Below are 60,948 nucleotides of genomic sequence, written 5' to 3' on the forward strand. Positions count from 1 at the left end.
GGAATAAAGGACCTCGCTGTGAGTCGGTTGTCACCGACTTTCAGATTATGTGTTTGGTTGTGGGCGGAGCCTCTTTGGTGCTCCTCCTCCTCTTCATGATCATCGTCTTCTTCGCCAAGCGTCTGCACCTCCTGAAGGCAGAGAACTCCCGTCTGCGCAGACGCAGGTATGAACATGCACACGATACGTCATATATACATATCTTTAGACACACAAAGTGTTATGCATTAACCCCCGTCTTCGTCCCTCTGTCTCCTGCAGTAAGTACCGCCCACATTCGGGGACGCAGCAGGATAACGTATCGGTGTCCACCGTCGCTGAGGGATCACAGGCAAACGTAAGGAGTGTGTCTGACTCCCCGTCTGAACTGAAACATGAGCACACGCTGGCGTATTACGATAACGTAACATGTCAGGTAACTCCTCCTCCTCGTCCTCATCGTCCTCGTCGTCTCCATCGTCTTCTGAGTGAATGAGGGTGACTGGCTGACTTTGATTGTAGCTTTCATCATATGAATTGTCACAAAAGTGATTTATTGGTCAATAAATATCGCGCATCACCCACCTCCACCCAGCCCTCATCTTTTCAGCGTAGAGGAAGCTTCACGCTGCAGGTGTTTAGCTAAAGCCCCGCCCACCCCTTGTAAACGTGAAGGACTCACACATGATGTAGGTGTCTGATGTACGTTGAATCTGACCCTGTCCTGTCCCCATCTCAGAAAACCCTCAGCAGATACACCTGTGAGTCCACCTGGGAGGTAAGAAGTTTCAGCATCTGCTCATATCCCAAGCTGCTCTAGGAACCTGGACCCAGAGCAGCTACTCCACGTTTCTCACCCTCTGTTTAGTTAGTCCCACCTCACATCCGCCTTCACTCACTCATCCACCTGCTGACCAGTCAGACGTCAGGGACATCACCGTTCACCGTTCTGACCTAGAACTACTGCAGAGGGGGGAAGCTACAGGAGATGTAGCAGGTGGGGCGTGGTCACTAACATCACATTCACCAGTGATGGGTTTTATACTGATACAGAAGACCACAAAGTCCCAGGTTCAAACCCCACTTACTACCACTGTGTCGCTGAGCATGACACAGTCTCAAGGGAGACTGTCCCTGTCACCCTAGATAATGTGACAGCGGTCAATCGTGCCTACAGGCTCCTCCCCTTTTTAAACGTTGTTTCTGGGTGTCTGGATATTATTGAACATAGTCAGACGGACCCCATTTCTGCAATAAAGGGCCGTAACCTACATTCTTCCATCATGTTTCCATGGATCCGGCCACCGGAGCGAACTGCCTCTTCCGATCGATCCCAGATCAATACTACACAGGGCAACTCATCGTAACATTCCGTACAGAAACACTGCCTACTGTGTAAATAATGACCCAGAGCAACCTTCACGCTTGCATGAAACTGGACCAATCGATGGCCAGCGGGCCGCTTCCCCCCCGCAGATCTCGCTGTGGCATGTTAAGGGCTGATTTACAGGAAGCAGGATTAGCGCTCGATCTCGGGATTTAACTCGGGGTCATCGGCGCATGTTTCACCTCCATCCTGTCCAAGGGATTTCATGTTTTAGCTTATTCACTTGGTGAAGAGACAGAAGTGCTTCATGTTCCCGGTAACCCTCGAGTTCACAGTCACAAGCCGACCCCGTTTCTGACCTTCCCATATTCTCCCCGCACCACTCCACTGCTGCGTTCCCTCCACCGGGTTCCTGCACCCTCCTCCCTACCTCGGATCATTCATCACTCCTCCATCTCTCCGATCCTCCAGCACTGCTCCACTGGTACCACCATCTCTCATGGTACGAGGAATGCGTTCATCTAGACTCTTCTCTGGCTTGGAGACCAGGTGGTGGAACGAACTTCTACTAGATGTTGGCCTCTTACATAGACTTACATTACTTCTTACATGAACAAAAGGTTTTTAAGCGAATGGTATTAACAGACGGGTTTTAGTGACCAAATAAGGGATGAACATGAAATGATGAACATTTTAAAGCGCTTATGTAAGTTGTTCTGAATATGATCTGTGCATTTAATCTGCGTAAAGCAGCTGCTCCGAAACAGCAGGCTGTTGGCTCAAATTTGCAGTGTTGGGTTGCTGGGTCCTGTGTTAGTTTGATGTGTCAGACATACATTTACATTTACATTTACAGCATTTATCAGACGCCCTTATCCAGAGCGACAGTCAGTAGTTACAGGGACAGTCCCCCCCTGGAGACACTCTGGGTTAAATGTCTTGCTCAGGGACACAATGGTAGTAGGTAGTACCACCATGCACGTCACCACAAAATACGCGTTCGTATTTTACACTTCGAATGCTAATCATGTCCATGACAGGCGTAAAACAATCAGTTCTTCCGGTGTCACTGTGTTGTTTATTTCAACAATTATGCAGTGTGGCTACCTGATTTGGAACGGAAACCCGATTCGAGTCCAACGGTCAGGGTTAGGTTTAGGTGTAGGGTTCAGTTTAGGAGTAAGGTTAGGTTTAGGAGTAGGGTTAGATTTAGGGTTTGGTTTAGGAGTAGGGTTACGCATTCGCAGTACAAATTGGGTCTCAGGTCCGATTTTCATTTTAATTCCGGGTCTGGTTTCTGTGGTCTGCCCCCTAGTGGAGACCTCAAGTATCATGTGTAGAAATGTTGAGTCATAATGCAGCTGTAAATGCAGCATTAACAGCAAGTATATTCCCAGCCTACACAGACACACATAAACTACTCATAATATGCAAATACACACACTACTCACGTAATACACACATTCACTACTCAGAAAATAAAAAACGCACGCTACACTGTTTCAACACTGGATCAACGCCTCCAAACCATATGTGTCCCTGTGTCCCCTGGACCTGCATTTAGGGACTTTCTGTCTGCTGACCATGCATGTGTGTGTGTGTATGTATATATGAGAGGTGTGTATGTGTGTGTGTGTGTATGTGTGTGTGTCTAATTGTCAGACTGCAGCATGATAGGCTGGTAGAAGCCTAGTGGGTAAGACACTAACCTATAAACCAGAAGACCCCAAAAGTCCCAGGTTTAAACCCCACTTACTACCATTGTGTCCCTGAGACACTTAACCCTGAGTGTCTCCAGGGGGGGGGACTGTCCCTGTAACTACTGATTGGAAGTCGCTCTGGATAAGGGCGTCTGATAAATGCTGTAATTGTCAGGCTAATCCTTGCTCTGTGCTCTGTTGTCTGTCCTCAGGACGACCCAGCTAAGGTGGAAAATCCGCTGAAGTCGTCACCCACTAAAGAGGAGGAGTCTCTCAACATCCAGAACTCCTTCACAAGCGCGCAAGACAACAAGGCGGCAGCTGGGGACATGGACCACGTGTCCGAGGTAAACTCACAGCAGAACAACGCCTCCGAGGTAAACTCGCAGCAGATCAACGTCTCCGAAGTGAACTCACAGGACGATGTTGCGTAATCAACATCGGATCACCGAGACACCAAACCCCCGAGCAATGAAGTAGCAGGAGCCAATCACAGCCACAAGAGGGAGCCACCTCCACCCATCTGTCACGTCACGCTCTCTCCTGCTGTCCCGCTGTCTCGCTCACCCCCCTTTGACCTCTGACCTTGGCTGCCGTGTCCCAGTCTGTTGGCATGCAGTGGTGTGACGTCGTTCTGAGGTTGATGATGTACGTGTAGAACGTGGCTGTAGTGCGAGTTTCGGTGTTTGTCCGTGGAAAGTGATGAATATAACTCTGCATCGTCGGTGTGTCCGGAAATCCGGGTCTGTGTGGTCTGCTCTGCTTTCCGCTGTTCCTCGGTCTGTTTTGTACGTTTTTTTTTATGTGGATGAAGCCCTGCGGTAAATAAAAGCAGAATCTGTTTGAAGACCGCGTGTGTTCCTCTGCCGCGCCCGCTCCTGTCCTGCTTTACTCCACCTGTGCTCAGCTCACCACGAGAGCCGCACACCCTACACGAACCCAACACCAGCCGCTAGTCCTGGCCATGTGACCTGCAACAGTGACACTCACTGGTCGTGGGAATCTGAAGATCTCCCGATGAGTATTACTATATTATTAATATATGTCAACATATTTCAGATATAATTAAATTGGTGTAAATGATCATGAACAGCGAAACACAGGTGTCATGCCATGTTCAGATTTTATACACTAGGTAGTAGCCTAGTGGGTAACACACTCTCCTATGAACCAGAAGTCCCAGGTTCAAATCCCACTTACTACCATTGTGTCCCTGAGCAAGACACTTAACCCTGAGTGTCTCCAGGGGGGGACTGTCCCTGTAACTACTGATTGAAAGTCGCTCTGGATAAGGGCGTCTGATAAATGCTGTAAATGTAAATGTTATACTGCCCCCTTGTGGACGAAATATCAATCTACAAACAGAGCAACATGGCGATCAATAATTAAGATGTCCCTAGAAGTGTGTGTTTGTATCTACACTTGTGTTCAACAGGAGGGTGTGACCATCAACCTCGAGCTCCTCCTGCCTAAAGAAGCGAAGCTGCATCCTCAGACCAGCCCCCCGCTGCACTACAACGTCTTCCTGTACAAGTTGCCCAAATCGCCTGTGACGCCCCTCCCCCACGGCCACGCCCGAAACGCCCACCTCTGCTCCAGGAGGGGCTCTGAGCCAGGCTACAGTCCAGTCAGCACCAGGTCCCTCCCGCCGCTGCAGTCCAGAAAGTCCAACCCTCGCCTCGGCAAGGCCTGCACGCCCTGACCCTGCGGCCGACCTCCGACCCGACCTTCACCCCGAGCGACAAACCAGAGGCACAACAACAACAATTCACAAGCAGGATGTCTCAATGGCCTTAACAATCATTACAGATACCATAACCAGACAATCCACCAAACTCAGGTAGCTTGATGCAGAGAGGAGAAACCACCCACACACACACACACACACAGCAGAGTACACCATGAAAAAAGGCCGGTGACAACAGTAGAGGCCTATAGAAGACATAAAGAACTGGAAACACTGAATACAGAAGCACACACACACACACACACACACACACACACAGCAGAGTGCACCATGAAAAAAGGCCGGTGACAACAGTAGAGGCCTATAGAAGACATAAAGAACTGGAAACACTGAATACAGAAGCACACACACACACACACACACACACACACAGCAGAGTGCACCATGAAAAAAGGCCGGTGACAACAGTAGAGGCCTATAGAAGACATAAAGAACTGGAAACACTGAATACAGAAGCACACACACACACACACACACACACAGCAGAGTACACCATGAAAAAAGGCCGGTGACAACAGTAGAGGCCTATAGAAGACATAAAGAACTGGAAACACTGAATACAGAAGCGCACACACACACACACACACACAAGGAAAACAAAAAGCCAAGAAACTGAGAAGCACTGAAGATCTTCAGAACATTGGACTGTGGAAGATTTCTGCTTTATTCTAAACGCGTGCATGCGTGTGTGACCCAGTTCCACTCAGGCAGTGACGAGGAAAAGAGGTTCAACGTTCGAGAGACAGATCGATTCTGGACCGAATTCGGTCGGCCTGTCCCTGCACAGCTGATGGAAGAGCGGGGGTTAAAGTTCATGGGTGTGGAGCACCAGTGCCTGCAGAGTCCCCCTCACTTCCTCCTTCTCCTCCTCACTTCCAGGTGAAGCCTCAGTGCACTGATGGTGTCGACCGAGACTCCATTTTCTTTCCAGAGACCAGTTACGGGACATTTTTCTTCATCCTGATTTCATCACTATTTATTCATTACTTAATAAGATGTGTAGGAATCATGTAATATATAATAATAAATGATTTTTGGATGTTCATCTGTAACATTTTAATTGGCTGGAAGCTGCAGAAGGCTGAGTGAAGTCTTAAGGTCAAAGGTCAGCACCAGCCGTTTATGGACCTGGGCTCCACAAACCTCAACATGAGTGTGTGACGGCACCTTCACAGTGTGTGTGTGTGTGTGTGTGTGTACGTATGACACCCACACCCACACACACACACAGACACCGAGCCATTATCAACCGGCCCACTTTCAACCCTACCGGACTGTGTGCTGCCCCTGCTGGCTACAGGTGAGAGTGGCGCACAGCGTAGCAGCTCCATCAGCCCTTCATAACACTTACCGAGCGAGCAGCGCCACTTTCCCGCAACGCCATGCAAAAATGATAAAAATTAAAAAAAAAAAATAAAAAGAGAGAGACATCCATCACAACTGCATTTATTCTCACAATGTAAACCCACATCATCTACAAAAAAACTCAACAATAAATGTATTTGCACTCATATGTAGAGAACAGCATGTCAGTAAGTGGTAAGTCTGTAGAGCCTGAGGGCCCACGTTCCTCTAGAAACCCACCTCAGCTCTCTTATTAAAGTGTGTTTAGAGTGTGTGTGTGTGTGTGTGTGTGTGAGAAAACCATCCACCAACACCACCACCACCATTCTCAGAACTAACATAACAAAGTTACATAAAAAGATGAATGAATGAAAATGACAACCAGCCTGTGTGTGTGTATTTAGTAAGTTATGTGTATATTTGTATTTTGTGTATTTAGTAAGTAGTGTGTGTGTTTCCATGTTATGAGTAGTTTATGTGTGTATATTTGTATTTTGTGTGTGTGTGTATTTAGTAAGTAGTGTGTGTGTTTCCATGTTATGAGTAGTTTATGTGTGTATATTTGTATTTTGTGTGTGTGTGTATTTAGTAAGTAGTGTGTGTGTGTGTTTCCATGTTATGAGTAGTTTATGTGTGTATATTTGTATTTTGTGTGTGTATATTTGTATTTTGTGTGTGTGTGTGTGTGTATTTAGTAAGTAGTGTGTGTGTTTCCATGTTATGAGTAGTTTATGTGAGTATGTGTGTATATTTGTATTTTGTGTGTGTGTATTTAGTAAGTAGTGTGTGTGTTTCCATGTTATGAGTAGTTTATGTGTGTATATTTGTATTTTGTGTGTGTGTGTATTTAGTAAGTAGTGTGTGTGTTTCCATGTTGAGTAGTTTATGTGTGTATATTTGTATTTTGTGTGTGTGTTTCCATGTTATGAGTAGTTTATGTGTGTATATTTGTATTTTGTGTGTGTGTATCCATGTTATGAGTAGTTTATGTGTGTATATTTGTATTTGTATGTGTGTGTGTATTTAGTAAGTAGTGTGTGTGTTTCCATGTTATGGAATAGTTTATGTGTGTATATTTGTATTTTGTATGTGTGTGTGTATCCATGTTATGAGTAGTTTATGTGTGTATATTTGTATTTTGTATGTGTGTGTGTATTTAGTAAGTAGTGTGTGTGTTTCCATGTTATGAGTAGTTTATGTGTGTATATTTGTATTTTGTGTGTGTGTTTCCATGTTATGAGTAGTTTATGTGTGTATATTTGTATTTTGTATGTGTGTGTGTATTTAGTAAGTAGTGTGTGTGTTTCCATGTTATGAGTAGTTTACGTGTATATATATTTGGCGAGGGAGATGATTGGCGGTTAGCTGGCTGTGTGGGCGGAGCCAGGATCTGCTCCAGTCTCCTGGGTGTGTAGGTGGAGCTGGTCCAGCCTGGCCTGCAGGACGTCCTGTCCCTCCTGAGACGACAGCTGCTCAGATGGCCGGTCCTCTGCAGCGGGGGCAGCGGGGGGCGTGGCTTGTCGGGGAAGTAGGTGCGGTTGCATCTGGGTGGGGATGAAAGGCGGCGCTGCTCCCGGGTAACTCCTGGGGTCATGCTGGGTTTGAGAGGTGCCACTGGCCTGCGGGTTCTGGAAGGGAGGGCCGTACGGGTACGGACAGGTGAAGGGGGGCATGTACACCACACCTGGAAACGGGGGCGCCTGCATCTGGTTCTGGGGCGGGGCACCAGGCCGGTTCTGCCCCGGAAAGGGTATTCCAGGGTAGCCTGGCACCTGGGGTTGCCCTGGAAATGGTGGCAGGAAGTGAGGGTGGCCAACAAACATCTGAGGGACTGAAGAGGGCGGAGTCTGAGCTGGCTGCTGATGGAGGGGAGGGGCTGCGGTTTGTTGCCATGGCAGCAGGGGGTAAGGCATCTGTGTGGCATGTGGCTGGTTATTGAACGTTGGGGGCGTGTTTAAGGCCTGCTGGAGGGCTGGACCCCCTGAAGGAGGACAGGATTTTCCGCGGGGAAGAGGGGTGGGGGTCTCAGGGGCTTCTTCTGAGACCAGGGGAATTTTGGTCCTCGGTTTGACTAGAGGCGTCCCACCAGCATCTCTGTTGAGGAAAAACATCATTATTTATCTTTAATAAAAATAATTCATAAGCAGACCACATTTAATTATTATTAGTATTGTATTTTATAACTGTGTATAACCAATAACTATTCGCTGCCCCCACATGGGATGTGGTCTCGGGTGACAGTCCCGTGGGGACGTCCTGAAGTGTCCCCTCCAGTGGAGACGTGGTTTTGCAGTTGGGGTAAAATAAATGTGTGGTGGAGCCCCGTACTTTACCTTGACTCTCCAGGATCCAGACTCAGGGTCTTGACTCTCTGCAACAGGGTGGAGCATTTACCCACAAGCCCCTGGTAGAAGTCCCGCCCCTCCTCCGCCTTCCGTAATAGATCTTCATAATCTTCATAAGAAGCCTGCAAGGCCCTCACAGCGCTCTGCCACCTAAAACAACACACGCGATAAAAATGATATGCAACACTTCAGTTCAGTGTGTGTGTGTGAGTGTGTGAATGTGTGCGAGTGATCTGGACTCACTGTGTGTGTGTGTGTGCGAGGTTTTTGCGCACAGGTGCGTATCTGGCGTTGGCGTCGGTCAGAGTGGTCAGGATCTTCTCCTGCGCAGCCAGGTTCTGCTCGATGTATCCTGTCAGCTCGGAGTACTTCTGGAGCTGCTGCTGGAACATGTCCTGCAGAGAGACACAGGAATGAGGACGCCTGGGACAGGGAGACGTTTCAGAAATGAGGACGCCTGCGCGTGGGACAGGGAGACGTTTCAGAAATGAGGACGCCTGCGTGTGGGACGGGAAGACGTTTCAGAACAAGGCGCCACCTTTATCTCGGAGTGCTCGGTAGTGACGAGGACACTGGTGAGGTCGTCCCTGTGGATAAGTTCACGCAGCTGCTGCTCCAAGGACCTCCTCTGTTCCCGCATCTCATTAACTTTACCCAGAATCCTCTGCATTTGCTCCGACGCTGCTCTGTCATCTGAGGACCAGAAAGGATACGTGAGCTTCTTATATATTAAATAATAATCTACGTGTGTACTGCGTGTGTAAGCCCCTCCCCACTAGTTACAGGACACTCCCACTCACAGGACATTTCTGGACCAATTTCAAAATGAACAATAAAACCGAAATCCAATACGTGTCTGTACGTGTATTGTGTGTGTATGTATGTGTGTATTTGTATGTGTATTACATGTGTGTGAGTGAATGTACGTGCATGTTTGTGTGTATTACGCGTGTTTGTGTGTGTTTTAACATGTGTGTATTACCTGTGTGTGTGTGTGTGTGTGTGTGTATTACGCGTGTTTGTGTGTATTAACATGTGTGTCATACGTGTGTGTGTGTACGTGCATGTTTGTGTGTATTACACGTGCGTTAACGTGTGTGTTTGTGTGTGTATTAAAGAGTGTGTGTGTATTAATGCGTGTGTATTACTTGTGTGTATGTGAGTGAGTTTATTACGCGTGTGTGTGTGTACGTGCATGTTTGCTTATTACGCATGTGTACATGCGTGTTTGTGTTAGGTGTGTGTGTGCGTACGTGCGTGTATGTGTGTATTACGTGTGTACATGCGTGTTTGTGTTTATTACGCTTGTGTGTGTGTGTATTAAGGTGTGTGTACGTGCATTTGTGTTTATTACGTGTGTGTGCGTGCGTGTGTGTGTGTGTGTACGAATTGTGTGTGTGTGTGTGTGTGTGTATGTATTACGCGCGTGTGCGTGTGTGTGTGTGTGTGTGTGTGTGTGTGTGTGTGTGTGTGTGTGTGTGTTACCCTCTGTAAGTTGTGTCTGTGGCAGGTTTGCCCTCAGCTCCTCCACGGGCCCCTGCAGCAGGCGCAGGTTGGGCAGGTGTTGGCTCATGCGTGTGTGTAGCTCGGTGTTGGTGTGTGTGGCGTCGGTGTGAACTCGCTCGTAACGCTCCAGCTCCTTCTGCGTCTCCTCCCAGGCGGGTCCATGCGTGCAGGACGTTTCCTGCAGGACTTTCCGAAGTTCGTCCAGGTGCTCGTCCACCTCTGTAGTCAGGCCTGCCAGAACTGAGTATATATACACACACACACACACACACACACACACACGATTATTTACATTTACAGCATTTACCTTACTTATCCATAGCGACTTACAGTCAGTAGTTACAGGGACAGTCCCCCCCTGGAGACACTCAGGGTTAAGTGTCTTGCTCAGGGACACAATGGTAGTAAGTGGGATTTGAACCTGGGTCTTCTGGTTCATAGGTGAGTGTGTTACCCACTAGGCTACTACCACCCTAGATTATAGCACTCAATATGACTGGGAGTGTGTGTATGTGTGTGTGTGTGTGTGTGTGTGTGTGTGTGTGTGTGTGTGTGTGTGTGTGTGTGTGTGAGTGAGTGAGTGAGTGAGTGAGTGAGTGAGTGAGTGAGTGAGTGAGTGAGTGAGTGAGTGAGTGAGTGAGTGAGTGAGTGAGTGAGTGAGTGAGTGAGTGAGTGAGTGAGTGAGTGAGTGAGTGAGTGCGTGCGTGTACCTTGCATCGCCTGCACCAGACTCTGCACTGCGTTCGGTCGGACGCTGAGAGCCGCACACGTCTCCAGCAGCGTCCCCGGCAGCGAGGGGCTGAGCGCCGCGCCCAGCGCCGCGGAGTCCAGGCAGAGCGAGTCCATAAACTGTCTAGCAGGACAAGAGAACCGCGATGGAACCTCGTTCAGGCACGTCCACCATGAAAATGTCACCTTCCAAAGTGCAACCTACTCCAGCGTCCGGTTCTGGCTCTCGATTCTGGACAGGACGTCCCTCATCAGCTTGGCCTTCTCCTCGCTGGTGGGCGGGGTTTAGCAGAGAGAGAGAGAGAGAGAGAGTTGAACATGGATATATGAGAGAGAACTTCAGAAATGTGAAAACACACACACACACACACACACACACCTATAGACGGACGAGGCCTCATGCGCAGCCATGGGAACCAGAGTGGAAAAGAGGTCGGGGCCTGTGGCGCTGGGGTCGGTGGGGTTGAAGGGCGATGGCTTTACCAGGGACACGCCTAGGCACGAGGTCGGAGGTCATTACCAAACGCAGGCATGTGGACGACGAGGAGTGCTTTTATAAAGACCTTTGGGAGAAGCGAGCTTGTCTGCCGCAGGCACCGTCTCGTGGTAGATGAAGTCGTTATCTTTCTTCCCGGAGTTCAACCTGACGAAGTGGAGGAAACCACGAAATATATCAAATAAAAAAAACAGAGAATCTGGCAACACGTCGATATTCAAGCACATTCTATCCCTATCTCTCTCTCTCTCTCTCTCTCAAACTTACTTCCCTCTGATCACATCTGCGCTAAACCGCAAAGCCTTCTGCACTTGAGACTCTGGCAGACCCTGAGGAGGTTAAAGGTTAAAGGTCACAGAGTAAAAAGATGTGTTGTTCTTACGTGTATGTGTGTGTGTTATACTCACCTTACTAAGCTTGATGGCTTCATTCAACCTATCATGAGAGCTCTGGAAATAAGCCACCTGAATAAAAGAAGAACGTCACGTGACCTTGTGGAAGAGCAGTATTGTCGGAAAGGTCACTGTAACCGCGCTTGGTTTCTTTTCCCAGGGTACACTTTGCGAACCGCTAATATACTCAGGGCCCTGTAATCTGCTTTAGGTAAATCACCCTGGGGCTTAATTAAGTAAAGAAACCCACCCTTAATCTGGGCTTTTAGCAAATTACGGCGGCCCAAAATCCTTGAGAAGGTGGCAGCACGACACTTATGACGCGCTAGAAGCTTTTCAGCCTGGCTTTAGACAGAACCATAGTGCAGAAAGTATTAAATGATCTGCTACTTTCTTCTGACCAGGACCTTATCGCTGTAACAGTTCTCTTAGGAGATACCAGACATAGCCATGGAGTCAATTTAGTTTTTTTTGGATGAAGTTTACCACCCATCAATGCTGGAAGATTGTGTAAGAGACACCAGAGACTGCAGCTTGTAAAGAGCGAAATGGCTGAAAACGTATAAAACCTCCTCGGCTCCATTAATAAACTTGGGTTTCAGTCGGGTAAGATCAGATAAAATTGTAATAAAAATCAATTGAGAAGTTGGTGGAACCGTTGGTGGTACTCACAGCCTCGCCAAACTTCTGCTCCTCTTCTGCCTGCTTCCCCATGTGCAGCTGGAGAGTCCGAGAGAACACAAAAGGAAATAAAGTGCTGTGCTGTTATATATAAATGTGTGTGTGTGTGTGGGGGGGTTCTGTACCTGTGCAATAGCACTATAGTACCAGATCTTCATGCTGATGATCTTCATCCACTCCTTCTCCTTCTTCGCCAACACACTTGAATCTGCAGACTCCATTGCCCACACACACTGCTTATAATAATCAACTACCTACACACACACACACACACACACACAGATAGACAGTAGTAGAAATGTCAGTCCAAGTGAAAATGTAACTGTAGTCGTAATTCCACATCATCTACTCTACCTCCTGCTGCAGATAGGGATGTCTGACCGTATGTGTGTGTGTGTGTGTGTGTGTACCTGTGCACAGATGCGTGCGATGACCAGGCTCTTCATGTTGTCCAGCAGAGATTTCTCCAGAAGACACTCCTGAGCCTGAGCCTGACAAAGACAAACTGTTACACCTCAACTCAGTGGGACTGTGTGCGTGTGTGTGTATGTGTGTGTGTGTGTGTGTGTGTGTGTGTGCGCGTGTGTGCGTGTGTGTGTATGTGTGCGTGTATGTGCGTGCGTGCATGTGTGTGCATGTGTGCGTGTGTGCATGTGTGTGTGCATGTGTGTGCATGTGTGCGTGTGCATGTGTGCGTGTGCATGTGTGCGTGTGCATGTGTGTGTGTGCATGTGTGTGTGTGCATGTGTGTGCATGTGTGTGTGTGCATGTGTGTGCATGTGTGTGTGCGTACCAGCATTAGCCTGATGTTGGCGGTGAGGCTGTGACTCCTCAGCTCGGAGCTGTAGACGTGTGTGAGGTGATCGAGAAGGTAGGAGAAAGCACCAGCTGCCGACTGGAAATGGTTACAGGAAACCTTCATCCCCTACAGGCAGAGACACACAACATGAGAGACGGGCGGGCGGGTAGACAGGCGGGCGGGTAGACAGACGGGCGGCTAGACAGACGGGTGGGTAGACAGACGGGCGGGCGGGCAGACGGGCGGGTAGACAGACGGGTGGGTAGACAGACGGGCGGGCGGGCAGACGGGCGGGTAGACAGACGGGCGGGTAGACAGACGGGTGGGTAGACAGACGGGCGGGCGGGCAGACGGGCGGGTAGACAGACGGGCGCGCAGACAGACGGACGGGCAGACGGGCGGGCGGGCAGACGGGCGGGCGGGCAGACGGGCGGGCGGGCAGGCGGGCGCGCAGACAGACGGGCGCGCAGACAGACGGGCGCGCAGACAGACGGGCGCGCAGACAGACGGGCGGGCAGACGGGCGGGCGGGCAGACGGGCGGGCGGGCAGACGGGCGGGTAGACAGGCGGGCGGGTAGACAGACGGGCGGCTAGACAGACGGGTGGGTAGACAGACGGGCGGGGCGGGCAGACGGGCGGGTAGACAGACGGGTGGGTAGACAGACGGGCGGGCGGGCAGACGGGCGGGTAGACAGACGGGCGCGCAGACAGACGGGTGGGTAGACAGACGGGCGGGCGGGCAGACGGGCGGGTAGACAGACGGGTGGGTAGACAGACGGGCGGGCGGGCAGACGGGCGGGTAGACAGACGGGCGGGTAGACAGACGGGTGGGTAGACAGACGGGCGGGCGGGCAGACGGGCGGGTAGACAGACGGGCGCGCAGACAGACGGACGGGCAGACGGGCGGGCGGGCAGACGGGCGGGCGGGCAGACGGGCGGGCGGGCAGACGGGCGCGCAGACAGACGGGCGCGCAGACAGACGGGCGCGCAGACAGACGGGCGCGCAGACAGACGGGCGGGTAGACAGACGGGCGCGCAGACAGACGGGCGGGTAGACAGACGGGCGGGCAGACAGACGGGCGCGCAGACAGACGGGCGGGTAGACAGGCGGGCGGGTAGACAGACGGGCGGGTAGACAGACGGGCGGGTAGACAGACGGGCGGGTAGACAGATGGGCGGGGCAACTTTACCCCTTCTGACACTCTTTTATCCATGGCCCCCAGGAAGGAGTGCAGAGCTCCTGCAGAAAGAGAAAAGAAGTATTCAGTTAGAAGTGTATAAAATATTAGTTCTAAAATCCAGACTGTGTGTGTGTGTGTTTGTGCGCGCGCGTGTGTGTGTGTGTGTACCAGTGCACAGATACGTGCGATGACCAGGCTTCAATATTTCAATGTGATATTAGAGACTAAACGGATTTTAAGCATCGTATTCAGGGAAAATGTTCAGATCGGCATATTTATGTCTGTCTGTTTCCTACAGTCCCAGTGCAGTGAATACTGTGCAGAGTAGAATTATTATATCTGAATTGGACGTCCTGCTCACCGAGGTTGAAGAGGACACTGGCCTGTTCATATCTGATGTCATCGTGGGTCACGGCCCTCCCTGAGTACAGATCTGTCCTGTCACCGGCGGAGAGACACACAGATGACTGAGCTGCCTGTCCTCTGCCAGTTTGTGACAGATGACCATTATCGGCCCGGGAACTCACCAGGTGACCGGCACAGCTGCTTCCTGCCCGGTTGTCATGGGAACACGACTCTGGAGGAAGTAGAGCTGGCCGAGGTACTTCTTCAGCGTGCTGCAGCCCTCGAAGTCCTGGTTGACGTTCACAGCACTCTGACCAGGAGAGAAGGGGGGGCTTGATGTTAAAACGTGCTGCTCTCACACACACGGGATAACACACATGCATGCGGACATCAACACACAGTCACACATGCAGACGGGTAAGAAGGTCATGGTATAAAATGCTATTACGCCAGTGAGCTTTAGAGATCCAGCTGAAAGTCACGGTGGGGAGAGAAAAACAACAAAATATATCTGATTTAATTTTACTGGAATAAACCAGCGACAAACATCGGAATTTCTGCACAAAAAAAAAAAAAAAAAAAAAAAAAACGCCTTACCCGTCGTAGGCTCTCCAGCTTCTTCAGAGCTTCGCCGTGCTCCTCGGAGTTCCCCCCGTAGTTCCTGAGTATGAACTGCACACATGGAACAGGTAAGACGGGGACAACGAAATTAGGTGCCGTCCCTGAGCCCTGAGGAAGGGTATCTTAAATACTGTGTGTAATTAAAAAAAAAAGCTAGCTTAAAAAGAAGACATATACTAATATAACAACACAAAATATAACATGAAAAGGTAGAAACCTTATTATATAACTTTATCCTGTATCTCTTTCCTGATGGCAGCAGTTGGAACAGGTCATAAGCGGGATGTGAGGAGTCCTTTATGATATTTTGTGCTCTCTTGAGGCAAAATATTATAAATGTGATCCCCACCGCAGCTAATTTTGACTGTTGTAATCTGTTGTATACCAGATGAGATGCCCAGTATAAATCGTTCAACTCGGGTCACAGGAAACTCAGCAATTGGCACAAGGGAAAACTGGCCAATCATAACGCAGCAATTGGCAGAACTACAGGAAAATTGACCAATCATAACGCGGCAATTGGCAGCACTACAGGAAAATTGACCAATCATAACGCAGCAATTGGCAGCACTACAGGAAAATTGACCAATCGGAACGCAGAAATTGGCAGCGCTAAAGGAAAACCGACCAGCAATTGGCAGCGCTAAAGGAAAGCTGGCCAATCGGAACAGAGGCGCTCTAACGTTGACCAGAAGTTTAAAATATTTAAACCAGGGCTCGTTTAAGTGGACAATATGCAAGTTTTGTCAGTCCCGCTCCGTGTCTCTGCCCGCGCTGTTCGGTTTGTCGTGCGTGGTATCGGACTCACCTGTTTGACAGTCGGACGGAAACTGAAGGGTCCCGCTCCCTTCAGGTCCATCCAGATCATCGGCATCCGCGGAACCGCCTCCATCGCGGCTTTAACCTCGTCACGGGTGGGCCTGGAGCCCCGGACACTGATAACGACGAGCGAATTATCGGCGGCGGCACAGCTTTACCGAAACTCACTTCCGGATTCGCCCTCTCACCTTCACCGTGGAACGCAGCGGCGTGACGTCACAGCCCGACGGCTACGCCTCAAAACCAACTTTGAATTGGAACCGTTTTTAATTAAAACAGATATGTTTTTCTATTGGACGTAAGAAAAACAATTTTTGAACCATTTTTAATCTATTTCCACCCTCAGACTATTTCAGGAAGACTCTGTATCTGTCATATTTATACTAAGAAAGGAACACACGTGATTTCAACCTGCTCATCCCTGCTGGACAACATCTCCCACCCCATACAGGAGATCTTCTCTACAACAGCTACATGTGTCGGACCACAAAGGAAATATCTAGTCTTCTTCTATCCTGTTGACTTTACTTTTATAAATAAGATAAACTGATAATCTATGTATACGTGCATTAAAATATATATTTATCTTCTCTACAGTTTTTTTTCTGCTCAACTGCTTGCAATGATCCATTATGGACGCAAGGTGGCGTGCGTGGCCTGGATTCGGGATGCGTGTGTTGACAACAGACAGAAGCTTTCTTTGGAGATGTGAATCATGAATAACCAAGCTGCGGTCGGTGCGAATATACTTCATTCGATATTTCGATGTCTGATACTTATTACCTGATACATCATTCTGGTGATCATTTCGTGCTTTAAGTAGAACTGAGAACTAAAAACATGTAGTAACTGCTAAAAGTGACACTCTCACACTTCTGAGTATTTTTATACCTTCATTCAAACACACAAACGTGTGTGTGTGTGTGTGTGTGTGTGAACGTCTTACACCATCACACACGCTGCACATGAAGGTCCCGCTTTGAGCAGAGCTCTTTTGTGTGACGCTTTTCTTTTCTACTGGAGCAGCTAAATGACTTCCTTTCAGAGCTCAGAAATGTCAGCTGTGTGTGTGTGTGTGTGTGTCTGTGTGTGTGTGTGTGTGAGAGAGAGAGAGAGATATAGTTATAGGGTTTGGGTTGGACATAGAGAATATGGGTTCTTTATAGAGTAGATAAAATGTGTGCATGAATTTTTTGGACTTGTGTGTTTGTGTGTGTGTGTGTGTGTGTCCATCTCCGTGTGACCTGTTTGGGCTCCTGAGGTGTCCGGTGAGTTGCCAGAATTGATTGTGTAATGTCCCCCGTCATGCCTTGTGCAGAGCTGATGCGCCCCACACAGCGTCTCTGACATTTACCCCCCCATCGCGGCTCAGCAATAAACGCTTAATCAAAGCCTGGCTGTGTGTGTGACACAGAGAGAGAGAGAGTGTGAGAATGAGCCTGTTTGTGTGTGTGTGTATGTGTGTCTCCTTGGTATAAAATGAAAATGGGTCATGGGTCAGAAGGTCATGATGTATTGACACAGAACCAAAGACACGAAGCAAAGAAACCTGATGGATCTGCAGTAATTATATTAAATAAAATGTTCTCGTGGAATTTTCTGAATTCATCCTAACAGCATCACCTCTGCATCTCTCACACTCGTATTTTAAGGTGTTTTCTGTTTGATGATGGTGTTTAAGTGGAAATCAACCCTCACTGAAATGAGTTGAAGGATGATGATGGTGTAGATGAAGGACAGGGGCAGTACGATGATGTAGTACGCTGGATGTGTATTTAATGCACTGTCACAGTGAGCATAAGAAACTGTACTGTATGTGTGTGTGTGCCACATCAATATTAATGGAGTATAATACACACCGCCAAAGAGAGGTGCATGCTGGGAGAGCACAGAGAGACCCTCCCATGACTTCTCCGGATTGGAACACCACCGTTCCGGATTAAACCCCCGCCTTGTTTCCCCAACTCTGGGAAACTCTTACTCAATTATTCATGCTTGGATTGCAGCTTTTGGCCAGTTACCATGACAACAAGATCTTAAGAATTTATATGCTCGTATGACTGCTCCCATCATTATCATTACAAACCTAAAAAGGGAACAGACAGACAAAAAAAAACATTTTTATTAAATATGAAAATTAATAAGTTTATACTACATTTACATTTACAGCATTTTTCAGACACCCTTATCCAGAGCGACTTACAATCAGTAGTTACAGGGACAGTCCCCCTGGAGACACTCAGGGTTAAGTGTCCTGCTCAGGGACAGAATAGTAGTAAGTGGGATTTGAACCTGGGTCTTCTGGGTCTTCTGGTTATCCACTAGGCTACTACCATGCTAACCCCCCTGTTACAGATTCTGTAACTAAGACTTCTGAGACTAAACCTCATTGTTACAGATTCTGATCTGAGACTAAACCTCACTGTTGTCACGTCCATGCGGGCATGACAAGGCGGGTGCACGGAGAGGAGGACGAAGAGTGATGAGGAATGAAGGACGCTATCACCTGACATCACGAAACTGGGGTTTAATAGTGAATCACAGGACAGGGAGACATCCGAGACGTTGACTTCGGTGAACATGGACCATAACGTTAAAGACCTGACAACGAACAGGGCAGCTTTAAACATTTGACACAGGTGAAAACGATTAGGGAACATTTCACATGACAACAATGGGAGTAACCCCTTTTCGGACCGGATCGTGACAACTGTTACTGATACTGATCTGAAACTAACCCCCGTTACAGATTCTGATCTGAGACTAAACCCCCTGTTACAGATTCTGATCTGAGATTTATACCTCTGTTACAGGTCCTGATTTGAGACTATACTTTTGTTACACGTCCTAATTGCTGAGAGACCGCGTTTTCACCAGCTGACTTTGGTCCTATAGGGGACCTCAGGTGTGTGTCCTGATGGGGTGTACTGTCTTGCTCTCAGGTTCTCCATCCTTCCTGCCTCTTTTCATTCTACACGGATGGCCAGTTGCACTTATTTCATAGTCTGCTGGGGTGCAGTAGTGGCAGCAGCCAACTTCACCCCCTGTCCCACACACTCCATGGCCAGCTGCAGCTTTGGCAGAATCACTGAACGGCGTCAGCCTGCCTCATAGACAGAATGTGTCCATATAATCCAACTGGGACACAATGCAGTCTGGGTCGGGTCAACTGCACAGTGGGCATCAGCAGGCTGGCAGCATGGCTGATATCTTTCTCCTGAGAGACACACACACACACACACTCAGGGGCCCATAATCCAGGTTCAGCACTCAAAGAGACATCCTGCGACATGTGGAGAGACTGGTGTGTGTTCACGTGTGTGTGAAAGGGAAGGCTGATAAACTGGAAGTGTGTGTGTGTGTGTGTGTGTGTGTGTGTGTGAGGATTATCCACCCCCTTGCCGAGACACAGATGTGACTAGAAAGGGTGAAATATGTCTATGATAAAATGGGATAAAATATCAAATAATAATTGCATTACCAATAGGCGAATACATGTGTATACACGTGTGTGTGTGTGTGTGTGTGTGTGTGTGTGTGTGTGTGTATGTGTGTGTACAACGACTGAATCGTATACACTGAATGTTTGTGGATTACGGCTCTTCTTTTAATACGGCTTTTCATGCCACCCAAACTGACCCATTAACAGTTAAATCTTGGACTCAGTGTCTCCTGGACTTTCTCACAACCCCAACACACATCTCCTCCGCCCTGATCCTCCACGCCAGCACGCCACATGACTGTGTGGTGAGACACAGCTCCAACGCCTTCATAGCGTTTGCTGATGACACCACTATCGTGGGCCGTGGGCAGAGACGAGATGAGACTCCAGACTAATAACCCGTCCCTCAGCGTCAGCAAAACCAAGGCGCTGGTCTCAGATCACAGGAAACAGGAAGCGGCTCATGCAGCCGGGGCGGAGCAGATGCTGTCGAGAGGGACACCCTAACCTCCACAGACCTCAGCAGCTTCTACAGGTGTGCTGTGGAGTCCATCACGCTTCCCTGGAGAGGAGGGATAAACTGGCCAGAGAATCATCAGAACACCACAGGAAGACAAACACCGTCACATAGTACCTGGGTGGTAGTGGCCTATTGGGTTAACACACTCGCCTGTGAACCAGAAGACCCAGGTTCAAACCCCACTTACTACCATCGTGTCCCTGAGCAGGACACTTAACCCTGAGTGTCCCCAGGGAGGGACTGTCATGGCTGCCCACTGCTCACCAAGGGTGATGGTTAAATACAGAGGACACATTTTGTTGTGTCACTGTGTGCTGGGCTGCAGTGTCTCACAATGATAATCACTTCACTTTCATCATATTCTGTTTAATAAATGCAAATATTTTTTATCTTCATTTCAACAAATTCCAAGCAGAGATTTTCTCCAGTGTGGGAGATAATAAGAGGATAACACTCGGCCGGTTTTACTGCCATACGCGTAAGTGTGTGAGTGTGTGACCTTTACAGAATGTGTTGAAGACATTGAACACACACACACACACACACACACACGTCACTCATAAATCCTCATGCAAAATTGATCTAGACTCAGACCTCAGTTTGAGAAATGTCAGCATCTTCCACCTCCCAGTCTTCCTTCTCCGCAGAGGTCAGGTCTGGTCGTCCCTCCAGGCCACCGTACAGAAGGAGCAGAGTCTTTGTTGTCCGGAGAACTTTTCTTTCTTCTTACAGAGTTGTGCTGAGCAGTCTGCTGGTGCTTCATTACTTTAGCGGCTGCTATTGGAGGCGGCCAGCAAATTAATCTAATTAAAAGGAAATTGCAGCCCATTAACCATCTCCCGGGGGGTCTGCGTGGTGGGCCAGGATCCTGAAACTCAGCATTTTGTCTGAGGACCCCCGACATTCTGATGAATTTTTATCGATTCGTGGCTGAGAGCTGCTGAGCGCAGCCGTACCGGTTCACGTTGCGCCTGTTCTGCAGTTCTCTGCTGGACCAGGTTCTCTCTAAAGAGAAGTGAATCGCCTGGTTCTGCTCTGACGAAAAACTCATTACAATCCGGGCTCGTTATGAAGGTCAGTCAAGGACACGTCCTGCTGGTGGGCCATGAATATGCGCATTAATAATAATAATACATTTTATTTAAAATGCACTTTCCATTCTAATAAAGTGCTACAGAGGTCAAATCAACAAGCGTAGACCCTTTTTAAAGTTGGGTTTTCAGGCCACGTTTAAAAGTGTCCACAGTCTGTGGAGCCCTCAGGTGACCTTACTGGAGATTTTATACTCCTCAGTCTAAAAAGCTCCAGTTCTCCAACCCAGTAACAGTCGTCCAGACGCCAGGGCTCCCCAACATACACACATGACGAACTGAAAACATCTGATTTCTCTGGCCTTCTGTTAAAGTCCCAGACACAGAGTCAAGGAGTGTTAAATTCACCTTAGTTAGGCTGTCCTAGTTAGGGTACCGGGCCACTGTGGCACCAATATACCACTATTACCACATATTTCAGTATCGGTCGTACGACGTCACCATCTGCCGCTGCTTTTTTGTTCTCTCCGAGACACGGAATCAAGCGCCCAGACTACTGGCAGACTCCAGGGAAGAGACCAGCAGATAAATCCTAGTCCCTAGCAATAAACAGCTAATGAGACGACTTAGCATGAAACCAGCCAGATGGTCACCACAGCCACCACCACCATAACAACTACAGCTTCAGGGATCTTCAAATGGACCAGTAACATCATAATGGACACATAATGTAGACCATGACACTGGACTACACTCTGGACTTCTCCAACCCTACAACTGTAGGACTTTTTAAAAAAAAATTTATTGGACAATCACAAACCCTGCACTGACACCACGTGCAGGCTCACTCTACCCTTTATTTCTCTCATTTTCCTTGTGTGCAGAAGGGTCAAGTGTTGGGGGTGTTCACTGTAGGGCCTGTCAAAGCCCACTGAGACATACTGTATGTGATTTTGGACTATATAAGAAATAAATGTTGTTGGTTCAAATCCCAAACCGCCAAGGTTCCATACACAACGCTCCCCAGGCGCCTTTCCCACTGATCACTTTCACTTTTTACTGGCAATGGTGACTTATTTTAGATTTCTTCAGCACTTAAATCTTACAGGATTGCGATACTATAGAGTTTTCCCACGACTCCTGGAGCTCCCGAACTGCTGTCTCAGGATTTTCTCTTCCCTTCAATCCCTCGCCAAAGCAGGGCATTTTGGGTAATAAAATACCTCAGAAGAAAAGCGCTGACTTCTGGTTCTTGTTCATCCCACTAAAGGAGAGGAGACTAGTGAGTTTCAGATTAAAAACATCAGTCCTGTAGTTACACATGGTTGGTTCACTGCAGCTTTCGTGGTATTCAGAACCTGGATCATGCCTACTGTGTCACGATCATAATCACGTTATATGAACGACACAAGACACACAAACAGGATTTTATCAAACAAAGTTTCATTTTTACACATCAGACACAGACTGTGGGGTTACGAGAAGTTCAAAATCCATCCTGGGTGTGTGGCTCCACCAGAGCCCTCAGAGACGTGGACACTGGACTCACTGTGGAGTGAATAATGTTCTCATGTTGTCTCTGAGAACTCGAACATGTCTTCATGGTACAGGTCCTCAGGAAGCTCCTCCTCTTCCATGAAGAACGTGGGGAATGGCGGCTGATGGTTTTTGGCCAGGAGTTGAGGCAGGATGGTGTCCCTCACCTATAAACCAAATCAGCAACAACCCATCACAACCTGCAGACATCACCACACCACACCACTCCTCCTTCTCCTCTTCATTCATGGTTCCTCCTGTGGGTTTCATGTTCCAGAATCCATAAAGGAGTGAAGAGTGAAACATGAAAAGGTTTCAGCGAACATCAAAACGGAGCTGAAGCTGAAAGTCCGTCAGGCATTTAGGCTGCAGATGTCAATAAAACGTTCACTTCATCACAGCAGGGGCTCTGAGTGTGTGTGTGTGTGTGTGTGTGTGTGTGTGTGTGTGTGTGTGTGTGTGAGATAGCGTTAGCGAGAAAGTGTACATTCCAAATAAAGTGCTGACTGCACACGATCGATGGCGAGATGCCCCGAGTGCACGCTCACACCGGCTCACCTGATGGAGATGGATTAAACTGGTGAGCGTGTGTGAAAATGAGCCACGGTTAACATCTCTGCAACTCTTGTTTTAGCACACACATTTAATAAATAAGCAGTGTGTACCTAAATGTGATCGAATGAATCTGGAGAACAGATGTATGTATGAGTGTGTGTGTGTGTCTCACCTTCAAAAGACAGTTCCTATGTCCAGGAACCGAGCCGTTGACATAGAGGATATTAAGCCTGGTGTTCACTCTCCACACCTCAACACACAACAAAAAATATATATTTTACACACACACATTTCCTCTTGTGTAGACCTGAGTGCAAGCCTGTGTGTAAGTGTGAGTATAAGCAGTACTAGTGTGTGTGTGTGTGTGTGTGTGTGTGTACGTACCTTCAGCCCATGGGCTGTTTTGTACACATTTCCCATCTGACCCGGCATCTTCTTCCCCTTGTGGACTTTTGCCGGATCCTGAGAGGCAGCACAGACTACATTACCCACACTGCACCACTGCATGCCTGCCTGTAATGTTTCGCGTTCTCCCTCACCCCGCCGGGTCCTAGGGACCCTGGTCTCCGGTGCGTTTTTGTTTGGCCGTGAGACGCCGGTTGACCTTTGAACCCCCATCGCTTCATTACACCCTGGAAGCCCTTTCCGATTCTACAGGAAAAAAATAGTGTAAACAAACAATGTTCGAAAAGAAGGGAAATTATCCGAATTAACATAAAACATAATATAATATGAAACTCACGTTTTCGCCGTTACATCCACGTACTGACCAGGACGGAAATGAGCAGCATACAGAGGAGTACCTGACAACGGCACGTTCAGAGCAGTGAGACATGACACTTCCAACACAGGGACCATGCACACTCACAGAAAAACCAAAAGCCCTGCATTTATAAAAAAAAAAAAAAAAAAAAACGGGGCCCCCCAATAAAAAAAGAAAAGAATATCACAGGCACCACCCAAAAGGGGAAAAAAAATAAAATAAAAATCAGGGGCTGCACATAAAACAGAACCCAAGGCTCCGCATTAAAGAAAAAAAAAATTAGGGTCCCCACTTTTTTAAACAAATGAATAAATTCAGAGGCGCACAAAGACTGAATGTTCTCAACCCCATTTAACACCGGGGCGGCGGGTGTCCGTAGAGACAGCTGGTTGTTTATGGTTGTTACCGTAGTTACCTGGTTTGACGACTGCGTTGTCAGTCACACGAAAAGTGGTCATTTTCTGCTTGGGTGGGACTCCGGCATTCCGGAACATTTCCAAAGAAGATTCTGCCCTCTTGAATAAAAAATAAAGAAATACATTTTTGTGATTTGTTCTAGAACCAAGAATCATATTCCTTCTTCTAATTACGTGTGTGCGTTTACCTGAAATGGGGAACAGTTTTTGCCTCCCACCAGCAGAGCAGCCGACTGACCATCATGCTCTTCTTTAGAAAGGTGCTTCACCACATGACAGTCCTGCACCTGCACAGCACCACCACCATCATCATCACCATCGTCTGATATCAACACCAATACTGATAAATGAACAACTGCAGGGGAACCGCGGAATTTACTGTATTGATTATTTTCCCATAAATAATGCAGTAATTTGGTTTTCGCAAGATATGGGTGTGAAAATGATATCTTGATCATTGATTGTATTGATTATGTGAACAACACTAATGATGACAGCACTGAGCAGCTCCCACAGTGTGGGATGGAGACTCACAAGGTCTTTTCTCTACAACAGCGGACCACACAAACACACACATTCAGTAGACATGTGCAAAATATCCACTCTGTACATATGTACACTTTCACAAATATATAAAATACTTTTTATGTATAGGCTGATATGTTAATATTTTTACTATTCCCATCCACTGTTGTTTTTTCAAAGACTAACTTTTTATATCATTTTTTTAATCGACATTTTTGCTGCTCTTATTTTGTACTGTCCACTTCCTGCCGTGCCAATGTAAATTTCCCACTTGTGGGACTAATAAGGGATCATCTTATCTTATCACACACTGACTGTTTAATGGACACATAATAAACTAATGTCAGAATTTTTTAGACATAGCCAGATAGGAACAGGAAGTGGCAGCTAGTTGCTTGTTATCTGTATTCACTGAGAGGTGAAACTAATTAACTGTTGGTGGGAAATTATTTCTGACACCCAGAAGATGAACTTTATAGTTTAAAAAAAGGGAAGAGGCCAGTAGGTATGTTTGACAGCTGTCACACACCCTACTTATCCAGAGCGTTACAGGGACAGTCATCCTGGAGACACTCAGGGTTAAGTGTCTTGCTCAGGGACACAATGGTAGTAAGTGGAATTTTAACCTGGGTCTTCTGGTTCACAGGCGAGTGTCACCCTCCTGCCAATATGTGACACATCTAGGTGTAGAGCGGCATCCATCTCCTCCCTTTCACCTCCGTTCTCTAATGTCCAAACATGACCACGCCCACTACCAACCCCGACATATAGGTTATTCGGACTTTCAGAGGGGGAATCGTCGTCCACACTGACTAATTCAGCATCAGAAGCCACCGTGTGGTGAGAAGTAACCTGGAGGAGCAGCTCACACCTGCAGAAGTGTCACTACATGTCTGTCCCCGGCTTTGGTCCACAGTGGCATCATACCCAGCTTCACCGCCACCAGACCCACCCGACGACTGCCTGGTCACAGAGAGAGAGAGAGGATTTTTTTTGCATATCATCATTGGAGGGCTGTAATCACGTGACTGGACCCGGACACCCACCTTCCTCCCACTCGTGTCGGGGCCACGGCTGGTCCTTCAGGGGACTCAGCCGCTCCGCCGTCAGCCTCCGGAACTCGCCCGCGGCGTCGCGCCGCATGAAGGCCGCGTTGTCCTCCGTCAGGTGCTCGTCGAACCACGTGGAGCTCCTGATGGCCCGAACTGGGGGACAGCGAGCTGGGGGACTTGCGGCGAAACAAACCCGCGAAACGGTTACTACACACCGACAAGTACACGTTCACACGGAACGCTCACCGGCAGCCTGGAACGGGCAACGTGGTCGGATAAAATGGAGCGCAAAACACGCGTATTTACACGCAGACACGACCGGCCGCGATTTGTTGATTTGCACACGGCTAACACTTGTTAGCATAACGCGGCTAACCGTGCTAGCGTTAGAAGTCATAAAGTTATGTTACGAACAGTTATGGTGAGTTTTAGAGCGTAGTAATTTTATAACAAATAAAGCCCATATACGATGTTTAATTTTTACCTGCTGGCTGCAGGGCCGATGAAAGCCGCTCGCCGGAATGACGTCACCGCCAGGCGCAGCATTATACTTTAAATCGACTTTTACTTTAAATCGACTAGAGGTAAAAAAAAAACAATAATAATAAATGAACGAATGAAATGAATCACTCAGGATCTTTCCGCGAAGACGCTGTCCCCGGTACTGCAGCGGCCATGCCGCCGCGTCTCTCCACTGCAGCAGTGTCACCTCTGCCACGTCCGGTCCGGGTGGGAAGTCTTTCCGGGCGGAAACTGGGCGGAAGAGAAACTGTTCCTACTGCCCATGACTGGCTGCAATTTCATATCTCATCATAAGGGTTGTTTCATTAAAACAATTCCATAAATGAATACAGAATAAGACTGATTTTTTTTTTTACAATTTTGAATTATTATTAAATATTATTGTCTAGATACTACAGAGAAAATAATTTTTAAAGATTGCAGTGACGCAGACAAATCATCCGTGCAAACGGCTCCAAACCCTCAACCTCCTGTTCCATTCCTCAGGATTGATGTGTGCTGCCACGGTGAAAGCGATTAAAAGTCCAGAGTCTCGTTCCTCCAGCGGGATTTTTCTCTGCACTAATCTGCCAGTTTAATTATACATGATGAGCAGGCTAATTGGATGGGTGTGTGTGTGTATGTGTGTGTGTTCTGTGGACTTCAAAGGCCATTTGGGTCACAACGATTGCATTGAGCTCTTCGAACCGAACAGTTCACACACGGATCTGTGCCGGTTGAGTTGTTTTATTAAAGTGCCGCCGTGTGCAAGGCCTACAGTGGCAGGAAATGATGTGACCAAGTCCTACACACACGGAGACGCACGGAATCCACCCCGGAAAAACGTTATAGGCAGGAATCAGAGCCACAGCCAGAGAAAAAGCAAGACTTCTCTTTTTATTGTCAACATGCAAAAGCACAGAGTGTTGGTTTGCACACACACACACACAGTCATTCATTTTCTAGACAGAGATCACTACACCCCCAGTGCCCAACCCCATACTTTACACCGTAAGAATATTTAAGAAATTTAGCAAAAGATTGACAAACCGGTAAAAAAAATGCAGGGACCAGACGAGTTCTACGGAGTTCTAGGTGTGTGTGTGGGGGTGCCGCACTCATCTACGTTGTACTCATCTACGGTATATTTACGGTGCTGCGCATGCTCTGTACAGAAGGCGTCTACAGTACGCTCGCCTCGCAGGGCTACGCATGCCAAGGGAGGAACGGGGTGGTTAGAACCCGGCTTCCCCAGGCCGGCGTCCACAAACACACACACACACACCCACCACTGGGGGGTCTACTGGCGGCTAGAGGCGCAGCTCCTGATGCTCTATGCTGGGGGCGGGGCTCAAGGGCTGAAGGCCCTGGAAGACTCGTAGTCGGACAGGTTTTTGGGCTTGATGCCCTTGTTGTTGTAGTAGTCCACCACCTGGTTGGGCACCTCCGCCAGGACACTCTTGGCCAGGGCTGCCGGGGACGCCTGGAGGACAGACACAGAGGAGGAGGATGGTGAGAAGGCAAAAAGGCCGTCCTGACATAATCACCACGGAAACAGACACCCAGCCAACATTACCTGACAATAAAAAAAAATGGATTTAAAATAAAAAAGAATCCGATAATGCAGGCATGATCACAGAGAAGCAGAGGGAAAGACAGAGAGAGCGAGAGAGCAAGAGAGAGAGGGGGGGGCGGGGACTCTCTCTCGCACCTGAGACAGGAGGTCTGTTCTTGTCTCACTTACACAACAGCAGGGGAGGACAGACACCCTTTCACTGACACACACAGGGGAGTGTTATCTCACACATCTGCCAACACACACACACACTCATATCACAACTCAGGATTGTGCGAAGGTTCTAGGCTGTGTGTAAGGAGGGGGCGGGTCATTTTTCCCATCGTCTTCTATGTTTCACGCTTTCTTTTCTCTCTACTTATATTAACTCCACCCTTCTATCGGGGTACGGGACTGGAGAAGCTGTTCTAAAGAGCGTACTAATGAATCTGCATCGGAGGCTGTAGGCGACCTTTGAACCTTGTCACTGCTGCTGGGGGACATTTCTAGCAAATCACACTTCTGAGGTGTCATCTTGTTGTCATGAGTAAACACCTTCCTCCTCTTCTGACCTATCGTGGGAACATTATAAAAAATACATTACTACCAGAGGTGAGCAGAGTAGCCAAAACCTTTACTCACGTATGAGTAGCGTTACTCCAAAATAGAAATACTCCAGTACAAGTAAAAAGTAAAAAAAAATGACTCAAGTAAGAGTACAAAAATATATAGTGATAAAATTACTGAGTACTCATTTATTACGTCAGGTTTACGATATTAATATTGTGTGTAGTCATTAATGGACTACATCTCAGCGTACAAACTCTCCTATATATTCTAATTATATGTTAAATTAACCAGTTAGACATTAATTCCCTCCTCTACAGAAAATGTATAGTGATTATTGTTGCTACATCTGAATGGTGAAACGTGTTAGAGCATCTGTCTCTAAACCATATTACAACCTGGTAACAAGTGAATGGTGATTGTCATAGTGAAACACTGCAGCACATCACACGGCTTTTAACCCTTTTAAACCTCGGTGAACAGTGGGCAGCCATGACAAGTGGCACCTCAGCGGATCGGGATTCGAACCGGCAACCTTCTGATTACGGGGCCACTTCCTTAACCTCTAGGCCCCCACTGCCCCAAGTCGAGTGTTGCCCAATGTAGCGAAGAAAGAGTAAAGTTTCTTATTCACAAATGTACTCAAGTAAAAGTAAAAAGTATGGTATTGTAAACCTCCTTATCAAGTAAATGTAACTCGTTACTACCCACGTCTGCTTACTACACGTGCACAGAGTACATCCCTTTTACTACACTACTGAGTCGGAGATCGACATTTAGAATGATTTCATTGTTCATGAAAGTGCAAAGAAGTTGAAATGTGGAGCCGTGACCTTTGACCTGTATCAGACTATCAGTGCCAGCCACTCTGTCTGCTGGTCTTGTGATGGACTGGTATGACAAACCAGTTCTGTCTACCATGATGACCCTAAAGTGTTCTGATCACCATGGTTACAGGAAATGTCAGCTTCAATCAGCATCTCCACACCGCTGATAAATCACAACGTCGGGACGTGGTGCCAGGACCTCACCGCCAGCTGCTTTTGGGGAATAAGCATGATGGGAAAAACGGAGGCTGCCGACCTCAAAAACGGCTTTTCAAGCAAAAGAAGGAGAGAGTGAGCAAGTGAGAGAGAGAGAGAGAGAGAGAGAGAGAGGGAGGAAGAACATGGTGGCCTGGTATTGTGGGTCTGTCTGCGGTTCTATGTTTGTAATACGCACCTCTCTCGTTAATAGAGTCTCACCGAGATTAACAGCTTTTTTTAAGAAATGACACACACACAGGAGCTGTGTAGCACACCACCAAGGTGTTAATGAAGATCCATGTGGGCGTGTCCTGAACAAGCAGCTCGTTTACATCTAATTAAATTAAATCCCGTTGGGCCTGTCTGTTGGAGCACAGAGCAACACAACCCACAGCACAGTGTACAACACACAACACAACACACAGCTCGGCTCAGCATACACAGCACAGCTCAGATCGGCACAGCTCAGCTCGCCGTACAACACACAGCTCAGCATATCACACAACACAAAACACAACAAACAGCTCGACTCAGCACAGCACACAACATTTACAGCGTTTATCAGACGCCCTTATCCAGAGCGCCTTACATTCAGTAGTTACAGGGACAGTCCCCCCCTGGAGACACTCAGGGTTAAGTGTCTTGCTCAGGGACACAATGGTAGTAAGTGGGGTTTGAACCTGGGTCTTCTGGTTAACAGGCGAGTGTGTTACACACTAGGCTACTACCACCCATACAACACACAACTCACAGTTCGGCTCGACTCAGCTCAGCACAGCACAGGGTACACAACAGAATACAACACACAGCTCTGCACAACACAAGGGGCAGTGGTGGCCTAGCGGTTAAGGAAGCGGCCCCGTAATCAGAAGGTTGCCGGTTCGAATCCCGATCTGCCAAGGTGCCACTGAGGTGCCACTGAGCAAAGCACCGTCCCCACACACTGCTCCCCGGGCGCCTGTCATGGCTGCCCACTCAGGGTGATGGTTAAATGCAGAGGACAAATTTCACTGTGTGCACCGTGTGCTGTGCTGCTGTGTATCACATGTGACAATCACTTCACTTTATAAAAAAAAAAAAAGCACAGCACACAACACACAGTTCAGCTCAGCAGGTCACACAACACACATTTCGGCTCAGCAGAGTACAAAACATACAAAACACAGCTCAGCACACAACACACAGGTCAGCTCAGCATAGCATAGCAGACAATAAACAGTTCGGTTCAGCACAGCACAAAACACAACACAACAAACAACACACAACACAACACACAGCTCGTCTCACCACTGCACACAACATAAAACACACAACACAGAACACAGCTTGACTCAGCACAGCACACAACACCCATCACACATCTGAGCTGAACAGGCATGTGGTGACGACTGACGTGTTTGAAGCTGCGGAACGGAACGAACTGGACGATGTCCCTCAGGACCGGTTCGCCCTTGGGGGACCGCAGGATCCCGTCGTCCCCGTCCAGCATCTGCATGTCGCTGAAGTCGGCGTTGCCGATGCCAACAATGATGACAGACATGGGCAGGTGGGAGGCGTGGACGATCGCCTCGCGGGTGTCGGCCATGTCTGTTATCACGCCGTCCGTCAGAATCAGGAGGATGAAATATTCCTGCAGACAAGGAAAATCTGTTAAATATCATTCTCTCTCTCGCTCTCTCTAACACACACACACACACACACACACACACACACCATGGCTTCTTTGGTGTGCATCTCCTCGGAAGCAGCGCTGGCCACCTTCTGGATGATGGGCGCGATGTTGGTGGGGCCATACAGCTGGATCTTAGGCAGGCAGTTCTGATAGGCCTCGACCACGCCCTGAATACCTGCACACACACACACACACACACACACACACACACACACACAATTTATACAAGAACTACAGTCATGCCGGACACAATTTCCTGCATAAAAACCTCCAGGCTGTGTCACAGGCACCAGCATCTGGAGCTTCACCGACATGAAGATGAACAGCCATGAGAAGGAGAGTCCTGGCTGAAGAACATCTGGCTTCCCAGAACTAGTCTAACTATTCACCAGGAGAGATACGGGTACCTGCACATTCCGGGTTTTCTTCATCGAAGTTCACGGCAAAGTCATGGGACACCTAAGACACAAATGGACAAAGTGAGACTTTTACACACATCATTAAACGTCACCAAATCATGGTTCATATACAATAATCCAGGGCAGTGGTGGCCCTGTGACTAGCGACCTCGTAATCAGAAGGTTGCCTGTCATGGCTGCCCACTGCTCACTCAGGGTGATGGGTTAAATGCAGAGGACAAATTTCACTGTGTGCATCGTGTGCTGTGCTGCTGTGTATCACATGTGACAATCACTTCACTTTATAGAATCCACTATTCATAAACATGCTACACAAGCCCCGCCCTGATCCAATCATCTGCATTTACTACATTTATTCCCGCCCACAGCAGGAGGCAGGTAAATTCAGGCAGTGGGTTCGCAGCAAAATATGAAACGTTTAAAAAAAGGGGACAGAAGGTCTTCCGACTGCTCCTCAGAACTACAGTCTCGTTTCATATTTAAAAGAGACAGGCTTCCTGTTTTCCTGTCCTTCCCTGCAGGGATAAAACATTTTTATCTTTAATCACAGAGCAAATCTGTTACTTACCTTGAAATCTGGAGGTATCTGTCCCCCGAACCCAAAGGCAGGGAACATCTTATCACTACAGTCACACACACACACACACACACACACACACACAGATTATTACATTAGTGAACACAGCATCATTCCATCATTCAGTCATTTACAACACGAACAATTTACCACACCGTTCCTGTCCATCACAACTGATTACATGGTATATATGTAAGAGCGGGCGGAGCACCTGTCATAGTCCTGGCAGATCTCCCCCACGGCCACCAGCGCCTTCAGGTACTCGTTGGGCTGGTACGGGTGGATGTAGTGCAGGGAGCAGCTGTTCCGTGGGTCGCCGTTCGACGCCGTGAAGTCGATCGCCACCTACGGGACAGCGGCTCATTAGTGGCCCGTTAAGAGGCGGAGCCACTTTACCTCGTTAATTAATTTTTTACACGAATAACCTTCCACCAACACGTGTTTGTAGATGTAAACGTATTAGCGGAATTAAAGTGCGATCGCCACGCGGGGCCATGATGTATGAAACCAATTGGGAGCGCTGATTGGCCATGAATAATGTGCAGAATTACTAATGGCGGCGGTTTGATTCGTAGGACTCACGGTGAACTGAATCTGGCAGCCGCCCATGATGTAGTCCAGGAACGAGTGCATCTTGATGATCTGTGTAGAGGACCGACACGTCACCACCATGCAGCAGAACACACGCGCGCACACACGGGTTCGTGTTTTACGAATCAGGCTCAGTCGGCCTAAAATGAGGTAAAAGTCACAGCTGACCTTACACTGATACAAGGTGACCACACCAGAGTTCCTGTAGTTCTTCTTCTTCACCTGGTACTTGGGATTAATGCAGTCCCACTGGATCTATCAGAGAGAGAGTAAATGGCGTTTTTTTTTTTTTTCCAGATCAAGGAAAATCTATCATGAAATCTCTTCCTGTAAATAAAGTTTACAACAATTACAACAATTGTGGCAATGAATAAATATCAGAGTTTGCACTGATTATTTTTTATTAGACATTGTTTACTTTGCATCTTAAACTTGGTATGAAATGAATCCACTATGTGAATCTGAAGCTCATGGCATCTCCTGACCAGCTACAAGATGTATCTGCTGACATACCTGACCACCACAAACACCGTAGGTTTGGGTGTGTCTGTGTGTGTGTGTCTGTGTGTGTGTTCATCCCCTGAAGGTCTTTCTGACTCGGGCTATTTGTGACCACTGCTCTTCACCGCTTTATTACCTGATTTGAGAAACTGATTGGATTCTGGGCCCCAAACAGTTGATTGACATGTTACCATGGTAACCAGCATACACATTTGCTTTCTAGGCCTGAGCACCAGAAATAGTACAGAAGTGAGGGTGTGTGTGTGTGTGTGTATGTGTGTGTTCCGTACCTGTTTCCCCTCCATGCCTCCTTTCATCTCTCTGAAGGTGGTCTGGAATTCTCCAATGAAGTCATGTTTCCCATTGGAGTCCCAGTCATACACGGTGCACTGAAACAGGATCACAACACATTCACCTGCAGGCCCCATCATCCAATGATCAGTTTGTACATGTTCTTGACTTTCTGCAATATTAGATGCACCAGAAAAGAAGAAGAAACTTCTCATTACATCATCAGCATCAGTTAGCAGAAGCTCCGATCCAGAGACTCTGACCCTCTGACGTCCACAGCACAGAATGCACAGTGCTGATCAGTGATCACTGGTAACAGTGACAGTGATGAGCCATGATGAAATAGTTCGGTGAGCCACCAACATGAGAAGCTTCTTTATTCAGTCGGAACCCAAAGCCTCACAGACAAAAATGGAAATGACAGGAAGAGGAGTTCTCCGGAACAGGCAGGGGACATTAACATGACTTGGCAGGGTGGGGGCATTAATGCAGCAGGCAGAGGATGGATGGAAGGGAGGATGGAGAGAAGGGAGGGAGGAAGGAAGGAAGGGAGGGTTGGGAGAAAGGGAGGGAGGTGCAACAACGTTCCCGCTTTCTCCACTTTGCTGGTCTTGTATTGAGACCGGGGGCCGGGAGCGCTGATCCAGGGGTAAATGAGCAGCGAGCAGATGTGAGGGTCCTCTTTAAAGTTCAGGGGACTTTACCGAACACACACATACAGTATTTTTATATACTGTTTGTATGCATACATGCATGTGGATGTGCACGTAAATATAACGCAACTGTGGTTTTGAGACCGTGTCTACGTGTGCAGACACACACAGTGACACTCAGCGACAGACCTGCTGCTGAATCATTAATAACAGTACATTAGAGGGGGGTAATCAAAATTTGAAGGCCTATTAAAATATTAATACCCAGATGCTACAGATGACTTTTTAGTGTGTGTGTGTGTGTGTGTGTGTATGAGCGTTTCATATCATTCGAAATTTTAAAAGACACGCACGTTCTTTCATTTGCTCTTCGTTAGGAGAAAACTCATAATTTGCTCCATCAGCTCTTCCTCTGCACAGTGTCACCATAAGTTTACGTAACCCCAGGCACCCGGCAAATGACTGTGTCACCATGGCAACCGGTGACACATGGTAGAGTGCGATGAATATTTGAGCAGGGCTGTGTACTCATCTTTATACATGAACGTGTCACTCTGGAGGACACTCGCAAAATCACCCATCGTCTGTCCTTCACGTGGGACAACCAGCTGGGAAGCTTGCACACATAACCACACCTGATAAGGTGCCATAGTGACACCTCCTCCTGAAAAAGGTAACTGATATTACCAATAACAGCACTAAATATGCTAATGCTAAAGCACTACCAGTTGCAGTGGTGGTCTAGTGGGTAAGGGAACTTGAAGGAAGGTCGTACTCAAAAGGCCGGTTCAAATCCCGAGCCGCCATGGTGCCACTGAGCAGAGTAGCGTCCCCACACACTGCTCGCCGGGCGCCTTTCATGGCTGCCCACTGCTCACTAAGGGTGATGGTTAAATGCAGAGGACAACCTTTGGTTTATGAGTCCGCTTCCTTACCCACCAGGCCACCTTGGCAGGACTTTCTAAATAGGACATTCCACATTCAACGTCGCTCAGACGTTTTCCAGCAACGACTCCACCAATTCAACTTCGCTACCGAGTTCATAACAATATCTGAGCATAACTGAGATTGTAACAACGTTCAACGTTCGGATGTTGTTGTAAACTTGGATGTCAGAGCGACTCCACCATTTCAACTTCAACTAGATGGCTAACTTCAACTTCAATGTCCAAGTGATTCCACCATTTAAATGATGGTGGTAGTAGCCTAGTGGTTAACACACTCAAACCAGAAGACCCAGGTTCAAACCCCACTAACTACCATTGTGTCCCTGAGCAAGACACTTAACCCTGAGTGTCTTCAGGGGGGGGCTGTCCCTGTAACTGTGATTGTAAGTCGCTCTGGATAAGGCCGTCTGATAAATGCTGTAAATGTAAACTTCACTACCGAGTTTATGGCGAAATCTACCAACATGGGGTGTGAGATACAGTGAGGGAGAGAATACACCGTGTTTTTCAGGTAAAACAAGATCCCTCTCTGTTCCAGGACCCACTCAGAGGATGTGGAACCCATTTTAAAGGCATTAATGGCGTAATTGGCGTGTGACGCTGGGAGAGTGGTGATCCATCTATCTCCTGAGCCACTGACAGCTGCCCTCTTAAGAACGGATGCAGGAAAAATTGCTTCTAACGATTTAACCTGGGAAACATATTGACCCCATTGAAAGAAAATCCCGTCGCACTAAATGTAGCAGATCCTACCACGATTACCAGTGGGCTCACGCACACACACCTCCACACAGCGAGTGAACGAGTCTCGGGAGGGGTTCTGCCAATCAGGAGGAAATTGACCAATCAAAGCCTCCGTTGTGCCCTGGGACCCCTGGCGCGCCCGTCTGGGCCGTCAACAGAAATCTCGGCGCCGACATAGAGACCCTGCTCAGAATTCTGCAGTTCAATTCAATTCCAATGTCGGATATCAGGATGAAAGATCATGGTTATGGTTTCTGATGGCATATAGTGTGTAGTGCGCTGTCTTCGTTAAATCAGAAGGTTTGAATCAACGCATGTTGTTGTTGGTCGCGGTCGTGATCCCACGTTTGCGTGCTCGGAGTGGAGTGAATGGTGAGAAATGGAGGAGAAAGAGAGGAGATGGGTGTCAGGTTGGGCGCTTAGTCCCTCCTCACCGACATACAGATTACCAGCGACCCGCTGGCACTTTCAGTCCAGATGAGTGAATCAGTGCATCTCTGGACGATGAAGAGAACCCGGCGACTCCTCCTCTCCTCCTGCCCACAGCCGGTGGCATCGGGACGTGGCCCCGCACCTCCCGCCGCCTCCCGCCGGAGCAGGAAGCTCACCTGCGAGGAGGCTCATTAGCGGGCGGCGGCCCTCGCTCGCTGGAGCCCTTCTCATGAATCTTGCAGGAGCCGAGAGGGGAAATGGACCCTAATCCCAGCGGGACCGAGAGGGACGTGCGCGGAGGGCGGGTCCCGGCCACTGTTCCATATCATCCGGGAGGACGTCACCCCGACACAGCGGGACACGCGGACTGACAGTGACCTGCCAGCGCGATGCCACGGGACGCTCGGCACCGACCGGAATGAATCCGGTGTGGCGGCTGCCTGATTACCAGATTAGAGATGCTTTATAAAAGCCTTTTTTTTTTTTTTTTTAAAGGAGCAGAACATCTCAGATCTCACCAGCCTGGGCCAGTCTCTCTCGCCATGAGGAACCTTCTGCTGTAATATTCTGCTGCATTGCACCGGGGCAGCATGTGTGTGAGAGAGAGAGACTTCCTGGATCTGCAGATGCCATCTCTCTGCTTTACTTCAGAGACAAATTCACACTCCAAACACTCCATTACACCGTGTGAAGGATTGAACCTTGAAGACTGAGATACTCCTGCAGGGCCTTTACAGACCTCTGGAGATCTATAAAGATCAATCGAAAGAGCAAAATGCATCTTGAAGGATCTTTACACAGAGACAACTCTAGCCAGTGAACACAATTAGGGGCGGTCCTCCTTTTGATGATGGTCTTAGTTCCCGTCTGATGTCCACCAGCACTGATGGAGCGCCATCGTGGTAGCAGCCGCAGATGTGGTCATGAATTTTACATTTCCAGCCAAAGGGGAGTTGAGCTGGACCACATGCTGTTTCTCTGATATGGAGGAACGTGCATCATGTTGAGAGCTCTCAAAGATCTGGTCACTAAGACGTTCGTAGACGGTGGGACAACTTGTCATAATTTCCTCTGACATGATCTTCTTTGTGTCGTGTCCAATTCTTACTGGAATAAAACTAGTTGCCATCAGTGAGAGCATTTAAAACCCATTTGATGTTTGTGACGATCTGGTTAAAACCATCTGACCATCTGCTTTGCTGCCTGTAGCTGAACAGATGCACTTCTGAAGGGCGTCCATCAGCTACAGCATCTCTTCTTCATATATTATACACAGAACATTAGAGAAGGACAGAGACTAGTCCAGACAACACAGAACAGCCGTGTGTGTGTGTGTGTGTGTAGATGTTCTAACTGACTGTACCTTCAGCTCCCGTTGGTGGTCTCCACTGCAGAGTGTGTTCAGTGAGACTTTAAAAGATTTCCACACCGGACTCAGATTATTCATGATCGTCTGTAAAGAGACCAGAGGACACACACACACACACACAGAGCGTATTACATGTGCATTGAGTGTGGTGAAAGACGTGGACATCAGGTTTATCTACCTCGGTTCTGTGGACCAGTGATCCGGTACCGTCATCGTTTACTCTGAAGATCTCCAGAAAAGGGTCAGACTTGCTGAAGAAATCCTGGAATGGAAATTCGTAATGAAAATCCTGCAGACGTGACATTAATCAGAATCTCGCACGCACATAAAGCGGCTGGGTTTTCACAGAAATCACGTCTCTTAATTTTATCTGCAGGGAGGAAGCTGGCAGGAGACACACACACACACACACACGCACACACACACATACCTTGTCGTCCAGTTTGTTTGCACTAAAGGCCAGTTCCACGTAATCATTGTTTCCAGAAAGTTCTTCAGCTGTAACCTGCAACAGCAGCAGAGCATCAGAAGCTGCTGTTCAGGTGTGTGTCACGGTTTGTGTGTGTGTGTGTGTGTGTGTGTGTGTTTTTTACCGTGATGGAGGACTTTCCTGCTGTGTTTCCTTGCTTCAGTAAGGCTTTTGACAGTTTTCTCTGTGAGACAATCTGCAAACCAGTAAAAGCATTTATAACCAGTCACATGACCATGATACTCCCAATCGTCATAATTCTGGAGCAGGAACTCATTTATATAAATACATAGGCTAGTAGCAGCCTAGTGGGTAACAGTAACCAGAAAACCACAAAGTCCCAGATTCTCTTACTATCCTTGAGTCCCTGAGTGTCTCCGTCAAGGCCGGACTGTGGGGGTGCTCCGGTTCCGTGTTTTACCCTGTCTATGTTGTCTCCATGATTTCCTGATTGTGTGCAGCTGTTTGTATGCATTTAAGTTAGACTGTTGTGTCCCTGGTCTTATTTCACTGTACTTGTGTGTTTACGTTCTATGTGTGTCTATGTGTGTCAGGCCAGTGGTGGCCTAGTGGTTAAGGAAACGGGTCCGTAATCAGAAGGTTGGTGGTTCGAATCCCGATCCTCCAAGGTAACACTGAGGTGCCACTGAGCAAAGTACCGTCCCCACACACTGCTCCCCGGGTGCCTGTCATGGCCGCCCACTGTTCACTGATGGTGACGGGTTAAATGCAGAGGACAAATTTCACTGTCTGCACCGTGTGCTGTGCATCACATGTGACAATCACTTCACTTTAAACTTTATAAGCTGACCTGTTCCGAGTTCCGAGTGTAACTGACATGTTCAAGCAGGAACTGACTTGTCCGAGATGGAATTGACCTGACTGTGCAGAACAGATCTGCCCAAGATGAAACTGACCTGTCTGAGAAGGAACTGACCATGTCGAGTGGGAAATTATGGGGTGGTAGTAGCCTAGTGGATAACACACTCGCCTATGAACCAGAAGACCCGGGTTCAAATCCCGCTTACTACCATTGTGTCCTTGAGCAAGACACTTAACCCTAAGTTGCTCCAGGGGGACTGTCCCTGTAACTACTGATTGTAAGTCGCTCTGGATAAGGGCGTCTGATAAATGCCGTAAATGTAAATGTAAATGTAAATTACTTGTCCAAGTGAAGCTGACCTGTCTGAACTGACCTGTCAATACGGGAACTGACTTGTCCGAGTTAAACTGACCTGTTCCAAGTGTAACTGACATGTTCAAGCAGGAACTAACTTGTCTGAGATGGAATTGGTCCGTCTGAGAAGAACTGATCTGCCCAAGATGAAACTGACCTGTCTGAGATGAAACTGACCGGTTCAAGCAGGAACTGACCTGGTCGAGCAGGAAATGACTTGTTTGAGTGGAACTGACCAGTCTGAAGTGACCTGTCAATGTGGGAACTGACTTGACTGAGTAAAACTGACCTGTCCCAGTGTGCACTCCATGGCGCCCAGGAAGTCAGCATCCTTGAGTCCATTGTGACTGCTGATGTCATGCAGCTCAAAGCGAAGTCGCTGGACCTCCTCAAAGTAGAAGTCGATGGTGAACACTTTAGAGAAGATCGGGCTGCTGCTGCTGCGAATCACCTCGGTACGGTCCACCTGTGTGACACAGCCCTCCACCAATCAGAGCAGGGCTTTATACTGACAGCCCTTACTGGACTGGACAATTCTGCACAGCCTGACAAGGTTCCATCACTAGGTTCCAATTAACATCTCCATCCAGACACTCTGAATTATAATACGGGCGAAACTCAAAACATGTTGTCAAAAACCCGACTCACACTCACTTTAACTAATCCAACACACACACACACACACACACACACACGCACAGGCACCATTTTAGCAGAAACGTGATATGGTCGTATGGTTCAATCATCAGCTGGGATTGGATCCCCTGAAACCATCTGTGTTCCTGTCTGCATGGGCTCTCAGGATGAGATCCATTATTTAGTCTCACACACACACACACACACACACACACACACACACACACACATCAAGCCAGCCATGAAGATGCGTTAGGAGGGGTGAAAGAAAGGACGTTGTAGGTCATGAAGCACATGGCTCTACTGGTCGCCCATGATCCCCCCCAAATCAGATCTTAAGCATGGTCGAGACCAGTCAGATTCGTCACTTTTTTATTTTATCTCATTATTTTAATCATATTACGTTTACAGTGATGATCTTGCAGCTAAGCGTGAAGCAACGTCCTACCTCGAACCACTGTCCGTGGGACTGCATCTTCAGCACCACGCAGGGGTCGGGTTTGGACAGAGCGTCCCGGTCGGAGATGCCCTTGCAGGCCACCCGCAGCTCTACCTTGGTCAGGCATGGCGTGTTGAAGAGGTCCAAGGTGGTGGCGGCCGACTCGTAGATGTTGCTCATTATGGACTCTGTGCTCCGGCTGAGAACAAACGAGAAGAAAAGGGGTGAGGAGCGTCGGGCCTGGATGTCCGGCCTTCCGCTGATTTGCGGAAGGACTGAAGTGGGACGAGAGACATTAGAGGAGTTTACTTCACAGAGGGAAAGAACTAAAGAGGAAAAGGTGAGACTTTTTGAGACATGACGATGAGATGCCGGTCAGAAGTGCTCCACGTTTCTGATGGTTCATTGGCGCTAAACTGATAAAAAGAAGAGGTCCTGGTCTGCAGTGTGTGTGAAGGTGAAGGTGGAGCAGACGTGATGAGGTCCTGGTGTGAAGGTGAAGGTGGAGCAGAAGTGATGAGGTCCTGGTCTGCAGTGTGTGTGAAGGTGGAGCAGAAGTGAAGAGGTCCTGGTCTGCAGTGTGTGTGAAGGTGGAGCAGAAGTGATGAGGTCCTGGTCTGCAGTGTGTGTGAAGGTGGAGCAGAAGTGAAGAGGTCCTGGTCTGAAGTGTGTGTGAAGGTGGAGCAGAAGTGAAACGGGCTGGAAAGCAACTTTTCCCCCATTGAACGGCGGATGCTCAATTATTCATGCAGACCTCGCTCATCACACACAGGTTTGTGGGTTCCGGGTATTTTTAGGCGCCGCGCGTAAAGGCTGTCCCTGTAACTACTGATTGTAAGTCGCTCTGGATAAGGGGCGTCTGGTAAATGCTGTGAATGTAAACGCGTAACGGTGCGCACCGCTCAGCACACGCGGGTTTGTGGGTGCGGGGTATTTTTTTAGGCGCCCGGTGCGCAACGTTACGCGCGGCGCGGCGATCCTGCGTTGCGATCAGGGTTCGGTGGGATCCGACCCAGATCCGAGCCTGAGCTGCGCGCAATATCCCCCCGCCGGACTCCTGAAATATCATCCGGTAAAGTGAACCGGCGGGGCTCTGCTGACATGGGGGGTTTTCCGCTGGAGAAGGATGGGGGTCGTGGTTACATCCTGCTGGAGCGACCTTCTCGATCAGGTTTCATCCCGGGCCCGATGGCCGAGTTCACCAGCGCACCCGGGGGAAATTATATCATGCGTATTAATATGTAATATACATATTCATATACAATGCGCCGTGGCGGTGAAGCTCTTGGGGCTTTTTAACTCTCCATCTCCCCAAAAGCACGAATAAACCCCCCAAAAAACTCACCTGCTAAAAAAGAGAACGGGTCCAGAAGCGGCGAGAAAAAAGTTCCTCTGCGTTAGAGATGCGAGCCGAGCATCTTCTGGGGGCTCCCACTCAGGTCCGCGTAACCTGCAGGTGAGGGTGGAGAGACCCTCTCCAGAGCAGCCTCTCCGAGGTAAGGACGGCGCGGCGGAGCGCTCCCCAGTTTAACTGGACTTGCAGCCCCCTCTGGGAGGAGAGGGGCGGCGGTCCGCCGTGGCGGGGCAACAGCGCCTCCTGCTGGCCTCTATCTTCTACTACGTTAAAATGCCATTGAGTCAGAGAGATTATACAGTACAGGCCAAAAGTCTGGACACACCTTCTCATTCAATGCGTTTTCTTTATTTTCATGACCATTTATGTAGGAGTTATGACAAAAAGTGGAGACCTGGCTTCCACAGTCACCGGACAAGAACCCAATCGAGATTTGGGGTGACCTGGACCCCAACAAGTGCTAAACACCTCTGGGAACTCCTTCAAGACTGTTGGGAAAGCATTTCAGGTGACGACCTCTTGAAGCTCATCGATAGAATGCCAAGAGTGAGCAAAGCAGTAATCAGAGCAAAGAAACTAGAATATAAAACATGTTTTCACTTATTTCACCTTTTTTGTTAAGTACGTAGCTCCACACGTGTTCATTCATAGTTTTGATGCCTTCAGTGAGAATCTACCAACGTAAATGGTCATGAGCTGCCGTGTGAAGGTACTCAGTGACTGAGCTGTTCTGACCTCGAGGGGAAGTTCATTCCACCACCGAGGGTCCAAGACGGAGAAGAGTCTAGATGAGCGTCTTCCTTTTACCTTCAGAGATGGAGGGACCAGGCGAGCAGTACTGGAGGCTCGGAGTATACGAGGTGCAGTGCGAGGTGTAATAAGGGCTGTGAGGTAGGATGGTGCTACTCCATGTTTGGCTTTGTAGGCCAGCATCAGTATTTTGAACCTGATGCGTGCAGCTACTGGGAGCCGGTGGAGGGGACGTAGCAGAGGGATGGTGTGGGAGAATTTGGGAAGGTTGAAGATCAGTCGTGCTGCTGCATTTTGTATGAGTTGTAGAAAAATAAGAAAACACGTTGGATAAGGGCGTCTGCCAAACGCCTTAAATGTAAATGATGTAAATGTCTGGACGTGGATTTGGATGAAGCCTTTTGGCAGCTGAACAGATTCAGATTTGAAAAAAACGCAACTCGTGACTCTGTGACTTTATTTGAAACCGGATTATAATAATCGCCGAAATCCGCTGTAAGCGCGTGTTTCCGTGTTCGTCGAGTGCCGCCTCTGATTGGCCCGTCCACGCCCCGGCGTCGCCACGCCCCGACGTCGCCACGCCCCCGGCCCCGGCGCGCCTGCGCGCTACATCCGGGCTCCCCGTCGGCTGTCACACGGATCCTGCGAAGATGGCGGCGACTGGGCGGACCGCGCTCCTCTCCTCCGGCCCGGGCGCGACCGGCGGCGCGCCGGCGGAGGGACCGACCGCGGACGAGGACGACGGACAGAACCTGTGGTGGGTCCCCGCGCGCCGGGCGGCGTTTCCGCCGTGCGCGCCCCCGCGGCTTGTCGCGCTGACGTCCCTTCTCCCCTGTCGAGCAGGTCCTCCATCCTCAGCGAGGTGTCCACCCGGTCCCGCTCCAAGCTGCCGTCCGGGAGGAACGTGCTCGTCCTGGGTGGGTACCGGCGCGCAGCGCCCCTCCGCCGGGCCGATCTCGACCGATAATCCCGGTCAGCAGGACACTAATCGGCCGGTCCAGCCGCTTCCCCTCCTCTAAATTAATCACGTGCGACGATGGGGGTCTGGCGGGTGACACAGGCGACCGCAGAGTCCCCTGGGTGTCTCCTGGGGGACTGTCCCTGTCCCTGCTGATGGATCAGGGCATACATGTGAGGTTCTCGTGTTAATAGGAGGTATGTGGCTGTGACGTTGGGACAGTGGTGGCCTAGCGGTTCAGGAAGCGGCCCGTGTTCGAATCCCGATCCGCCAAGGTGCCACTGAGGCGCCACTGTCCCCACACACTGCTCACCAAGGGTGATGGTTAAATGCAGAGGACACATTTCACCGTGTGCTGTGCTGCTGTGTATCACAATGACAATCACTTCACGTCTCACGTCTCCCGCAGGTGAGGTGGGCTCGGGCAAAACGACGCTGGTGGCCAAACTGCAGGGGGTGGAGGAGTACGTGAGGGGGCGTGGCCTGGAGTACATGTACTTCAGCGTCCACGACGACGACATTGACGGTAAGAGAGTCCCCGCGGTCGGTGGGCGGGTCGCGTCCTGTCTGCGCGTCGCTGAGTGTTTCTGGCCTGCAGACCACACCCGCTGCAACGTGTGGGTCCAGGACGGGGACCTGTACCACAAGGGCCTGCAGAAGTTCGTCCTGGCGGCGGAGAACGTGGCGGACTCGCTGGCGCTGCTGGTGGTGGACATGTCCCGGCCGTGGCTGGCGCTCGACTCGCTGCACAGGTGGGCCGGCGTCCTGCGGGAACGCGTCGACAAGCTCCGCCTCCCTCCGGAGACCCTGCGGGACCTGGAGCACAGATGTACGTACGCGGTCTCGTGAACTGCGGCTCGATTATCGATGCGTCGCGGTTTTTTTTTCATGGCCTCGTTCACACGGACGTCCGAAGCACCGACCGATTTTCAAAGCATCAAATAAACGTAAAAAAACGCTGCACGCAACGTCTACTTTGCTGAGATTTCTGGCGAAATCGCGATTGATATTATGCAACAACGATACAGCAAACGTCGATCTAACGCAGCTACAACGCGTCCGGCGTTCGTGTCGGACGTCCGTGTGGACGAGGGCCGAGGTCCGACCCGGAGCGGCGCTGTACTCGCATCTTACTACCGCCACTACTTTTTAACTAGAACATTATTACCAAGCAATGGCATCGTGATATAATCCGGGTGGTACTTTACTTTACTTTACTTTTTACTTTACTTTACTTTACTTTACTTTACTTTACTTTACTTTACTTGGCAGACGCTTTTATCCATAGTGACCTACAAGAGGACGCCAGCAGTTCTCGTTCGATTTCTATAGATTTTGAGTTACAAAATTTAGAGCCCTGATAAGGCCGAACTTGTCAGAAAAAGAACACGCTCGGAAATTAAGTGCTAGACAAAAACATTTTTTGTGTGTGTGTGTGTGTTAGTGTTGGACTCGTCTGAAATATCTTTTAAACAAGTGGGTTTTCTTAAATGTTTCGTAAAGGTGGTGGTAGTCTCGGTTAGTCAAATGGAGCAGGGCAAGTTGTCCCACCAGCCAGGGACAACGAAGGAGAACAAGTAGTAGCCTAGTGGGGTAACACACTCGCCTGTGAACCAGGAGACCCAGGTTTACATTTACATTTACAGCATTTATCAGACGCCCTTATCCAGAGCGACTTCCAATCAGTAGTTACAGGGACAGTCCCCCCCTGGAGACACTCAGGGTTAAGTGTCTTGCTCAGGGACACGATGGTAGTAAGTGGGATTTGAACCTGGGTCTTCTGGTTCAGAGGCGAGTGTGTTACCCACTAGGCTACCACCACCAGGTTCAAAACCCACTCACTACCATTGTGTCCTTGAGCAAGACACTTAACCCTGAGTGTGTGTGTGTGTGTTGCACGCGTGGCGGTAAAACTTGCCGAACTCTCCTCAGTGGTGAAGCAGTTTCAGGAGTACGTGGAGCCCAGCGGTGACCCGGACGCCGCGGTGCAGCGCAGGAGCGCCGAGCAGCAGGAGGAGGAGGGCGTGGTCCTGCCCCTGGGAGAGAACACCCTCACACACAACCTGGGCTTCCCGCTGGTGGTGGTCTGTACCAAGGTCTGGTATAAAACACACACACACACACACACGAAAGCCAGGGCGGAGCCACTGAGTGTCCCCTGCCTGTCCCCTGCTGTCTCAGTGTGACGCCATCGGCGCCCTGGAGAAGGAGCACGACTACAGAGACGAGCACTTAGACTTCATCCAGTCCCACATCCGCCGCTTCTGCCTGCAGCGTATCCTCCGACACGGCGCTCATGTTTACGGTGCCCTGACGCCATGGCGACGGTGCTGTGCTCGCAGTTTTTATTTGGGGGGGTGGGTTGTATTTGGGTTCCTGGTTTTGTTGTTTTTTCTGGATTTTTCCATGTTTTGTAGGTTCTGTATTTCCAGATTATTCCGTGTTTGTGGGATCTGAGGATTTTGGGCTGTATTTGGGTTCCTGGTTTTGTGGATTTTTCCGGATTATTCCATGTTTTGTAGGTTCTGTATTTCCAGATTATTCCGTGTTTGTGGGATCTGAGGATTTTGGGCTGTATTTGGGTTCCTGATTTTGTTGTTTTTTTCTGGATTTTTACATGTTTTGTAGGTTCTGTATTTCCAGAATATTCCGTGTTTGTGGGATCTGAGGATTTTGGGCTGTATTTGGTTTCCTGGTTTTGTTGTTTTTTTCCGGATTATTCCATGTTTTGTAGGTTCTGCATTTCCAGATTATTCCGTGTTTGTGGAATCTGTGGATTTTGGGTTGTATTTGGGTTCCTGGTTTTGAGGTTTTTCCGGATTATGCCATGTTTTATAGGTTCTGTATTTCCAGATTATTCCGTGTTTGTAGGATCTGTGGATTTTGGGTTGTATTTGGGTTCCTGGTTTTGAGTTTTTTTTCCGGATTATTCCATGTTTTGTAGGTTCTGTATTTCCAGATTATTCCGTGTTTGTGGGATCTGTGGATTTTGGGTTGTATTTAAATTCCTGGTTTTGTGGGTTTTTCCGGATTATTCCATGTTTTGTAGGTTCTGTATTTCCAGATTATTCCGTGTTTGTAGGATCTGTGGATTTTGGGTTGTATTTGGGTTCCTGATTTTGCTGTTTTTTCTGGATTTTTCCATGTTTTGTAGGTTCTGTATTTCCAGATTATTCCGTGTTTGTGGGATCTGTGGATTTTGGGTTGTATTTAAATTCCTGGTTTTGTGGGTTTTTCTGGATTTTTCCATGTTTTGTAGGTTCTGTATTTCCAGATTATTCCGTGTTTGTGGGATCTGTGGATTTTGGGTTGTATTTAAATTCCTGGTTTTGTGGGTTTTTCCGGATTATTCCATGTTTTGTAGGTTCTGTATTTCCAGATTATTCCGTGTTTGTGGGAACTGAGGATTTTGGGCTGTATTTGGGTTCCTGGTTTTGAGGTTTTTCCGGATTATTCCATGTTTTGTAGGTTCTGTATTTCCAGATTATTCTGTGTTTGTGGGATCTGAGGATTTTGGGTTCCTGGTTTTGAGGTTTTTCCAGATTATTCCATGTTTTGTAGGTTCTGTATTTCCAGATTATTCCGTGTTTGTGGGATCTGAGGATTTTGGGCTGTATTTGGGTTCCTGGTTTTGAGGTTTTTTCCGGATTATTCCATGTTTTGTAGGTTCTGTATTTCCAGATTATTCTGTGTTTGTGGGATCTGAGGATTTTGGGTTGTATTTGGGTTCCTGGTTTTGTGGATTTTTCCGGATTATTCCATGTTTGGTAGGTTCTGTATTTCCAGATTATTCCGTGTTTGTGGGATCTGTGGATTTTGTGCTGTATTTGGGTTCCTGGTTTTGTGGGTTTTTCCGGATTATTCCATGTTTTGTAGGTTCTGTATTTTTTTCCCTTGACTGCTCGGTTCTCCACCAGACGGCGCGGCGCTGGTCTACACGTCGGTCAAGGAGAACAAGAACCTGGACGTTCTCTACAAGTACCTGGTGCACCGCCTGTACGGGTTCCCCTTCGGCGCACCGGCTCAGGTGGTGGAGAGAGACGCCGTCCTGATGTGGGTCCCTCGGCCAATCGCAGGCCTTGTAGCGTCCTCCCACCAGAGGAAAAGGCGTGTGACCATTCCGTCCCTGTGTGTCCCCCCTCTAGTCCAGCGGGCTGGGACAACGAGAAGAAGATCTCCATCCTGCACGAGAACCTGCAGACGCTGAAAGCCGACGAGCCGTTTGAGGACGTCATCGTGAAGCCTCCAGTCAGGAAGGTCCTCGTCTTCCCGTCCCCTCCCGGCCGGCAGGATCTGGTGTCCGCTGCAGGAAAGTAACGCAGCTTTGTGTCTTCCAGTTTGTGCACGAGAAGGAGATCTTGGCGGAAGATGACCAGGTCTTCCTCGTGAAGCTCCAGGTACGTTTGGTTGTCCAGCCTGCAGAAGGTGGCTTCCTGAGCCCGACTGAGGTTCTAATCGTGTTCCTGTTTCAGACTCTGCTGGCCAAACAGCCTCCAGTGACGGCAGGAAGACCCGTGGTGAGTCCCCCTCTTCTTCCTCTTCCTCTTCCTCCTCCTCGTACTGAGACCTCCTGCTCTGACCGAGTCCCCCTTCGTTTCCAGGACCCGTCTAACAGAGTCCCCGCTGGCTCCCCTCGAACCAGCAACCGCTCTGCGGCCGCCAACGTCGCCAACGTCATGCCCATCCAATCAGGTACCAAGAAGATCGATCCCAACATGAAAGGTGTGTATGAGACCCGAACCCTGAGGACATGTCCTCTTCTCCTCCCTCGCCGCTCCTGTCCTCCTTCTTGTGTCCTGCGTCACGTGACCTTTCTGAAGGTGGGGGTGTGTCTCTCTTATTTCTGAAGTCACCCTGCACGTGCGCGGGAATCTGTGGGTGTTGGACTGGGTGCTGGTGGCCTGCAGGCCTGTGATTGGTCGGTTTGTTGGTCTGTGTGCTGATTTGCGCATCGCCTTTGCCGCAGGTGGCCAGACGAGCGAGGGGGTCTTGGCGAACTTCTTCAATAGCCTCCTGACCAAGAAGGCGGGGTCACCGTCACCTGCTGGCCAACCGGCCACCGGCAGCAGCACGCCCGGGACAGTCAGGAAGTCAGGTGCTCACTGCACACACACACACACACACACAAAAAAAACTGTATGCTACACACACTGTACACAACACACTGGGGGTGTTGAAATGAATCTGATACTTGATGCGCCGTAATGCAGGGGCAGTGGTGGCCTAGCGGTTAAGGAAGCGGCCCCGTAATCAGAAGGTTGCCGGTTCGAATCCCGATCCGCCAAGGTGCCACTGAGCAAAGCACCGTCCCCACACACTGCTCCCCGGGCGCCTGTCATGGCTGCCCACTGCTCACTCAGGGTGATGGTTAAATGCAGAGGACAAATTTCACTGTGTGCACCGTGTGTTGAGCTGCTGTGTATCACATGTGACAATCACTTCACTTTAAATTTAAATTTTAAATTTCTGCATGGATTGGGTGCAGAATGTGATTGATTATATCATAATGATGTTGTTACACAGCATGAATGTTCGAAACCACGCCCCCAAACATACCGCGCTTTTTACCGCGCTTCCGTGGCCACTTCACTGGCGCTCGCTCGACTCCCCTGAACGCACACAGCGTTTACTGGACATGATCCAAAACTTCAAAATTGAAGCACCAAAAAAATTGGAGTCGGAATCATGGAGTAATCCACACATACACACATTCTCTCTCTCGCTCTCTCATGTTCCATCATGTGAACGTGTGATACAAACCTTAATGTCTCCGTGCATTCTCTCGTCATACAATTTGATTCAATTTGCAGACTTCAGGGAGCTGCTATCAATATTTGCAAATTTCCCAGAACTTCTGGATTATTCCGTGTTTGTAGGCTCTGTGGATTTTGGCCTGTTTTTGGGTTCCTGGTTTTGTGGTTTTCCGGATTATGCCATGTTTTGTAGGTTCTGTATTTCCAGATTATTCCATATTTGTAGGCTCTGTGGATGTTTAGGATTGTGTTTTGAGTGCCTGGTTTTCTCGTTTTTTTTCCCTGTTTGTCTGCTTTTTGAATTTTGGGGTTTCGGGTTACTCTTGCTGTGAAGCCTGCTGTTCACCTGATTTGATCGTTGCAACATTTGAAAGAATTTCCTCCCTCTGGTTCCGCAGGTTCTAAACTGGGACTGACTGATGTCCAAGCGGAGCTTGATCGCATTTCCAACAAATCAGAACTGGACTCGGCCAACTCGACCACGCCCCCCAATGAAAATGATCAATCCTGAAGTGGAGGAGAGACTGAAAAAGAATCTGCCCCCCCTCCTCCGCCCCGCCTCTTCCTCCCACCGCCCCTTCATCTCCAGCCCTGCGTGTGTTTTATCTTATCAGCCGCATGTTGGCTGATCTGCCTCTCTCTCTCTCTCTCTCTCTCTCTCTCTCTCTCATACACACGGTGGCCTGATGGGGAGGTCTAGAGGATGGAGACCAGGTGGTCAGTTCAGGGTTCTGTTTCGGGAGATCTTTTCCTGTCCTGTCTCACTGGGATGGACCGTCCCCCTAACAGAACCCTGAACCTCCACTCACATGGACTGGTGCTTCTGGTGACCGGCTCGTCCCTGCTGGGTCGGGTTGACAGAGGGGACTTCAGGTCTGAGGGCGGGTGTGTTTTTTTTGTTTTTTTTTGTCAGCAGTAGAAGTGGGCGGGTCTTTGTTGAACGCAGTGGGTGTGGCCTCACAAAGTATTTATAACTGACTGAACCGCTCGTTGGTGCGCAGTATTGATCTTCCTGTTTATTTATTTGCTTGTTAATTTATTTTGTATGGAGGGCGGGGCTGAAGCACCACTAATGTACAGGTTTTTCTTTTTTTTTTCCACAAATGGAATCATTGTGACGCTCATAACATGAGTCCGTAAAAAAAAAAAAAAACAGTGTTCCAGAAACCAGCGTATTTGCCCTTTTACTGAGACGAGTTGGACTGCTGAGTTTGTGTCCTTATCACACTCATCATATATGCACATGTGTGTACACACTACTTCATCAAGGCTGCGCATCACACACTCTCTCTACTCTTCTGTTACACTTTGGACCAAAGTGAATTATTGTCACTTTTATGTGTGTGTGTCAATTTGCTGAGATCTGTGTATAATCTCTCTCTCACACACACACACACACACACACACACACACACTCTGCAGGTTGAGTATTGTCAGCATGAGGTGTGTTTAACCTGCAATCTACACACCAGCTTTATCCGCACACTTTCTTTTTATTTTGTGCCTGTGTGTGTATGTGTGTGTGCGTGTGTGTGTGTGTGTGTGTGTGAGAGAGAGAAGAGGAGGAGGGTAGATGTGTACAGAAACTGTAAATGTTACTGGGGCTAACAGGGGGGATGTACAGTCGTCATAATCATCATCAGTAAAACTCACGCTGTAGTGCTGTTTGTATGAATCGGGTCCGTTAACATGCGATTAAAGGTGTATTTATTGCAATCCCGGGCTCTCGTGTCTAAATCGTAGGATTCAATATATTTACAGTGGGTGGGTGGGTGTGGCTGTAGCATAGAAATAATAATTATAATAAGTAGGTTTATTCAAGTCTTGCATTCTTCATGAAGATACAAGCAGTAATGCTGAATTAGAGCAGCGCCGTGACCCTGGTGACCTTTCACTTGACCTCACGTCTTCACATCTGCAGGGAAGCAGACGGATTATGCGTTATAACAGCAGTACAGCGTTTTCCTTTTTTTTTTTTTTTTTTACATCTACTGTGATTGACTTCATCAAGTCTTCATTTTTTTAGAATGACCGTCAGACCCTGTTTCCTCGTCGAGCAGTCAGGTTCCAGTTCTCAATTTACAGCATTTACCAGACGCTCTTATCCAGAGCGACTTACAATCAGTAGTTACAGGGACAGTTCCCCCCTGGAGACACTCAGGGTTACGTGTCTTGCTCAGGGACACAATGGTAGTAAGTGGGATTTGAACCTGGGTCTTCTGGTTCATAGGAGTGTGTGTTACACACTAGGCTACTACCACCCTACAGTTCTAGATCAGAAAAGTCAGACACCCCAAAATTCATATTAAATAGTAAATGTCGAAACGTGATGAGCGGCTGATGTTTAATGAAGCGTACCGTTAACCGTTCCATCACTAGTTGCTACGTTTCCTCACCTTGAACTTGACCCGGAGTCTGAGTGGACGGGGGACGCCAGGCGGCCTGGAAGGACAAGGACGCGCTGGCAGCCAGGAGGTAGGTCAGCAGGATGCCCGAAATCTGCCAGGCGAGGGACGTGATGACGCCGGTGTCTGTGTCTCTGTCTGTCTGTGTGTGTTTTTGTGGCCGAACTCACGGATGCGCCCATCAGCAGCGGCACGTCGCAGCTCTTCACGGCGGCGGTGCAGGAGACTGCGACCAGGCTGAAGAACCCCAAAATGTCCAACGCAAACTCCTGAAAGACAAAGGCGTCTGCTGCTTTACCCGATGCTGAACGAACTGGGGTCGTAATTCTGGTCTTCTGAGAAGATTTTGGAGATCCCCATCTTACTCTCATAAACGTCCATCATCTTTCATCCTTTTAATAATCTTTAATAATAATCTGTACTTAAGGACCTCGGCTAGAAATAAAACCATGGTTGCCGTAGAATGTTCTATTAGTCATAATCATTTATACTTCTGATGTACGCAGTTTCATGCAGGACACTCACAGTCACGTCCCAGTTGACCCAGGTGACCCTGCTGGGCAGCTTCAGAGCAGCGAGGATGAGGAAGAGCAGGATGGCGACCAGGAGCACCAGCGTGGTGACATGGAAGAAGGCGAAGGCGTAGCTCACCCTGTGCCAGGAGGTGTGAACGCAGAGGAACACGGGCAGGAGGACCACCTTCACGCAGAAGACGCGTCAAACCGCCAGCAGGCCACGAACGTGGCACAGCAACGTCCAGAGTACTCACCAGCTGGGCGACCTTCAGCAAGCCCCGAGCCGACCGGAGATACTTCACGTTCACAACAGAAGCCATTTCAGTACGGAATTAGACAGGGATTCTGAAAATGTGGTTCTTTAAGGAACACGACGTGGAGCACGTTTAAAAACGGCAGGAAATGAGACGCGGGATTGCGACATTTCCTTGTGATGCATTTCTCACGTCATTTCCATTTTCACAACACTTTCACACTGTAAAAGGCAGCGTTATCCCATATTATAATCTCTTCCCGGCCTCTCCGCATGATGAGCTGGTCCAACCCCCACATGCAGTGTGGTCTGAGGGTCTGAGCCCCGACTTTCAGGAAGGTCTGGTGGTCCGAACCCCCAACTCTCAGGAAGATCTGAGGGTCTGACCAGCTACTTTCAGGAAGGTCAGATGGTCTGACCCCCAACTTTCAAGACGGTCTGAGGGTCTGAGCCCCGACTTTCAAGACAGTCTGAGGGTCCGACCCTCAATTTTCAGGAAGATCTGATTGTCCGACCTAGAGCCCAGACTTTAAGGAAGATGTGAGTGTCTGACCCACCGACTTTCAGGAAGGTCTGATGGTCCAACCCCTCCACTTTCAAGACGGTCTAAGGGTCCGAACCCCGATTTTTAGGAATGTCTGAGGGTCCAACCAGTGACTTTCAGGAAGGTGTTATTGTATGACCCCTTACATGCAGGTTGTACCTATGGTCCAACGTGTCACCCAGCAGCACGTTCACGATATTTAAAAAACCAAAGCCATTATCTACAGTATAAAATATTAAATATTAAAACACACAATACCTGGATCTTCAGGCTAGAGCTCGAATCAGGCCTAAAATGTTGGATGCTGTGCTGAGGTCGACCTGAGCCGAGCCGAACTGACCCCAAATAAACTGATAAAAACTGAGCCCAAACCTTCAGACCAAGAATTACAGATCTAATGCAGGGAAATGATCAGCACAAGCTCATAATAATAATAATTATAATAATAATTTTATTTCCAGTCCCCTTTCAGGCCCACTGAAGGACGCAGAAAAACAAAACAGCAGCAAATATTAGCACATCAGACACACACACACACACTATCCTCCTTCACCACCATCTTGCATGGCTCTCCAGGATCTCAGACTCAGGATGGAGCTGCAAGCATAGCTTAGAGACACCAGAAAAACACAGACCTGGGGGGTGAAAAGACAGTGTCAGAAAATCTGAAGGAAAATCACATGTCTTCTGGAGACGGTTTTGTCATTTCTTCTGGAAGGTATGAGGTCTCTTGTTTCCACATTTTCCTTCAGATCTGGATAACAGCCCCACACGGTGAAGGAAACAAGTCAGGCACCAGCGGCAGTTCAGGGAATCACATAAACTCATGTCAGGACACAAAAAAATACACAATGACCGGGTGGGGACAGGCCACAATCAGGGTGCATTTATACACATGACAACAGACGCACTCAATCAGGGCATCAGAAGCACAGCCAAAGAACATCAAACTCTGGCCTGGAACGCCGAACCGGAGCGCCAATAGAAACCCTGTTTGGAGTTGGTTACCGTGGACGCGGCCCAGGCGCTGTAGCTGTCCTCCTCTTTGCTAGAGGCCACCAGGGTCGCCTCGACGACACCGGCCACCGCGTAGACAAGCGCCGCACTGCAGTTGAAGACCAGCGTCTGCGTGAAGGGGACAGAGGAGCGTCTTTTTGCGCGTCTGCAGGAACGTGGACGTGTGCGGGGCCGAGCTCACCGCCGTGTCCCAGGGCAGCTGTGGCATCCGGGTCAGGGCCTTGGCGAGGTAGAGGAGGAGGAGGACGACGGTCAGCACCCAGCAGAAGATGCTGACGAACATCACCCAGCCCAAGGCGGCGGAGTGGACGTACTCGGTCACGGCGATCAGCAGCCAGGCCGGCAGACCCAGCACCTGGGGACAGTGTGGTCAGATAGGAACAGGACGCCGATTGTCCCGCTGCTCGCGGATGCAAACAATGACATTTGCATGGAGGCAGGATGGAGCGAAACTTTCACTTCTTACAAACGCTGGACACAACTTTTATGGTTCGTGAAATTAATAAAAAGACATTTTATTTGACTCTGGGAAGGCTGGAGCAGAACCTCAGTGGGTGGATGCGGGTGGATGAAGGCGGAAGCCTCACCGTCTCTATGCCCAGCAGCAGGGACCGTAGGCGGCCGAGGCGCAGGTACGGGTGGAAGCTGCTGCCGCTGGAGATGCTGGTGTTGATCACTGGTCTGGAGCTGCCGAAGTTCTCCATCTGGACAAACAGCATAAAACACGAGACCGGAGAGAAACAAGGCGGGATGAGGAGCAGAACCGGAACTGTTCATTCCCACGTCGCCCCGCCCATCCCACTTCCTAAAGGAAACTGTCCACCCCAACACGCCACTTCTGGTTGTGCCCCAAACGTGGAGATTTCTGGTGTTCTATATTTGGATGTTTGACTACATTGGAGGATTTGAGTTCTTCATGTTGAGAAGTAAAGGTGGCACTCAAAATATGGAATCCATTACTACAATTTATGGATAAATCTATGGCGGCAGTAACCTAGTGGGAGAGACACTCGTCTATAAACCAGAAGACCAGACCCAGGTTCGAACTGCACTTACTGCCAGTAATTGGAAGGTAATCTGAATCTTTCACCCACACGTTGTGTCCCTGAGCAAGACCTTCAGTAGTCTCCATGTAACTACTGACTGTAAGGCCCTCTGGATAAGGGCTTCTACTAAATGCCACGAAGCTCTTCTTATCTTCTTCCTCCTAGGTGCTTCTTGTTAGTGGGGATTTGGTGTAGGGGGGTGTATGGTTTAGGATTTTATTGTTTGTTTGTTCTGTCATTCATCTGAAAATTATAAACACAAACTGGGACAAGTTCATCAAGAGCGAAATGCAGCACGTACAGTGTAAAATATTAAAGAGAAAAACACTCAGTCTACGTGGCACTTCAGGCTGCGCCGCTTCTACCAGCAGGTGGAGGCAAAACTCCAGAGAAGATTCTCCTCCATCCAGCAGACAACAGCTGTAAACCCTGCTCCACATCAAAACCCGATATGTAGATACCATTCGCATTACAACTCAGAACAAAAGCGTTTTTTTTTTTTATTTAGGATGTAGAAAGTGTCCATAAGAGCTCGTTTAGTCCAAATAATTTCTAAAGAGGTACCAGTGGAGCGGTGGTGGAATATCGGAGAGATCGAGGTGCGGAGCCAGGAGTGATGAGAGATCTGAGGTAGGAGGGTGCAGTTGAGTTGGGAAGGTTGAAAACAAGTTGTGCTGCAGCGTTCTGGATCAGCTGAAGAGGTCGAGTAATGCTGAGAGGAAGACCAGCCAGGGGTGGGTTACAGTAGTACAGTTTGAAGATGACCAGATATTGGACAAGAATTGGACAAATCGTTCTAACGTTGTAGAGAAGGAATCGAAATGAACGAGAGAGATTGGAAATGTGAGAAGTGTAGGAGAGGGAGTTGTCCGTGGTTACCCCAAGAGTGTGTGCAGTGGTTGAAGGAGAAATTGAATCAGCAGGGATGAATAGGAGTTTAGTTTTGCTGGGGTTGAGTTTCAGGTGATGTGCTGCCATCCAGGATGAGATGTCAGACAGGCAAGCAGAGATTTTGGTGGACACGCTGCATCTGATTGTGAGGTGCAGAGCTTGTGAGGTGTAGATGTGGAAGGGGACATATCTCATGATTAAGAACTGGTTTTCTCAGCATTTTTCATGGTCTACAACTGGATTTATGTCACTTTCATGTTATATATAAGATTATTAATAGTTTTCAGAGACATATCCCCAAATTTACATGACTTTTTAATTTTATATGCTGCTAAAAATGGTTGAAAAGCAGTTAATCACAGGAATAAATGGGAGAATAAAACATAATTAATTAATACAATATGACAGGAATAATAAAAGCTGGAAATAAAAACATTATTAATTTATTCAGTGTGTCAATGTATTTAATTTGGCCACATTCCGTGCATCATGAATTACTTCAAAGTCAGTGGGCGGGGCTAAAGCTCATCCAGCCTGATCTTGCACAGACGATTGGTTCGGACTGAAGTTATAATGCTGAACCTGAATATGTTGTGGGTAAAGTGAGTACTGTGTGTACTGAGGTAGTTGGAGTACAACCAGTAACATGCAAGTGCGCATGAATGGTAGCGCCATGTTGGAAAGGACTCCGCATTAGTCCTGCCCACTTAATTTGATTGGCCTATTTCATATAGACACTCATAGCTGTCAAGCAACGTTTACCTAAATTCTGACTTTGATTCTAGAAATTAATGTGATTTTATTTTTATCATTAGATCAGGTTCTAGATTTTATCTAGAACAACATGAAACTCTATTTCAGGCTCTCCTCCTACTTCTTGTCCACAGAGGTTTGGTGATTCTAGTTCACCTTCTCTGCTATATAATGATAGTTCTGCTTCTGCACCACGTGACCTTTGTCATGATCTCCTCAACAGCAGATGGCGCTGTGGCTGCAACTCCTGCCCTCGGGTTTTAACACCATGCAAACGAGTGGGTTTCATTTTTAAAAAAAGAACCAATCAGAAGTCGGAGAGATGGTGGTTCAACAGTGAGGGTGAAGGCTGAAAATACCAAACCTGAGCAGACCAGTCATCCTGCAGATCCTGCAGTGTGTGTGTGTGTGTGTGTGTGTGTGTACAAAATAATAACCATGTGAGCAGCAACTGGAAGAATTCTAGGAAGACGTCTGGGTCTGGTGATTTCCTCCCCTAAATGTGTGTGTGTGTGTGTGTGTGTGTGTGTGTAGAAGACGTTATAAAATGAAAATGGTTTCCATGTAAACAGGAATTCTCACTGAGTAGACAGGAAGTCAAGATATATATTTTTTTCTTCTGTGATCCAGTGACGTATAAAAGCAAGAGAGATAAGAATCAGTCTCTCCCTCACCCACACACACACCCACACACACACACACACACAGTGATGAGTAAACATGGAGAGTTGGGGTGAATGAAGGCCAGACGCAAATAACTGGAAAATCTCATTTTGTATTCGGTTTAGAGATAAAAGTCACATCAGCTACAAACAAACTCACCACCAGAGTTCTATTAATACATGAACTGTTAATACAAAAAAAAAAATGTTTTTTGTGCACTTTTGAGACCCGGTATAATGAAACATTGTATAAATAAAACACTGCATAAAAACTACATTACACCTTCAGCAAAAAGAATCAGAAGAATTAACAAATAAAATAACAATAAACAAGTCATAAAAAAGACATAAAATACATAATAGAAAAAAGTAGAACAATGATTTTTACTGACATGGATGAAGTTCTGTGGGAGCTGCCACACTGAAAGAGGTTCAGAAGAGGTGGACACGAGGTGGGTTGGAGGAGATCAGAAGGGATTTCTTTCAACACTTTTGGACTTACTGTAACCTGTGTATGGTTTTTGTGTTGCACTTCTCTCTCTCTCTCTCAGGTCTGTGTGTGGAGGACGCCCAGTATACACTTTTGGAGAAACTGTGATTATGGACACTTAGCGACAATGCTAAGCTCTGTTTGAGCTTTGAAACTGGCTGCTTCCTGGATTGGGAGTTGTCTGTGGTTCTCTTACCTGCTTTCACTTTGTGTGGTTTTCTTAGTTTTTTCGTTTTATTGATTTTATTTGACTTTTGTCTTTTGTAACATGACTGTTTTGTAATAAAGGTGGTTTCCCCCCTCTTCCACCCTCTCTCGCTCTTTCGCTCTCTCTCCCCTATCTCTCTCTCCCCCTCTCTCTCCCTCCCTCTCTCTCCCCACTCCCTCTCCTCCCCCCCCCCCTCTCTCCCTCTCTAGCTCTCTCTCTCTCACTCCCTCTCCCTCCCTCCCTCCCTCCCTCCCTCTCTAGCTCTCTCTCTCTCTCTCTCTCTCTCTCTCACTCTCCCTCTCCCTCCCTCTCTCCCCCCCCCCCTCTCTCTCCCTCTCTAGCTCTCTCTCTCTCTCACTCCCTCTCTTGCTCTCTCTCCCTCCCTCCCTCTCTTGCTCTCTCTCTCCCTCTCTCTCTCGTGTTATTTTCTCAGCAGGATGTGAAGGTGGAACGGTGGTGTTTCCACTCGTGGAAAATATGAATCTGCTGCTGACAGATTAAAGACACCCCCCCCCCCCCCACACACACACACACACACACACGCAGACTTTTTATTTTTTACTTTCAGCCTCGCATATTAAACGGCCCTCTGCTGAATTATGGAAGGAGAGAGAAAGGGACGGAGAGATCGACCTCTTCTGTCTGTGGGGACTGGTGTCCATTTGCCTAATCCTCCAGTAATAGTGCACACTGTCCCACAATGCACTGGGCTGCATCCTCTCTCGCCTTATTAGAATAACAGTGGGTGCAGCGAGAAGTTTGTGGTTTTAATGATCCCAGCAGCCTGCTGCAGCGCGGTCCCAGGGGGAACACGGCCGGAACGTTGTGGAACAGCGAGAGATCTTCACACCGTCATGGTTATAGAGACGGGGAGAGGGACAAGACAGACAGGGTGACGGGACGATGGTGTCATGGAGTCATGTGATGATGATTCATGCGTCTGTCAATGCAGTACAACAGAAATGGAGACCTCTTACACACCTTGTTCTCTCTCTCTCTGTGTGTGTGTGTATGTGTGTGAGAATGATGCCCCCCCCCCCCCAACACACACACACTTACTTTGATGTAATAAGAGGAAGGTCCACGTTTTGTGGTCAGAAGAGGGTAATGTTCTCTTAAGGTGGCCCAGGTTATCTCCTGCCCTCTTCAATCCAGAATGCGACCCAGATCCTCCTTAAGCAGGTGTTCTCTGTGTGTGTGAGAATGATGCCCCCCCCCCCAACACACACACACTTACTTTGATGTAATAAGAGGAAGGTCTACGTTTTGTGGTCAAAAGTGGGTAATGTTTTCTTAAGGTGGCCCAGGTTATCTCCTGCCCTCTTCAATCCAGAATGCGACCCAGATCCTCCTTAAACAGGTGTTCTGTGTGTGTGTGTGTGTGTGTGTGTGTACCTTCTTATTGATGTAGCATGGGACAGGTGTTTCTGTTCCCGTAAAAAAGAGTGGTGTGTGTGTGTGTGTGTTCTGGTGTGGCTCTGTTGGACAAGTTGTTTCATGCAGCAGACCTCTGAAACCACCCAAACACAAGCACACACACACACACACGTAAACCAGATTTTACACACACGTTGTATAGAAACATTTCTAAACATAGCTTGAGGGTCCATGTGTGAGGAGATGTCTGTGTGTGTGTGTGTGTGTGTATGTGTCACCCCGTCTTGAGGCTATAGTGGACGGGCGGAGTCTAATCCAGACTCATTATTATGCAAAATCAGAGCAGCTCACTTTCAATCCTGTTCCACTCAATTAGCGCTGCACTCGTTAATCTTCTTAATCACATTAATTACCCTGCGGGGACTGAGAGAGACGGAGTGGGTTTTGCATAATGTGTTTATGTGAAAGTTAGAAAACAGTGAAGGATGAGACGTTAATGTGTGTGTGTGTGTGTGTGTGTGTGTGTGTGTGTGTGTGAGCAGCATTAGTTTGTGCCGCAGTAGATCTTCACCAGTTCTCCCACCATGGACGCTACAGACCAGGAGATCCCCACTAGACCTGCTGTTCAGGACATGTATAAATTAGCCAGACTGACGTGATCTGGTCCACGCACCCCCTCCCCAGCAGGTCAGTGTGGGCGTGGCCATCAGGTTTCCTGCAGGCTTCGTGGATTCAAGCATCAGAGGGAATTCTGTGAATCAGGATAATTTACACCATGAACCTCGGAAGCAGCACATCTGACAAACTGATGACAGACGCGCCTCCACATGGTTTGGATTAAAGTAGCAGATATGGAATTTTTCAAAATGATGTTATGTGAACTGGAGATTGTGAGACTGTTTGTGCATGTGTGTGAGAGTGTGTGGGTAGAATAATAACACACACAAAGGGAGATTAGGGAGGGAATGAGGCATGGAGTAACATCTCAGTGGGGTCAGAGGTCAGGCTGTGGTCACAAGGTCGTCTGTCTGATTTCCCTTGTGCACCGAAAGAGTGGCTTGGGGGCGGAGCTCCACTTAAACACTCCCCCAGTGGACTAATGATGACCTGCAGCAACACATGACTGACAGCTCAGCGGTGTCTGAGTATCTGCTGGGTCAGGTAAAGGTCCCTCTTTCTCTCTCTCTCTCTCACACACACACACACACACACACAGAGCTCTATGATTAAACCTTTACACAACCAGGCAAATCACACTCATCCCCCCAGGGTGCAGATAAACAAATGAACAGCCTGCGGCTCCATCTGAGCCTCATTACCAGTTCTCAATCAACCAATTAGGCGCACACACACACACACACACACATACACACAGCATCACACTGAAACCCTGGCTGATCTCCCCATTCCCCTCCAAACTCCTCAGCCGGCCCTGACTGAGTGAAACTCCCCCAGGAGGAGCTGTGCTGCCCATCAATCATTCATTTCCATGTGAGAGAGGATGCGGGCGGAGCTCCAAGAGACAGACATGCGGGAAGGAGAGAGAGAGAGAGAGA

At 48.5% G+C, this 60,948-nt stretch overlaps 7 protein-coding genes across 18 annotated transcripts in view; 2 read left to right on the forward strand and 5 right to left on the reverse strand.

Annotated features, from left to right (window-relative positions):
• Positions 1–5,235, forward strand: part of cspg5b (chondroitin sulfate proteoglycan 5b) — a 10,848-nt gene extending 5,613 nt beyond the window's left edge. For 2 of the 5 annotated variants that reach the window (XM_028990555.1, XM_028990559.1), the window contains exons 3-7: positions 1–166; positions 262–415; positions 719–757; positions 3,219–3,353; positions 4,442–5,235. The exon at positions 1–166 is cut by the window's left edge and continues 23 nt beyond it. In XM_028990555.1, the coding sequence (XP_028846388.1) occupies positions 1–166; positions 262–415; positions 719–757; positions 3,219–3,353; positions 4,442–4,708 (761 nt within the window). In that variant the 3' untranslated portion in view covers positions 4,709–5,235. The remainder of the gene's footprint in view (positions 167–261; positions 416–718; positions 758–3,218; positions 3,354–4,441) is intronic. The other 3 variants (XM_028990557.1, XM_028990556.1, XM_028990558.1) reach the window with 3 other exon arrangements.
• Positions 5,236–7,336: 2,101 nt separating this feature from the next.
• Positions 7,337–16,231, reverse strand: LOC114796647 (tyrosine-protein phosphatase non-receptor type 23-like). 3 transcript variants are annotated; one of them, XM_028991034.1, is made up of 20 exons: positions 16,001–16,231; positions 15,169–15,243; positions 14,754–14,881; positions 14,588–14,664; positions 14,236–14,285; positions 13,040–13,171; positions 12,657–12,737; positions 12,372–12,500; positions 12,238–12,285; positions 11,581–11,637; positions 11,441–11,502; positions 11,241–11,320; positions 11,057–11,171; positions 10,883–10,948; positions 10,659–10,801; positions 9,928–10,188; positions 8,981–9,135; positions 8,686–8,837; positions 8,431–8,592; positions 7,337–8,191 (listed from the first exon to the last, which is right to left on the reverse strand). In XM_028991034.1, exons 1-20 carry the CDS (start codon positions 16,082–16,084, stop codon positions 7,459–7,461), a joined length of 2,790 nt encoding a protein of 929 aa, XP_028846867.1. In that variant the 5' UTR covers positions 16,085–16,231; the 3' UTR covers positions 7,337–7,458. The 3 variants fall into 3 exon arrangements, with proteins under 3 accessions (XP_028846867.1, XP_028846868.1, XP_028846869.1); XM_028991035.1 differs by lacking the exons at positions 15,169–15,243; positions 16,001–16,231 and adding an exon at positions 15,020–15,023; XM_028991036.1 differs by lacking the exons at positions 15,169–15,243; positions 16,001–16,231 and having other exon boundaries at positions 14,588–14,659; positions 14,754–14,877.
• A 6,184-nt stretch (positions 16,232–22,415) lies between these two features.
• LOC114797020 (39S ribosomal protein L3, mitochondrial-like) lies at positions 22,416–26,566 on the reverse strand. Its single transcript, XM_028991611.1, has 10 exons — positions 26,336–26,566; positions 25,846–26,027; positions 25,671–25,762; positions 24,463–24,561; positions 24,274–24,373; positions 23,838–23,898; positions 23,635–23,746; positions 23,480–23,557; positions 23,268–23,345; positions 22,416–22,707 (listed from the first exon to the last, which is right to left on the reverse strand). The coding sequence occupies exons 1-10, from the start codon at positions 26,395–26,397 to the stop codon at positions 22,573–22,575; spliced, it is 999 nt and encodes a 332-aa protein (XP_028847444.1). The 5' UTR covers positions 26,398–26,566; the 3' UTR covers positions 22,416–22,572.
• A 658-nt stretch (positions 26,567–27,224) lies between these two features.
• LOC114796788 (copine-4-like) lies at positions 27,225–41,926 on the reverse strand. Of its 3 annotated transcripts, XM_028991281.1 has the most exons (16): positions 41,762–41,926; positions 40,426–40,615; positions 39,631–39,807; positions 38,289–38,360; positions 38,126–38,200; positions 37,874–37,957; positions 37,690–37,779; positions 33,550–33,648; positions 32,927–33,013; positions 32,750–32,809; positions 32,379–32,512; positions 32,159–32,213; positions 31,579–31,630; positions 31,213–31,346; positions 30,893–31,129; positions 27,225–27,835 (listed from the first exon to the last, which is right to left on the reverse strand). In XM_028991281.1, exons 2-16 carry the CDS (start codon positions 40,594–40,596, stop codon positions 27,704–27,706), a joined length of 1,659 nt encoding a protein of 552 aa, XP_028847114.1. In that variant the 5' UTR covers positions 40,597–40,615; positions 41,762–41,926; the 3' UTR covers positions 27,225–27,703. The 3 variants fall into 3 exon arrangements, with proteins under 3 accessions (XP_028847114.1, XP_028847113.1, XP_028847112.1); XM_028991280.1 differs by lacking the exons at positions 27,225–27,835; positions 41,762–41,926 and adding an exon at positions 40,726–41,079 and having other exon boundaries at positions 30,631–31,129; XM_028991279.1 differs by lacking the exon at positions 27,225–27,835 and having other exon boundaries at positions 30,633–31,129.
• A 1,191-nt stretch (positions 41,927–43,117) lies between these two features.
• On the forward strand, positions 43,118–50,921 carry LOC114797325 (cytoplasmic dynein 1 light intermediate chain 1-like). Of its 2 annotated transcripts, none has more exons than XM_028992162.1 (13): positions 43,118–43,277; positions 43,364–43,437; positions 43,888–44,004; positions 44,077–44,307; positions 45,411–45,574; positions 45,660–45,753; positions 47,396–47,531; positions 47,624–47,735; positions 47,816–47,875; positions 47,951–47,995; positions 48,080–48,200; positions 48,445–48,573; positions 49,630–50,921. In XM_028992162.1, exons 1-13 carry the CDS (start codon positions 43,171–43,173, stop codon positions 49,740–49,742), a joined length of 1,503 nt encoding a protein of 500 aa, XP_028847995.1. In that variant the 5' UTR covers positions 43,118–43,170; the 3' UTR covers positions 49,743–50,921. The 2 variants fall into 2 exon arrangements, with proteins under 2 accessions (XP_028847995.1, XP_028847996.1); XM_028992163.1 differs by having other exon boundaries at positions 48,080–48,170.
• On the reverse strand, positions 50,738–52,808 carry LOC114797326 (CKLF-like MARVEL transmembrane domain-containing protein 7). Of its 2 annotated transcripts, XM_028992165.1 has the most exons (5): positions 52,406–52,808; positions 52,162–52,335; positions 51,807–51,905; positions 51,628–51,730; positions 50,738–51,146 (listed from the first exon to the last, which is right to left on the reverse strand). In XM_028992165.1, exons 1-5 carry the CDS (start codon positions 52,469–52,471, stop codon positions 51,133–51,135), a joined length of 456 nt encoding a protein of 151 aa, XP_028847998.1. In that variant the 5' UTR covers positions 52,472–52,808; the 3' UTR covers positions 50,738–51,132. The 2 variants fall into 2 exon arrangements, with proteins under 2 accessions (XP_028847998.1, XP_028847997.1); XM_028992164.1 differs by having other exon boundaries at positions 51,628–51,905.
• Positions 52,809–53,032: 224 nt separating this feature from the next.
• LOC114797248 (CKLF-like MARVEL transmembrane domain-containing protein 8) lies at positions 53,033–59,169 on the reverse strand. Of its 2 annotated transcripts, XM_028992021.1 has the most exons (5): positions 59,075–59,169; positions 54,553–54,669; positions 54,147–54,320; positions 53,957–54,073; positions 53,033–53,583 (listed from the first exon to the last, which is right to left on the reverse strand). In XM_028992021.1, exons 2-5 carry the CDS (start codon positions 54,667–54,669, stop codon positions 53,488–53,490), a joined length of 504 nt encoding a protein of 167 aa, XP_028847854.1. In that variant the 5' UTR covers positions 59,075–59,169; the 3' UTR covers positions 53,033–53,487. The 2 variants fall into 2 exon arrangements, with proteins under 2 accessions (XP_028847854.1, XP_028847853.1); XM_028992020.1 differs by lacking the exon at positions 59,075–59,169 and having other exon boundaries at positions 54,553–54,718.
• Between the last annotated feature and the right edge of the window lie 1,779 nt (positions 59,170–60,948).

The sequence above is a fragment of the Denticeps clupeoides genome, chromosome 9 (assembly GCF_900700375.1).
Source record: "Denticeps clupeoides chromosome 9, fDenClu1.1, whole genome shotgun sequence".
Lineage (NCBI taxonomy): Eukaryota > Metazoa > Chordata > Actinopteri > Clupeiformes > Denticipitidae > Denticeps > Denticeps clupeoides.

What these genes read in the sequence shown, in the direction of transcription:
- LOC114796647 (XM_028991034.1), bottom strand. Translation starts at nt 16,084, where the DNA reads ATGGAGGCGGTTCCGCGGATGCCGATGATCTGGATGGACCTGAAGGGA. An exon ending in TCCGTCCGACTGTCAAACAG is followed by an intron (nt 15,244 to 16,000) that starts GTGAGTCCGATA and finishes CCATGTGTGCAG; the next exon opens with TTCATACTCAGGAACTACGG. An exon ending in ACAGACACAACTTACAGAGG is followed by an intron (nt 9,136 to 9,927) that starts GTAACACACACA and finishes TCTGGTCCTCAG; the next exon opens with ATGACAGAGCAGCGTCGGAG.
- LOC114797020 (XM_028991611.1), bottom strand. Translation starts at nt 26,397, where the DNA reads ATGCTGCGCCTGGCGGTGACGTCATTCCGGCGAGCGGCTTTCATCGGC. An exon ending in AAAACTGTTCCCCATTTCAG is followed by an intron (nt 24,374 to 24,462) that starts GTAAACGCACAC and finishes TTTTTATTCAAG; the next exon opens with AGGGCAGAATCTTCTTTGGA. An exon ending in ATAGGAACTGTCTTTTGAAG is followed by an intron (nt 22,708 to 23,267) that starts GTGAGACACACA and finishes TTTGGTTTATAG; the next exon opens with GTGAGGGACACCATCCTGCC.
- LOC114796788 (XM_028991280.1), bottom strand. Translation starts at nt 40,596, where the DNA reads ATGAGCAACATCTACGAGTCGGCCGCCACCACCTTGGACCTCTTCAAC. An exon ending in TGGAGTGCACACTGGGACAG is followed by an intron (nt 38,361 to 39,630) that starts GTCAGTTTTACT and finishes ACTGGTTTGCAG; the next exon opens with ATTGTCTCACAGAGAAAACT. An exon ending in GAGGCATGGAGGGGAAACAG is followed by an intron (nt 33,014 to 33,549) that starts GTACGGAACACA and finishes TCTCTCTGATAG; the next exon opens with ATCCAGTGGGACTGCATTAA.
- LOC114797325 (XM_028992162.1), top strand. Translation starts at nt 43,171, where the DNA reads ATGGCGGCGACTGGGCGGACCGCGCTCCTCTCCTCCGGCCCGGGCGCG. An exon ending in TCTTCCTCGTGAAGCTCCAG is followed by an intron (nt 47,876 to 47,950) that starts GTACGTTTGGTT and finishes TTCCTGTTTCAG; the next exon opens with ACTCTGCTGGCCAAACAGCC. An exon ending in CGGGACAGTCAGGAAGTCAG is followed by an intron (nt 48,574 to 49,629) that starts GTGCTCACTGCA and finishes CTGGTTCCGCAG; the next exon opens with GTTCTAAACTGGGACTGACT.
- LOC114797326 (XM_028992164.1), bottom strand. Translation starts at nt 52,471, where the DNA reads ATGGCTTCTGTTGTGAACGTGAAGTATCTCCGGTCGGCTCGGGGCTTG. An exon ending in TGCTGAAGGTCGCCCAGCTG is followed by an intron (nt 52,336 to 52,405) that starts GTGAGTACTCTG and finishes TTCTGCGTGAAG; the next exon opens with GTGGTCCTCCTGCCCGTGTT. An exon ending in GACTCCGGGTCAAGTTCAAG is followed by an intron (nt 51,147 to 51,627) that starts GTGAGGAAACGT and finishes GCTTCCCTGCAG; the next exon opens with ATGTGAAGACGTGAGGTCAA.
- LOC114797248 (XM_028992020.1), bottom strand. Translation starts at nt 54,684, where the DNA reads ATGCTGTTTGTCCAGATGGAGAACTTCGGCAGCTCCAGACCAGTGATC. An exon ending in TGCTGCTGGGCATAGAGACG is followed by an intron (nt 54,321 to 54,552) that starts GTGAGGCTTCCG and finishes CACTGTCCCCAG; the next exon opens with GTGCTGGGTCTGCCGGCCTG. An exon ending in GCGCCTGGGCCGCGTCCACG is followed by an intron (nt 53,584 to 53,956) that starts GTAACCAACTCC and finishes TTCACCCCCCAG; the next exon opens with GTCTGTGTTTTTCTGGTGTC.